The sequence below is a fragment of the Nansenia antarctica genome, assembly GCF_963989245.1.
Source record: "Nansenia antarctica genome assembly, chromosome: 2".
Lineage (NCBI taxonomy): Eukaryota > Metazoa > Chordata > Actinopteri > Argentiniformes > Microstomatidae > Nansenia > Nansenia antarctica.
This window is the reverse complement of record NC_137675.1, coordinates 89241993-89313164: the sequence shown is the minus strand read 5'-3', so window position 1 is coordinate 89313164 and position 71172 is coordinate 89241993. Positions and strand designations below refer to the sequence as shown.

The 71172-nt window shown below is 44.4% G+C and overlaps 2 protein-coding genes across 2 annotated transcripts; both read right to left on the bottom strand.

The window, feature by feature from the left end:
* Positions 1–10494: 10494 nt before the first annotated feature.
* Positions 10495–18672, bottom strand: LOC308149692 (uncharacterized protein). The gene is made up of 6 exons (XM_080522593.1): positions 18568–18672; positions 15070–15171; positions 14143–14238; positions 13890–14000; positions 13646–13769; positions 10495–13544 (listed from the first exon to the last, which is right to left on the bottom strand). Exons 1-6 carry the CDS (start codon positions 18661–18663, stop codon positions 10534–10536), a joined length of 3540 nt encoding a protein of 1179 aa, XP_080378719.1. The 5' UTR covers positions 18664–18672; the 3' UTR covers positions 10495–10533.
* Positions 18673–30162: 11490 nt separating this feature from the next.
* LOC308149572 (uncharacterized protein) lies at positions 30163–59378 on the bottom strand. The gene is made up of 7 exons (XM_080522432.1): positions 59333–59378; positions 54567–54802; positions 51231–51332; positions 37449–37544; positions 37199–37309; positions 36955–37078; positions 30163–34551 (listed from the first exon to the last, which is right to left on the bottom strand). The coding sequence occupies exons 1-7, from the start codon at positions 59361–59363 to the stop codon at positions 31676–31678; spliced, it is 3576 nt and encodes a 1191-aa protein (XP_080378558.1). The 5' UTR covers positions 59364–59378; the 3' UTR covers positions 30163–31675.
* Between the last annotated feature and the right edge of the window lie 11794 nt (positions 59379–71172).

Sequence of the window (71172 nt, the reverse complement as noted above, 5' to 3'; positions counted from 1 at the left end):
ACTGCAGTAGAAATTCCGATTGAATTTAAAAGTCTAAACTCACGTTTTGTTTTAATGCAGAGAGGCTCGTCTTATCTGCGGAGGCGGGTCGTGGCCCAGACGACATCGGACAGATCCATCAGCACCGGCAGCCCAGGGGGGGAAACCCTCTTTAGATCTCCTTCCTTCTGCCTCGAAGAAGCGCCGAGCGACTGCTGAATAATCAGATTATTACAGTCTGCAGAGAGACAGAGAGAGAGAGAGAGAGAGAGAGAGAGAGAGAGAGAGAGAGAGAGAGAGAGAGAGAGAGAGACAGACAGAGAGAGACAGAGAGAGATAGACAGAGAGAGAGAGAGAGAGAGAGAGAGACAGAGAGAGAGAGAGAGAGAGAGAGAGAGAGAGAGAGAGAGAGAGCCTAATCCAGATTATACCGGAGCACTGGCGGACTCAAGGGGGGCAGGGGGGGGCGACCGCCCCTCCTGGTGCGCCCACGGATGAAAACGTCGCGCTAAAGTGCCCTTTTGAGTGGAGAAATTGAGAGGACGTGCCCTATTGGCTGCCCTTCCAATGGGAAAACATAGCAAGAAAATTAAATAACGTGTCTTAATGAGTGCTCTGTTAGTGGATACAATGTGATGCATCTTACTAGGGCAGGCTTTCCCAAAGTGAAGACAGTCTAGGGGCGTTGCCAAAAAGTTAAACCCTGCTTACATTCAAAACACATTATATGGCCATCAGCAAATATTTTCTGCGTTTTTGCATGGGGCCGATGGGCTAATATCTAGCTAACATTTAGATGTTTCTCGATCTGCACTGTTCTGCACTGACTAAATTAATTGTTGCCAATGATTAAACAATAACCTTTAAAATACTCATTCCCAATCCCATTGTTGAAAACATACTATTCCATCCATTTCAGTTTTAGACACACCCCCTCTCAAATGTTCAGATGATGTCAGAGAGGGCTTTTAATGCAGTCTGCTCTAACCTGGAAAAAGGACACCCTTCGTAATCCCCACTGCTACCTAGTTAACTAACACTACTTTACATTGTTAGCAGGCTCACAAAACAAGCTGTGGGTTGACTAGCGATGTGTCATTGATTTTCAACGTTTAGCTCGCGCTTTTATTTTGAAGTTGCGAAAATGAAAACAGAAGACTATAATGTCATAATGTGCCTCTTGTTGTCTTTCAGAGAACATAAATGCTAAACTGCCGACATGTTTGCTGTAATTATATGACTTGGCAGTAGGCAGTCATCACAGAGTTTTGTTGCTCTATTGGACCTTGTCAACCAGTTGCAAGTTATCCAAAAACAGAGGGGCGTTCATTCCACAGGGAGTGGTATCAAGATAATCCCCGGCTAGAATATTCTATGGAAAGTGATTCTATGTTTTGTTTTGGTTGACGACTTTTCTTGAAAGAGGAAAAGTATGAGAATAAAGTAGCTTGGAGTACAGGGGGAGTTAACAATTGGAAAAAAGGCAAAGACAAAATTAAGGAGCATAAACAAACAGAAGCACATATGGTAAGCATGGTAAGATGGAGCAACTTCAGGGACAGCCCCTGCCTACCTGAAGGAAATGGTAACCCCCCAAACCCCTGCCCGCTCACTCCGCTCCTCCACCTCGGCTGGCCGACTGGCCCCACCTCCTCTACACAGCAGTCGGGCTGCCCGATCACGTCTCTTCACAACACTGGCTCCCCGCTGGTGGAATGAGCTCCCCACGGCTGTCAGAACGGCAGAGTCACTACCCATCTTCCGTCGTAGACTGAAGACCCATCTCTTCAGGTTACATCTTAACTGCTCCTCCTGAGACATCTTCTGACCCTCACCACTACGTCTCCTAAAGACACCCGCTTTCCCCTCTACTGTGTCCCTAAGAACTTCTATTGCCCCCCTTGTACTGTTTCTCAGTTTCTCCAGTAAATAAATAAAAAATAAAATAAAAAATAAAAAAGTTTAGAAGAAGGTGATAGGGAGAAGGTTTTTCCTTCTATCAGTGGCCCCGGGCCCGAGCTAGAGTACTCTTCCTGCAACGAATGGTGGATTGCTGATTCACATGCTTAGTATTCAAATGTATTGATTGTAAGTCGCTTTGGAATAAGGCGTCTGCTAAATGCCAAAAATGTAAATGTAAAATGTAACTTCAAACAGAGACCACTGGAAGAGGCTTTCAGGAGGGCAGACATAGAAGGCCAAGCCAAAAGAGAACAGGAACAACAACGAAACAGGGAGATAATGGCAAGACTGGTAGACATCACATTGTATCTTGCACGGCAAGATGGTCGTTCAGGGGTCATGATGAAAGTAGTACATCTTTGAACAAAGGACATTTCCTTGAACTTGTACAGCTACTTGCAAAATATGACTCCACCATCAAAATGCACCTTGATAACATCAACCACATCCAGTCTCAACAGAAAAAAACACAGACATCACTGTTGTCCTATAAGACACAGAATGACATAATCAATGCCCTTGCCACCTATGTCAGAAGAGTAATTCTCAAAGAAATGGATGAGTCCAAAATATTCTCCATTCTCTTGGATGAGACAACGGATGCTTCTCATGTCGAACAAGTGTCCTTTGTTGTTCGCTTTGTCCATCAGATGGAAATCAAGGAGAGATTTTTACAAGTTTGTGACGTGAGCGGAACAACAGCAAAATAATTGGAAAATGTTGTGATGACAGTCCTTGAGGAGAATAGATTAAAAGTGGAAGACATCAGAGGCCAAGGCTACGATGGAGCCGCAAATATGAGCGGAAGCTACTACGGTCTGCAGTCACGAATTCAGAGCCACAATAAGAAAGCTTTATACGTGCACTGCCATGCCCACTGTCTCAACCTGGTCTTGGTGGAGAGTGCCAAATCAAGCCAGCATTTTGTTCGGTTTTTCAACTTAGTTGAAAGTCTGTACACCTTCATAGCCAGATCTCCAAAACGCCACGCTGCGTTCGTGAAAATGCAACAGACCATGTACCCTGACCAAAGAGTCTGTGAGTTGAAAAGGCTGTCTGACACACGGTGGGCATGTAGAGAAGATGCTCTGAGATCCCTGAAGAAGGTCCTTACTGCTGTGGTGAAGCTGCTTCAGAACATGGCTGATAGCGATGCACCAGACTCTGCAGCAGGTGATGCCCGGATGCTCTTGCGTAGCATAGATTTTGAATGTATTCTATGCATGGAGATTGCCACACCCGTCTTCAATGAGACTGCCATCGCATCTGCTTCGCTTCAGAGAAAAGACCTCGACTTGTCATTATCATACACCATTGTGGAGGGGGTCATACAAAGAGTGACAGCAATGAGGAAGGATGAAGAGTTCAAGGTGCTTTTTTCAAATGCAAAGGGGCAAGCAGAGGCAGCAAGCAGAGGCAGCAGGCATTGAGGTGCCAGAAGAAATACCTGGACAAACCAGACGGAGGAAGGTACCTCAAAGGTACAGCTATAGCTCTGAATCTGTTACGGAGGGGTACCAAGCCCAAGACTTGGAGGAACACTACCGGGGCAAGGTGTTCTTTACCTTTCTTGACATACTCTCGCATGAGCTACACCGTAGATTCAAGGGGAAGGATGACACGCCTACTGGGTCAATCCTAACAGGTCTTCTCTGCCTTACCATCTCAAGTCACTGGAAGGGCATGACAAATGACAGAGCTGCTCTATCTGTCAGAGATGTGTGCCAGTTTTATGATGCAGAAGAAGAGAATGTTGTCACCGAACTGAAGGTATTCCACTGTTCATATGCTCTCCCCTCCAACAATGTCACAGCTGCGCTTAAGTGCCTTAAAGACAATAATGTGGAATCAGTTTTCCCAAATCTAACTATGCTCCTCAAAACTTATGCTACTATCCCAGTGACAACTGCTTCAGTAGAGCGATCATTCTCAAAACTGAAGCTGATCAAAACCCAGCTCAGAAACCGATGTGGGGAAAAAAGGCTCTCTGATCTCATGCTGCTTTCAATTGAGAGGGATATCCCAATTGATCGTAATGAAGTCATAGACATATATAAACACATGGCCCAAAGAAGAATTCTGCTATGACTCCACTACCCACCATCTCCCTTCCGTTGCAGCAATGGCATCTGTCCATGCTTCTCCTGCAGCAAGCGCCCAACCAATATGCACCTTTGTTTGGACATGCAGAGTGATTTTAAAAATGAGACACTCATGACAATATTTTTAATTTCCAGTTACAGTAACAGTCATGTAATCTAATGTTGGGTCTTAAAATCATGTTTTTTCATATAATTGTCTTGTTTCTTTTGTGTAGTTTGTAGCTTAATCATATATTTCTTTATTTCTTGATCTGTTGAAGATAGTCCTGTCCATAGGTAGGTAACTTGAGCCTAGGCTGGGGGGATGGGCTGTTTATTATGGTGGGAGGCTAGGGGGATGGGAGAGCCTCGGTTCATTGTTTTGTTTGTGAAGCATTAGTTGAAATGCAGGTGCAAATGACTGAGTGGCAGACATTGTATATGGTTTTCTAGTTCTGATTTGTTTTGACAATTTTCAAGGTTTGGTTTTATTGTGTGCTTGATTGCATTTTAAATGTTCTAATATTTCAAAGTTTGCTATTATTGTAATTCTGTATGCTCTCAGTTTGACAATAAATCTGAGTCAAACTTCATTTTCTATATATTTTTCTTTGAGTGGGTAAATGTACAGAGGTGAATGGGTTAATTTTCAAAACAAGTGAGAAAACTGTTGAATTTGGATGGAATTTATACCTATAGTGATGTGTCAGTGAAATATAATTAGTTTTACAAAAGAAAATAAGATGAGAAAGGTCAAATGGCACTGATGGTGCCAAAATGTCTCCAAATGGCACAATTTGGTTGTCCGCCTAAACATACCTGTACTAAAACAGGTACAAAGTTGCATTTGCTCACATTACTAGCATCTAATTTGGCGTAAGTACTCATCAGACCATGGAGTACTGATTCCTAGATGATTTGGGCTACCAGCTCAGGTTTCCAAGCTGATATTCACTCTAAAAGCTGTCGTTTTTTTAGGCAGAGTGAATTTGAGATGTTTCACAATGTTCTAGCTCTATTTACTCTGACACAGTATATATATTTTGATTTTGACACTTTGGTTCTGCCACCCCACAGGTGTTAGCTTTCATTTGATAGCAAGATCATTATGAAAGCCCTTGGATGGATATAAACAGGTTAACATAATAGCATGAAAATAAAAAAATAAAAATCTTTGGAGGTGTTTGTGAAATAAAAATGTTAAAGGTGTATTGTTCCCTATGTGTTTTTATCATAGAGGTGTATACTTTTAATCTGGATTGCCTAGACTACATAATGTTAATCTTAATCCATACATGACGCATCATAGCTTTTTCCTCGCTGATGGGGTCCCATGTCGTGCAGTAGCTGCCCTTTTTTTCTTTTCGCCCCCCCTGCCCTTCAAACAGCCTGAGTCCGCCACTGTACCGGAGGGTGTTGACAGCACGAGCTCCGTTCGCTTTTCCCGGCTCAGTATCACAACACACACACACACACACACACACACACACACACACACACACACGCACAAACACACACGCACACGCACACGCACACGCACACGCACGCACACACACACACACGCACGCACGCGCGCGCACACACACACACACACACACACACACACACACACACACACACACACACACACACACACACAGAAAATGCATTTTTATTGTTTCATAATGAAACCTACTAGGCTAAACTTTCTCTCTCTCCACCACTGCAATGAAGTCCTTTGCAGGGTTATATAATGTGCAGATTATTTACAACCGCCGAATGGGCTACTTTTAATCACCCTGGGCCGGAAAGAAAAGCATTTGGGCAGTTGGTCTGGATGAATAGCATTTATTATTGTTATTATTATTATTATTATAGGTTTGGGCTGGATAAATAGCATTTAGGCGGTATCAACATGTCAGTGCCGGAAAGTTACAAAATGCGTGAAGTTAAAACACACACCCTAGAAACTACATACAATGTGCAGTTTTTATTTTATTTTACAAATATCATTGGCAACAGACTTAGGGGCAGGAGATGGGCACCTGCACCAGTAATTAGCGGTTTTCTGACAATATCGGTTTTGGGCTGGTGGTTTTTGGTGTTTATTAGACTGTGGTTAGGCTGGAAATGTGTCAATCCCATCTGGCAACCCTGATTCCAGGGCAGCAGGTGGCGCTGTGACTCAGACGAGTCGATGTGCTGCACCGACACAAAACAAGGAGTTAGTAGCAGTAAAACAACATCCTCCAGGTAACTTCCATGTGTCTAATATCTATGACGTCACTCCCATAACCCTTCCAACATGTCGAAGACGCATCATTCTCTGAGGGCGTTCCTGTCCGCGCGGCTGACGGCCCTGGCAGAGGAGATCTTTGGGGCAGTTGAACAAACGATGGTGGAATACCAGGAGGAAGTGTCCCGTTCAGAGAGAGAGAGGGGGAGGCTGCAGAGCCTGCTGGACATGCTGCTGCTGAAATATCCTGACATGATCAAACCTGACATGATCAAACCTGACAGAGTGGCCGGAGGTACGTGTCTAATGTCGGTGTCACTGACTACATACCTCTAACTGTGACTGGAGCATTCCCACATTAATGATGCTGGTTTATGTCGTTTTTTATTTATTCATTCATGGAATTTCCTTCATAAACACACCTTTAAGAAATGAATAAAATAAAAAATAAAACATGTTTTCACAGTTTGTACAACATAGATCATAAACAATATATTTAATAACATAACATTACAACAATATCCGTAGATATCAATCAAATCAAACAAACAATATCCGGGTATATCCGACAGCTGACCAATAGCGTGACACCAGTAGTTAATAACGCCGTTGCTAGGTTACAGCTGAGCTAACAGGACACTGCTGACGTCAGCATGTTTCAGTGTAATAGTAGGCTAACTTACGTTCAGCAGTTACAAATAATTCTCCAAAACATACCGTAAGACAGCAAAATACCATGTCAGACGTCCAGCCAGGTGCTAGGTTACGAGGTAGTGGATTAGAACATTCAATTCCTTACAGAAATTACTACTTTCTCGACAGATTCATTTGTTTGTTGTATTGTTTCCCGCCTCGTCTCGTTAGGCTTCCATACACGCCTCGCGCAAGGCAAGAAGTCGCGGTTTAAACACCATATTGTAAATCAAAATGTACAATTTCAAATTAAATACAAAGACCCCAAATATATATATATATATACACAATATAACTTCATTTACACCATGAGCAACAATCGCAAATAATCAAATGTCAATGTCATCTATCTGTTCAACTTTTTTCTGTAGGCCTACTTTTGATATTTTATATATATTTTGAGTTTGATATTGTTTGATTGTTGAGGAGCTGCTTACCCTATAATTACATTATATCCTGTGTAAGTGACCATTAACATTTGATTTGATGTCAAATCCCCCCCCAGAACTGGTCCAGCAGGCCACCGTCCCTGGCCCTGAAGCGGACCTTGCCCCAGAGCAGCGGTGCTGTGGGCCGGAGTGGAGCTCGGGTCAGTGGTGGAGGCCCGGGCTGGACCAGGGAGACCCAGGACCAGAGACCACACAGATCAAAGAGGAACTGGGTCCGCTCAGTATCAGTGAGGGGGCGGAGGAGCTGCAGGCCGGCGCCATCGCCAGGTTTATCCTGACGCCTCGCCTCCTGGCCTGTCTGGCCCCGGCCCCGTCCTCACACCTCTACCCACCCCGGCTAGGAGGGGACGACACCAGGACGGACGTCGTTTCCCTGACGACGGGGCCCTCTGTGGCTGAACGGAGCAAAGCAGAGCCGTGTGACGAGGACTACACGGTGTCCGTGGCAACAACCGTCGCTTCTCCGGTCGCTTCTTCCCCGTCCAAACCGCCGTGCGGCGTAAACGCGCAGCAGCAGTCCCCCGTCGCCACACAAGGCCACGCCTCCACAGAGGCCACGCCCCTCATCCCACCGGCGCCCCCCCGTGGTATCGACGCCTCCTTCCCTCGTTGTTGTAAACTGTGCGGGATGTCGTTCCGCTCCGTCGCTCCTTTAGCGGCGCACGTCCTGACGCACACGGGGGGGGACGGGGAGCGTCTGTGCGGCGTGTGCGGACGGCGCCTGGCGTCCACGGAAAACATGGCCGCCCACCTTCAGGCTCACCTGGGGGCGGAGGCCGGTCTCCACGGTGACGGTGTTTGGGCGCCTCCTCCCGTGGCGGCGGCGTGTCACCCCGGCCTGAAGGCGTTCCGCTGCCCGGGCTGCGGCAAGGCGTTCGCCACCAGCGACGAGATGACGGCGCACGAGAGGGTTCACACGGGGGAGAGGCCGTACCGCTGCCAGGTGTGCGGTAAAGGTGCGCTACTACCTCTGCACATATACTGTATATCTGCACACTTACCTATCACATATCATTGTCACGTGTTTTATTCATATCGTGTATCTTATACCACTATTTGCACTTTTGGAGATTAGAGGTTAGATGCTAAACTGCATTTCGTTGTATAGTACTTGTACTCGGCGACCACAATTAAATCTAATCTAATCTGATCTGATTTTATCTAATCTTAATATAATCTGATCTGATTTTATCTAATCTTAATATAATCTGATCTGATTTTATCTAATCTTAATATAATCTGATCTGATTTAATCTAATCTACCGGTAATCTAATCTTAATCTAATCTACCGATAATCTAATCTTAATCTAATCTAATCTGATCTGATCTAATCTAAAGGGTTCGCTCAGGGCACGAGCCTGAAGGTCCACATGCAGCACCACAGCGGGGAGCGACGGCACCGCTGCCACGTTTGCTCCAAGTCCTTCTGCGCCAGCAACCACCTGACCGCCCACATGATGACCCACACGGGGGAGAAGCCCTACCTCTGCAGCCGCTGCGGGAAGGGGTTCATCTGGAGCGAGGACCTGAAGAAGCACATGCGCATCCACACGGGGGAGCGGCCGTACCGCTGTCTGTTCTGCGACAAGGCGTTCTCCCAGAACGGGAACCTCCGGGCACACATGAAGAGGACGCACGCGGCGGAGACGCTGCTGCAGGCTTTGTGACGGACGTCGGACGTCGTGTCTGACCGACACTGCCGGTCTTGGGTTCCTAAGGGTCTCTCTTTGCAGCGCTTCTAAACCTGTGTCAGAGGTTGTGTGTTCAGAGGTGACCTTCAGAGCCCCCCCCCCCCCACACACACACACACTTATAGATCTCCCTGATTCACCCCCACTGATCAAGGCTGGTGAAGGGTCAGGACAATTATGCGTTCCGTTTTAATTGAGTGTATATCGCCATTTTTCTTTTATTCCACCGGGAACCGTGTTGAAAATGTGTTTTATTCATGCTTTCCTGTGCTGTCACTAACACTTTCTCAGGGACTAAATGTGTCTGTTGATGTGGAATTAAACCAAATACAAATCAAATCCAATTGTTGATTTTCCTTTTTCTTCCTCAAAGAGAACAGAACATACAGATTCCACTGTGTGATGACAAGCATGTGAAATTCAGTGAGAAGACAATAGTGAACTAATAAAGAAACTTGGTTGTAACCTGGGGGGTATTCCATCAAGGTCACCGAAGGACAATCCAGCCTCTCGACTCTCTAAATAAGCCTGGATTTTCCTTTAGTGACGTTGATGGAATACCCCCCTGCTTTTCTAGAGGGCAACAACATTCTATAGAGTAACAGCAAGCTGAAGTAAAACCAACATAAACTAGACATGTTTGATATTAGCAACCTGATAGACAATCAACACAGAGCCTAAAATGATTCATTAAGAGACATTTACTGTTGTAGACATGCAGTAGATGGACAGAACACACACACACGTTCTGGGAGCTGAAAGACTTAACCTAAGTTTGTCTAACTTTGGCCATGTCAGTTGCTATAAAAACATGCAATCCTCGTAGTTTCAGATTAACTTTATTTATAATTATACATCATGACATTGAGGTGCGGACAATGCTTTTGTTACTTGCCATGAGTTCAATTTCAACTAATACAACATGAAAGATCCTTTTATTGCCACACCAAGGTAGCTGGAATTTGTTTTCAGTAGAACATGGTGGCGACTTCTACATTCACCACATATACAGCAATGAACACTATAATACAGTGCAATATAACATTATGTACAATTATACAACAGTTAGTTCCGACCAAGTAATTTGATTGGACAAGAGGCATTCATTCCATGAGTGCTGATATACAGTATAACAGCACTGGGACTTTTAACTATATGTATCACTCCGCCACACAGATGTTCTACTAAATGACCGTTAATTAGACTACATGTTTGTGTTCAGGTTACTAGGCAACAGTCCATTTGAAGTTCAGTTGCGGAACTATTTTTTGTTTCTTTTTATGATTAAATAAACAAACAAATCATAATCTGTTGTCGCTTATTACCGTTAACTAATAAATCGCGCTGTAGAACTGTTGTATAAAAGCAATATCACACTCGAGGTCGTGCTGTTATACTGTATAACACACTCCCTCTCGTGTGATATTGCTTAATTATAATTGTACCAAGTCTAAAATAATGTTCAATTAGTATGTTGGTATTTTTCCAGATGATCCTGTAAACTGTGTCTACGGCTGAATGCTTTGTCACATTCCAGACATTTGTAGGGCTTCTCCCCTGTGTGCACCATGTGGTGTCTCTTCAACTGGTTACCTGTGGTAAACGCTTTATCACAGAGGGTACATGCGTAGGGCCTTTCCTTCGTATGACTTCGCTGGTGGGTTGTGAGATAGTGGGCTTGAACGAAGCCCTTTCCACAGACCTTGCACTTGTACGGCCGTTCACCAGTATGATATCTCGTGTGTACCTTCAGTTCGGAATTTGACTTGAAAGTCTTGCCACAATCCTTGTGAGTGCATGAAAAGGGTCTCTCCCCTGTGTGAATCAGATCATGCCTCACCAACGCAGATGGGCTCAAGAACAGCTTCCCACAGTAGGAGCACGGGTAGCGCACACCCTTGTGGTGCGTGTCTACGTGTTGTTTTAAGGCTGTTTTTATCCAGAAGGTTTTGTCGCACTGGGTGCAAGACAAAGGTTTCTCCTGAGAAACGTGACGATAAGCCGTGTGTTTTTCCAACACCCCCTTGGACCTGAAGGCCTTCCCGCACTCCCAACACAGGTACGGCTTCTCACCGGTGTGTTTCCTCTCGTGTATAACAAGTGTTTGATACCCGTTGAATCCCTTCGGACAATGGGAGCACTGGAACGGGAGATCGCCGGTGTGAGTCCTCTCGTGTCTGATGAAAGCTCCTAAGTCAGAGTAACTCTTGTGACAGTAGGTGCAGACAAACGGTCCGCTGAACTCATGGACGTCCTGATAGTGTTTGTTGAGGAATCTTGTCACTGTGAAGCTCTTCTCGCACATGGTGCATTGGACTGGTTTGTGCTTAAGGTTGTGTACTGCTAGCGTTTCTGAATCTGGGCAAACCTTCCTGCACTCGGCACAGTAGAGTGGGTTGTGGGTAAGTTTGTGTGCTTTCAGCGTTGATTTGAGCCCAAATTCCTTTCCGCATTCGTCACACTTTGAGGTTTTCCTTTCCTTCGTTGCATTCGACCGCTCGACGGGATCTTCTCGTCGCACCTTACAAAACTGTTTCATGTGCCTCCTCAATCCAAAGTGAAACTTAAACTTCAACCCACAGTGAGGACAACAGTGTGGGCGCTTCTCTGAGTGCGATCTCATGTGATATTTCATGTATCCCACTATATTTTTACCACAAACCCGACAGGACCTAACGTGTTTTGGTCTTTTGGTCACACTGAGGAATGACGGGCCCTGGGGTGCGCTGGTGGACACATCACTGTCCTTGTCTCCTGTCTGAAGAGGGACATCACTTGCTTCCTCAAGTGACTGTTTCCGGATTGTACTGCAAAATGGCCCTTGGTCAATCTCACCACTAGCTGGAGGCTCTCGTTGGCTCGAAGGGCTATCCTTCCTGCACGTCTCATTGTGTTTGTTTAAGTTTACGGCAGATTTGTAAGTCTTCTCACAGTACAGACATTGATAGGGACCCACACTGTCGGTGTGGCCCTCACTGTTTGTGTGGGTTCTCATGTGCTTTTCCATTAACGCAGGACGCTGCAAAACCTTACTGCATACCGGGCATGTTCGACGCGCCAGGGATTCCTCTGCTTTCTGCGACTGCCCCGCCTTGCCGATTGTGTTAGACGACAACCTCTGTGATTGCTCAGGTTCTGAGGCCTCACACATGATTTGCTGGTGTATCAACAGATAGTTGGGAGTCTGGAAGGACTTCTTACACCGAGGACATTGGTGTGATGGTCCTACTTCGGCGCCACTGTCCACAGGTGTTGAGTTGAGTTGTACTTTACCCGTCGACTCGTTTTCCTCAGGTGATGGTTTCTGGAGCGAGCTGCTGGACGGCTGTGGTTCGTTCTGCCCCGTAGCTGGAGGACTACCGCTCCCTCCAGAGGGAGCCTCGCCTCGCTGCCGACTCGCAAACAGACACGCCTCTTCGTGAGCCTTCACACTGCTCAGGTGCTTGAAAGTGCTCTCGCAATTGCTACACTGATACGGCCGCTCATTCGAATGGGATTTCATGTGCCTCTTCATTTGGGAAGAGCTAGCAAAGGTCCACTCACACAATGTGCACTTAAACTGTTTGGGTGCTTTTTCTTGTTGTCCCCCGACACACAAGGTTTGCTGATGTTCCCTCAAACCGGAACTGTCCGGGAAGCGTTTGTAACACTTGAAGCACTGGTACGGCACTGTGTGGGTCCTCTGATGGCGAATAACATCGGTGTAACGGGTGAACATCTTCCCACACAGACCACAGATGTTGTCTTGGTTAGAGCGCCTGTAGGCGAGTGAAGGACGTTTAGCCCCAGTATTAGAAAGCTTAGTTTCAGTTGCCAACAGGGCTCTCTTCATTTTCAGGCCTCTGTTTATTTTCACTGGTCCAGAGGCCAAAGGCAGTAGCGTGTTGGTGCCGCTTGTTCCTTGCAGCTGCGCTGAGTTTTTTTTCTTTTTCTTTTTCTTCTTCATTTTGTTATCCGCCATACCATCTTCTCCGATAACCATCTTTGCGCCGCCATCTTCGGGCTCGTCACCCTGCTTCGGCCTAATGCGTACACAAGCTGCTCCTTCATTTCCGGCCCGAACATCAAACCCACTCTGACCTAAAGCTACCGCCTGTCCGGCCACAGGCTCCATGTTCACCACGTGTTCTGATGTGTCACCAACTTTAGCACGATGTTTTGGCTCCTCACAGTTCTTCTCTAATGATCGATTGTTGTTGTCACATTCCTCCTCTTTCTCACATTCCTCCTCTACACTGCTCTCCTCTCCTTCTTCTTTTATATCCATACTTGACCCACTTTTCACCGCTTTGTGCTCCGTCACTGTCGCAACTTCCACAACTTCCACCTCCAATTCATTGCTGAATGAATCCATGTAGTCATTCATGGATAATATATTAGTTTCTGACTGTGTCTGTTGGTTGGTAATCAAGACCTGTTTGACAGGAGGAGGACAGAGGGCTGAGAAAATGCCACCGCCATCGCTGGGAGTGTCTGAAAGAGAGGAAAAAGGCAAGTTATCTCATGACATATATAAATAAATTGTATAAATCTGTGATTAAACATGAACCTGTATCTACTGAAAGGACACCTACCATCATGGTCAAGCTGGCCGAGGTCTCTGTGGTACTGAAGCAGGGTTTTCAGCTGCTGAGAGTGACACACAGGGTCCACACATTCCTCCAGAACAGAAGGCACATCGCTGAGCAGGGAGGCAACCTGAGATGGAACACATTGATTAGATTAGAAGCAAATCCTTCCCAAAGAAGCCAATGGTAAAAGCAATACATTCATCAATAAATAGTTCTGAACTTCGAAGTTGTATTGTAATTTCAGTACTTGTTGGAGGTTTTGTTGTGGAAGTAGCTTCTCAAGTCGTGAGAGGAACTTCCACATGAGGGTCTGTACTGCTGCGTCGTAGCCTGGGCCAAACTTTATAGGGAAAACATCCTGAAAGTGAGAGAGAGAAAAAAAGGGGGAAAAAAAGGCAATGAGGTTGTTTTCTAACAGTGTTCACCCAAAACAGAATAGGAACAGACCTCTGTCATGTCCCTGTCAGAGCTGTGCATCCTGGGTATTGTTGTCCACTCACCTGAAAGAAATGTTGCTTCTCTTCCGGGTCCTTCAGCAGGGTTTGAACCAGACCCAAGAACTTTGATTCAAATAACCCCACATCTGCATCACTACCCTGAAACACACACACACACACACACACACACACACACGTCAGTGAAGTGGGGGGCGCTTGGTGGCGTAGCACACTAAACCGTCTGGCATGTGAGAGAGAGACTTGTATTCAAACCAGCGTTTGGCCTGAGAAGACTTTGGCTATTTTTCACAAACATTTTGTTTCTTCCGAATAAAGTTTGTGTGTGATTGTTGTTAGGGGCGGCTGTGTCTCAGGAGGTAGAGCCGCCGTCTAATGATCGCAAGGTCGGCAGATCGGCGGTTCGAGCCCCGGCTATCCACATGTTGAAGTGTCCTTGGGCAAGACACTGAACCCCAAAATTGCTCCGGCGCCTTGCATGGCAGCTTGCCGCCATTGGTGTGTGAATGTGTGTGTGAATGGGTGAATGAGAGGCCGTTGTAAAGCGCTTTGGACAAAGGCGCTATATAAGTCAGTCCATTTACCATTTATTATTGTTTGTGTGTGTAGTTTGTGTGTGATTATTTGTGTGTGTTGTTTGTGTGTGATTGTTTATTAAGTTTGTGTGTGTAGTTTGTGTGTGTAGTTTGTGTGATTGTTTGTTTGAGTTACTGGACGGACTACATGGCAACGTCTTTGTGGGGAACATGGCGCGTTCTGGCCTGCAGGTGGCGCCATGTGGATGGAGGATCAGATCAGAGCTGGATTTTGATTTTTTCAGGTTTGATGTATGTGCTTTTTGTTCTGCAATTGTGTGATTTGTGGTAATTTAAGAGGAGTAAAGTATTGCGTTTTTGTTTTTTTGTTTATGATTTATATTAGGTGTCTATTTATTTATGGTCAGGAAAAACAAGTGTCAGTCAGTGAACTCACCTCTGCCCTACAGAGAGCTGCGAGGGTCTGCATCCTGTCCAGGTGTGACTGAATGTTCTGGAGGTCTGCAGGTGAACTGGAGCGACACAATTCCAGAATCAGCTGAAATCAGACAGATGTTGATGATGAGACAAGTGATAACACAGCCTTGTTCTCTGTCTATCTGTGTGACCATGTTACTAAACATGTGGGCTACTAGGTAAATACAGCATAAAGACATGTGGGCTACTAGGTAAATACAGCATAAAGACATGTGGGCTACTAGGTAAATGGGTCAATGACGGATAAGGTTTTCAGAAGTGCAAAAAGTTACAAAGTTAAATGATGTATAACACATTTTCCATTAATAATATATTTTATATTTTGCACCCAAAGATGCGCAAATAGGACTAACATAGATTGTCATTATTCGGTACAACCATTATATTTATATTTAACCAGATTTCTGGTTGTACCGAATGATTATTTTTTGGGTGGTACCGGATAATTTTTTGGGTTGTACCGAATGATTTTCTTCAAGTAAACAGTTAAAACAGGCACATGTTTAGCTACTTATGTGAGAATTTGACCTTGAGCTTGAACTTAGCAATATAAGACTTAATATTAAATATATCTTTCTAAAATATTTCAACATTTTCAGTGTGTTTTAGCGGTTGTACCGAATGATGTGATATTTGGGGACATTCATAACAGGGAGCGGAAAAGTGCATTTATCAAACATTTAAGAGAGAGCTGGCTACTTTTCTTCTCACTCACGCTGCGTGCACACAGGGCCATTGCGTTGCCGGAAGTCATACATTGACATGGCAGCTACATTGACAAGGCAGCTACATAGACAAGGCAGCTACATTGACAAGGCAGCTACATTGACAAGGCAGCTACATTGACAAGGCAGCAGACATTGACAAGGCAGCAGACATTGACAAGGCAGCAGACATTGACAAGGCAGCAGACATTGACAAGGCAGCAGACATTGACAAGGCAGCTACATTGACATGGCAGCTACATTGACAATGTAGCTGCCTTGTCAATGTCTGCTGCCTTGTCAATGTAGCTGCCTTGTCAATGTAGCTGCCTTGTCAATGTAGCTGCCTTGTCAATGTAGCTGCCATGTCAATGTAGCTGCCTTGTCAATGTAGCTGCCTTGTCAATGTAGCTGCCTTGTCAATGTAGCTGCCTTGTCAATGTAGCTGCCTTGTCAATGTAGCTGCCTTGTCAATGTAGCTGCCTTGTCAATGTATGCTGCCTTGTCAATGTAGCTGTCTTGTCTATGTAGCTGCCTTGTCAATGTCTGCTGCCTTGTCAATGTAGCTGCCTTGTCAATGTCTGCTGCCTTGTCAATGTCTGCTGCCTTGTCAATGTAGCTGCCTTGTCAATGTAGCTGCCTTGTCAATGTAGCTGCCTTGTCAATGTAGCTGCCATGTCAATGTAGCTGCCTTGTCAATGTAGCTGCCTTGTCAATGTAGCTGCCTTGTCAATGTAGCTGCCTTGTCAATGTAGCTGCCTTGTCAATGTAGCTGCCTTGTCAATGTAGCTGCCTTGTCAATGTAGCTGCCTTGTCAATGTATGCTGCCTTGTCAATGTAGCTGTCTTGTCTATGTAGCTGCCTTGTCAATGTCTGCTGCCTTGTCAATGTAGCTGCCTTGTCAATGTCTGCTGCCTTGTCAATGTCTGCTGCCTTGTCTATGTAGCTGCCTTGTCAATGTCTGCTGCCTTGTCAATGTCTGCTGCCTTGTCAATGTAGCTGTCTTGTCAATGTAGCTGCCTTGTCAATGTATGCTGCCTTGTCAATGTAGCTGCCTTGTCAATGTAGCTGCCTTGTCAATGTAGCTGCCTTGTCAATGTATGCTGCCATGTCAATGTATGCTGCCATGTCAATGTAGCTGCCTTGTCTATGTAGCTGCCTTGTCAATGTCTGCTGCCTTGTCAATGTAGCTGCCTTGTCAATGTCTGCAAATAGTGTTAGTTAACATCATGTATATGTTACGGTATATGTGGGAATACGGTACATGTGGGAAAACTAGGATTAGGGTTAGGTGCTACGTCCACTTGGTACATGCTGGCATGTCTATCCCTGCACCTAACCCTAACCGTAGCACCCTAGCACCTAACCCTAACCCTAGTTTTCCCACATGTACCGTTTTCCCACATGTACCCGTAACATATATATATTAATTGTTAATTTTAGAAAATATTACATTCGGACACAAAATGTACACGTCACGTCATTGACCCAAATACAGCAGAAAGACATGTGGGCTACTAGGTAAATACAGCAGAAAGAGTCAATAAGTCCAACCAAATATGTTGCTATTACAAATCACTGTTTCTCTCTTCTCTCCATCCCTCTCTCCTCTCCTCTCCATCCCTCTTTCTCTCTCCTCTCCTCCTCTCCATCCCTCTCCTCTCCTCTCCATCCCTCTTTCTCTCTCCTCTCCATCCCTCTTTCTCTCTCCTCTCCATCCCTCTTTCTTTCTCCTCCCCATCCCTCTTTCTCTCCTCTCCTCTCATCCCTCTTTCTCTCTCCTCTCCTCTCATCCCTCTTTCTCTCTCCTCTCCATCCCTCTTTCTCTCTTCTCTCCATCCCTCTTTCTATCTCCTCTCCTCCTCTCCATCCCTCTCTCCTCTCCATCCCTCTTTCTCTCTCCTCTCCATCCCTCTTTCTCTCTTCTCTCCATCCCTCTTTCTCTCTCCTCTCCATCCCTCTTTCTCTCTCCTCTCATCCCTCTTTCTCTCTCCTCTCCTCTCCATCCCTCTTTCTCTCTCCTCTCCTCTCCATCCCTCCTTCTCTCTCCTCTCCATCCCTTTCTCTCTCCTCTCCATCCCTCTTTCTCTCTCCATCCCTTTCTCTCTCCTCTCCATCCCTCTTTCTCTCTCCTCTCCTCTCCATCCCTCTCTCTCTCCTCTCCATCCCTCTTTCTCTCTCCTCTCCTCTCCATCCCTCTCTCTCTCCTCTCATCCCTCTTTCTCCTCCTCTCCATCCCTCTCTCTCCTCTCCATCCCTCTTTCTCTCTCCTCTCCATCCCTCTCTCTCTCCTCTCCATCCCTCTTTCTCTCTCCTCTCCTCTCATCCCTCTTTCTCTCTCCTCTCCTCCTCTCCATCCCTCTCTCTCTCCATCCCTCTCTCTCTCCTCTCCATCCCTCTTTCTCTCTCCTCTCCATCCCTCTCTCTCTCTCTCCTCTCCATCCCTCTTTCTCTCTCCTCTCCATCCCTCTTCTCTCCTCTCCTCCCATCCCTCTTTCTCTCTCCTCTCCTCTCATCCCTCTTTCTCTCTCCTCTCCTCTCCTCTCCATCCCTCTTTCTCTCTCCTCTCCTCTCCATCCCTCCTTCTCTCTCCTCTCCCCTCCATCCCTCTTTCTCTCTCCTCTCCATCCCTCTTTCTCTCTCCTCTCCATCCCTCTTTCTCTCTCCTCTCCTCTCCATCCCTCCCTCTCTCTCCTCTCCTCTCCATCCCTCTTTCTCTTTCTCTCTCCTCTCCATCCCTCTCTCTCTCTCACCTGTGATCGAAGGCCCAGACTGAGCTGGGCCCTCTGTCTGTGGCTCAGAAGCTCTGGGACAATCTCGGTGACCATGGTAACAAACTCCTCCAGCATCCCATAGTGCATCACTCCTCTCTTCTGGACCGTCTGCCAGACGGCTGCTGCTGCCAGCCGCAGAGGAGGGACCAGGAGGCGCAGGCAGGGGAGAGGAGGGACCAGGAGGCGCAGGCAGGGGAGAGGAGGAGGCGCACCTGAAACATACAATTTGAGCTCATGACAAAACGGTTTACACACTGATTAAATATGGCAATATGGTATATCATATGTACAACACACACAGACACGTAGGTGACATGTTTACACTCTGAAGCTGCTTTCCTAGAGCCCCCCCCCCTGCCTATTCCCACCACATCCGCTTCGCCAGAACACCCAGGACCTTATAGTATAGTATTATAGTAGTCTTATATTAAGTGCAATATGACTTTGCCTACGGATGTGCAAGATTTCCCACTGATGATGATGTGCAATATTCTGCTGTGATGCTCTGATGTTCTTCAATGCTGCTTTTTATACTTCCTTTGACTTTCTTTAAACGTATTGTTATTGTGACATGCGGGTGTATGTGGTGGTAGATGAGTGTTGCGGTGTGGTAGTGTGTGTGTGTACATGCAGGTATGGTGTGGTAGTGTGTGTGTACATGCAGGTATGGTGTGGTAGTGTGTGTGTACATGCAGGTATGGTGTGGTAGTGTGTGTACATGCAGGTATGGTGTGGTAGTGTGTGTGTACATGCAGGTATGGTGTGGTAGTGTGTGTGTACATGCAGGTATGGTGTGGTAGTGTGTGTGTGTACATGCAGGTATGGTGTGGTAGTGCGTGTGTACATGCAGGTATGGTGTGGTAGTGTGTGTGTACATGCAGGTATGGTGTGGTAGTGTGTGTGTACATGCAGGTATGGTGTGGTAGTGTGTGTACATGCAGGTATGGTGTGGTAGTGTGTGTACATGCAGGTATGGTGTGGTAGTGTGTGTACATGCAGGTATGGTGTGGTAGTGTGTGTACATGCAGGTATGGTGTGGTAGTGTGTGTGTACATGCAGGTATGGTGTGGTAGTGTGTGTGTACATGCAGGTAGATGAGTGTTGCGGTGTGGTAGTGTGTGTGTGTGTGTGTGTGTGTGTGTGTGTAGTGTGTAGTGTGTAGGTAGTGTGTGTAGGTAGTGTGTGTGTGTAGTGTGTGCGTGTAGTGTGTGTGTGTGTGTGTGTGTGTGTGTGTGTGTAGTGTGTGTGTGTGTGTGTGTGTGTAGTGTGTGTGTGTGTGTGTGTGTGTGTAGTGTGTGTGTAGTGTGTGGTGTGTGTGTGTGTGTGTGTGTGTGTGTGTGTGTGTGTGTGTGTGTGTGTGTGTGTGTGTGTAGTGTGTGTACATGCAAGTGTGGTTGTTTGTGCCCATGACAACAAAGCTTTCTGATTGTGAGGTTAGGCGAAGTACAACGAAGTAAGTAAATGTTTTCACCTTTTCTCTCTTGAAGTATTCCTCCTTGCATCTTGAGTGAGGATAGTCACAGAGGTTTCAGCCGTTTAACAGTCAAAACATCTCCGCTGTTGTATCTATATCAAACAATATCTGACACAAGATGGAGGCCTGACCGGAAGTCTCCAGTTGGTCCGACTGTGTACAATCCTCCTCCGTTCCCATGATGCAACGTTCCGCACGACGTAGAGTGTATTATTATACTATGGAAGGCCATGCCCGCAAAAAACGGCTCGTCTCCACACGTGATATTTTGACGCCTCAAGGCGTCAATTCCACACGTCGATTTTTAACGTGTCTACGTAGACACGTCGATTTTTTTTGCGTGTTGCCTGTCATAGCCAACGGGCTGTTCCATTCTACTGATGTCTGGGTGTTAGAAAGGAAGCCTTTTGTGGTGCAAAGGCAGTTGGCAAACAGCTTTTAGGTGCATTACCAGTTAACTTTATAATAGTTACCTTTAGAACGATGATGCTGTTTAAACAACAAAAGAAGAAGAAGCAACGAGGACTGGTAACATTACAAGCAGACATAGATTTCGAAATCTATGTATGTTTGTAATGTTACCAGTCCTACCACTAGGCGTCACTATGCCATATATAATGTATATTCTCATGTATATACACATATAATTTTGCTTTCACTTTAGATTAAAGGAGAGATAGATAATACATAGAGAATTGTATGAGAAAAACAATGGTCCAAACCCCATGGTTCTATCATGTATGGTTCAAAAGTTATCATGGTTAACCTCTTTCCATGTCAATTACTGGAATTGATCTCAATAGAATCTCGACCTAACAAGTGGTCACTGCAATAAAGATTTGAAAAATTATGATAACCATCTTATTGTCTTAGTTTAATGTCATTTCAATACTGCTTCAATACTAATGTTGAAATTACAGTCTTAAAACAGTGGATTGTGTACATAGCCTTTATTGATGTAAACCAGCTCCTTACCTTCTTGTGATTTTATGCTTTTATGCTTTTTCTAAAATGTTTTTTTTTTTTCCCCTTTCCTAACACCAGGGGAGCCACCCCTCCTAAATTTCGTTGTTTGGTACCTGTACTGTAGCAATGACAAATAAAGTCCATTCCATTCCATTCCATTCCATTCCATTCCATTCCCATTCCATTCCATTCCATTCCATTCCAAAACAATAAGTACATCGAAAACATATACACAGAGCATGTATGTTTACACATGTAAGACAAAGAAAAGAAAATTTGATTTTTCTATTGTCCCCTATTTCCTGGGGCTCATATAGATTTGACTAATTAGTAGATTAGATTAGATCAGCAAATGTCTGTCCAGCGATTGATATGAAGGGGTGAAAAGTAGGGGAGGATGACATTGAAAGACAACATTATGGCCCATTGGCATATGAACATCTAAGCAATATCACACGAGAGGGAGTGCTGTTATACTTAATATCAGCACGGCTGTGATAGGTACGAGGCCGCAGTTCTACAGCGCCATTTATTACTTAACAGTATTATGATTTGTTTGTTTATTTAATAATTTATTTTGGCAAGGGGACATCACTTTGCTTGACATTTTGGTATCAACTAAGGTAAACAAACTCATAGTCATGTTACATGGTGGCGGATGTTCAGTGCAAAACAAATTTGGTCTTGCCTGAGTAATACACATTCTGATATCTTATCCCCTTTCTCTTATCTTATCCCCTGACTCTTAGTAACAACAACAAGGTACAAGGTTCATTTATTGGCATTCTATAACACAGGGATGCACAATGAGATGCAAGATATAGTCCTTACAGTCCCAGTAGGTCTCAGGTCCTTACAGTCCCAGTAGGTCTCAGGCCTTACAGCCCCAGTAGGTCTCAGGTGTGTGTGTGTGTGTGTGTGTGTGTGTGTGTGTGTGTGTGTGTGTGTGTGTGTGTGGGTGTGTGTGTGTGTGTGGGTGGGTGTGTGTGTGGGTGGGTGTGTGTGTGTGTGTGTGGGTGTGTGTGTGTGTGTGTGTGTGTGTGTGTGTCCGTGCTCCGTTCTACATCAGCACCAGACAACAACATAGTGCAAAGAAATAATATTTTAAATAAAAAAAGAAAATACTAAATGAGATAGTGTGCAATATTGGCAGTGGCTAGTGGCCAGAGTTCAGTAGTCTGATAGCTTGATGGAAGAAGCTGTCTCTGAGTCTACAGCCCCAGCAGGTCTCTCAGGTCCTCTGACCAGGGTTTGCTGGTTGTCTCCCGTGCCAGACTGAAGACCCAGGGTGATAGAGCATTCAGACAGACAGACAGACAGACAGACAGACCCAGGGTGATAGAGCATTACAAACCGTGGCTCCCAAACTCTTTGGAATGGAATGGAATGGACTTTATTTGTCATTGCTACAGTACAGGTACCAAACAACGAAATTTAGGAGGGGTGGCTCCCCTGGTGTTAGGAAAGGGAAAAAAAACACATTTTAGAAAAAGCATAAAAGCATAAAATCACAAGAAGGTAAGGAGCTGGTTTACATCAATAAAGGCTATGTACACAATCCACTGTACTATACTGCACAGATAGTCAACTAGGGTTGTCATATTGCACAAAAGTATTTTTTCACGTTATTTTAAAGTGTCACAGTTTGCAGGCTTGAAAATGTACATGTTTGTGCCTCAGCACTAGCTGCCATACAATCCGTCCGGACTGTCCTGGCCCCAGAACTTAGGCCTTTTCTGTGTTCAGGGCCTTGACGGCCCTGTGGTAGAAGCAGTCCTTCAGTCTGTTTGTCTTAGCGGCCGGGGTCCTGTACCTCCTGTTCGAGGGCAGCCTGACAAAGTGTACGTGCCCAGGGTGGGTCGGGTCCCTGGAGATCTTGGAGGCCCTCCTGAGACAGCGTGTGTTGTACAGCTCCTCCAGAGAGGGGAGGGGGGTGCCGGTGATCTTCTGTGCTGTTCTCACGACTCTCTGTAGCGCGTTTCTCTCCGCTGTTGTGCAGCTGTGGAACCAGTTGCAGATGCCGTAGGTGAGGATGCTCTCCACTGCGCCGTGGTAGAAGGCCACCAGTATCTCCTGCTTGTTGTGTTCTTTCCTGAGGCATCTCAGGGTGTATAGCCGCTGTTGTGCCCTCTTGATGGTGCCTTTTGTGTTGTCCTTCCAGGCCAGGTCATCCCGCATGTGATGTCCCAGGAATCGGAGGGTTGAGACTCTCTCCACGCTCTCTCCGTCGATGAGCAGGGGCTGGATTTCTGACTTTTTCCTCCTGAAGTCTACGATGAATTCCTGGGTCTTTGACTTGTTTAGCAGCAGGTTGTTAACCTTGCACAGCTTGCTCAGTTGCTCTACCTCATCCCTGTACGCCGCCTCGTCCCCCCCCGAGATACATCCCACCACGGTGGTGTCGTCTGCAAACTTTACGATGTAGTTGCTGGGGTGGACGGGGGTGAAGTCGTGAGTGTAGAGGTTGTAGAGGATGGGGCTTAGCACGCAGCCCTGGGGGGACCCAGTGCTGAGGCTGAGGGCTGTGGAGGTGTGGGGGCCCACCCGCACCCTGTGGGGGCCCACCCGCACCCTCTGGGGGCGGTCGGTCAGGAAGTCCTTGATCCACGCACATATAGAGTGTGATAGACCCAGGTCTAGTAGTTTGGTCACTAGCCTGTCTGGAAGGATGGTGTTGAAGGCGGAGCTGAAGTCCACGAAGAGCAGTCTCGCGTAGCTGTTTCCCCTCTCCAGGTAGGATAGAGTGGCGTGGAGAGTCGTCGCTATGGCGTCCTCTGTGGACCTGTGGGCTCTGTAGGCGAACTGGTATGGATCCAGGTTGGGCGGGAGGCGTGTGAGTATGTGGGCCCGGACCAGTTTCTCGAAGCACTTCATGATGATTGGTGTGAGTGCCACCGGGCGGTAGTCGTTTAGGCAGCTCACCGTGCTTTTCTTCGGGACTGGGATGATAGTTGAGGTTTTCAGGCAGGGTGGGACGGTGGCCTGGGACAGGGACTGGTTAAAGATGTTGGTGAAAACCCCGGCCAGCTGGTCGGCGCAGTCTCTCAGCACCCGTCCCAGGACGCCATCCGGCCCCGAGGCTTTCCTGGGGTCCACCGCCTTCAGTACGCGTCTCACCTCATGCTCTGTGAGGGTGAGGCTGCTGAGAGCTGGAGAGAGTGGTGTTTGTATTGTGGTTACCTCCGTTCGCCCCTCGTCGAACCGGGCGTAGAAGGTGTTCAGCTTTCCCGCCAGCAGGGGGTCGTCCTCTGCGGCTGTGAGCCTGTTGGCTCTGAAGTTTGTCATCTGCTGAACCCCCTGCCACATCCGCCTGGAGTCGTTGCTCAGGAGGCATTCCTCAATCTTCTCTCTGTGCTCTGCCTTGGCCGCTTTGATGCCGCGCTTTAGGTTGGCCCTGGTGGAGCTGTACAGCGGTGTGCGCTTCCCTGCGAAGAAGGCGTTGTCCCTCTCATTTATCAGTTTTTGGACCTTCCCAGTCATCCATGGCTTCGTGTTGGGGTAGACCCGGACCCGTTTGTCCACGGTGACTGAGTTGGTGCAGTTCACTATGTGGTTCAGAACCGACGACGTGTACTGTTCCAGGTCCTCATGCTCATATTCCTGCCATAGGGTGTAATTTAGGCAGATCTGCAGTGGAGCGGACCCTTCTGGCCAGGTTCTGACAGTCTTAGTGGTGATGGGAGCACTTTTCCCCATTGTAGTGTATGCAGGGATCAGGAGGATTGACACATGGTCAGACATGCCTAGATGAGCTAGCGGACTAGCCTTGTAAGCACGTTTGATGTTGGTGTATACCTTATCCAGTGTTTTTTCTCCTCTCGTTGCACATTTTACATGCTGATAGAACTTGGGTAGTACTGCCTTCAGGTCGACATGATTAAAGTCCCCCGCTATGATGTGAATAGCCTGTGGATCAGTGCTTTGTTGGCAACTAATGACTTCATATAGACGCGCCAATGCTACTTTGCTGTCCGCGCTAGGCGCTATATACACACATGTAATTAGCACCGCGTTAAACTCCCTAGGGAGGTATGTGGGTCGGCATTTAACAGTCAAGTATTCCAGGTCTGGGGAGCAGTGGCTACTTACAGTTTTCGTGTTTAAGCACCAGCTATCCTTCGTCGATATTATGATCCCACCTCCTCTTGACTTCCCGCTAAGCTCCGTTCGGTCAGCGCGATGTAGCGTGCGCCCCTCTAAGCAAACAGTAGCGTCCACAATGTTGTCATTTAGCCAGGTTTCGGTCAGAATAATCACACAGCTATCCCCAACGATGTTGTTTTTGGCCACCTGTAGTCTCAGTTCATCCATCTTGTTCGTCAGGGATCTGACGTTAGAGAGGAAAATGCTTGGCAATGCTGGTTTGTTTGGGCTTCTCCTCAGCCTTGCTAGCAGGCCTTGTGACTTTGTGACCCTTGGTCTGGGAAAGGTGCTGTCCAAATACATTTTACTTACTTACTTACTTCTGTATCTCTTGCCAGATTGCAGCAGGGTGAATACCCTGTTGCTGGGGTTGGTATTGTCGATAGCAGAGGTCATTTAATTTTTCAATAAATATAGGCTATATGGGATGAAAACCTAGAAAATGGAATGTACATTTATTTTGAACATTGTTGTGTGACAGTGCTGTGGTTTTTGTAGGCTTGGGACACTGGGTCTCTACAGATTGTTTCTCTATGATAAAGACTTTACTCCCCCGCGAGAAGTTTTTAAATCGGCTCGCCGCCTGGCCTGCCTGCAGGGTGTGGCCTTCCATACGTAGCGACTGCGTAGGTAATTTATGCGCAACGTACCCCCTACGCTGTTGTCGACAGCAATGACGCGACACTCCTCATTAATATGTATGAGTGCCTTGATTCAAGGTCCCTCATTGGCTATGATACGCGAGTCCATTTTAGCGGAGAGGGCTTTCCATATTATTCAACCTGGTCTCACACGGCAGACGTCAGAATTGGACGTTTATGGACAAACGTCGATCTCTGACGTGAGATTTGCATCCAAACGTCGAATTCTGACGTGACATTGGGGTAGCTCGTTCTGAAAGCGCAGGGGTGCGCCTGTTATGTGCGCCTGTCGGGGCTTCTCTCGGGATTATTCCATTTTGAATTGCACTTGCATTAATTAGTTAGGCCACATTTAGGGTTAAGGTTATGGGTTAGGGTTAGGGTTAGGGTTAAGGTTAGGGTTAGGGTTAAGGTTAGGGTTAAGGTTAGGGTTAGGGTTAAGGTTAAGGTTAGGGTTAAGGTTAGGGTAACCCTAACCCTCTCCGTTGGTTGTATCTCAAAATGTGGCCTAACTAATTAATGCAAGTGCAATTGGAATAACTAATTAATGCAAGTGCAATTGGAATAACTAATTAATGCAAGTGCAATTGGAATAACTAATTAATGCAAGTGCAATTCAAAATGGAATAATCCCGAGAGAAGCCCCGACAGGCGCACATAACAGGCGCACCCCTGCGCTTTCAGAACGAGCTTCCCCAATGTCACGTCGGAATTCGACGTTTGGATGCGATGGACAAACGTCCAATTCTGACGTCTGCCGTGTGAGACCAGGCTGTATTATTATATAATGATATATATATGACCATAGTCTTCTTATAATAAATAATAACAATAATATTATATATTATACTCTTCTCTGGAGGGGATAGAGACCAAAAATCTCCGTAGCCTTTAATTCTATTAACCATATTATAAGACTCATTTCACACTGTGCAGCTGAGTATCTCATCCACTTGTATCGACCTGTATCTGTATATAGAATCACCTTTAATAACCTTTATTTGTATAGCACCTTTTCTGCAAACGTTGCAGCTCAAAGTGCTTTAACATCCATACAGCATAAAAACAAGAATATAACAATAGTGATCAATAAAACACACAACAGCAATAATATAAACGACATAATAAAACAAGAATAAAACATACAATCCAAGGGGCATAGAACAAAGATAAACAAAATAACTAAATAATATAATAATTACTATAAGATTTAAACAAGTAAATACATATGTTACGGTACATGTGGGAAAACTAGGGTTAGGGTTAGGTGCTAGGGTGCTACGGTTTGATTGATTGATTGATTGATTGAAAACTTTATTAGAAGATTTGCAGAAGTAGGTACATGAAAGTACATATTACATACAAGGTCAACTAAAAGGATAAAAACCCAAGAAAGCCACTGGCTTATTTCAATTGGGGTCCCTGATTTTCAATTCATCGTTACATGTAAGACAGACAGGAAAAGAAAAGAAAAAAAAACTAGTACTATCTACAAGATAATACAGACAAATAACTATTACTATCTACAAGATAAAAATACATCCATCATGGGAAGAACAATACTAGATATACAATACAACAAAACATCAGGTATGTACAGCGGGTAGGACAGGTGGGGACATACACCACAGGTGGGGGCGGGGGACAAAACACAAAGTATGTACAGTGGGTAGTTCGGGTCTTTTAATCAGATTTTTGATTTAGAGGGTCCAGTTACGGATTGGGTTTGACATGAGCATGTACCACCAAGTCACCCTAACCCTAGTTTTCCCACATGTACCGTAACACATATACGAATATATACAATATAATATATGAATAAGACATTATTACAATTAAAAGAAATGTGATTCAAGGAGAATGGTTCAAGGAGAGAACGAATGCTGCTGCCCAGATGATCAAATCCAATAGTTCACTCTTCTTCCTCATGGAAGAGAACACAACATTCAGATTTCAACATCTGTGTGTTGACAAGCGTGTTAAATTCAGTTAGAAAACGATGGTGAACTAATAAAGAAACTTGGTTGTAAAGTTCTCAGAGATGTCAATATTCTAGAACTGACAATAAAAACACAAAGTTGGAATTGACCTGTAACTATACAGTTGAGATATATATTCGTTTTTTCACAAATGCCGCAAAAACATGTTTTTCACTGAAACACAGTATTGAAAAACAGTCTTACCTTCACGGGTGTAAATGGCTTTCTTCATTTTATATTACACATATACTGAAACCCCAAAACATTTATTTGGACATAGCATTATTATTTATTTTCATTATTATTATCTTTGCCTGAGGTTTATGACGGTGTATTGCCTGTAATATACTTAACTACCTGGGTCTTTTATTGCTTAGAAAAATTAGCGTTAGAAATAATGTAATATACCGGTACTGCAGGCTATTAGTGCAGAGGTGATCTCTGGATATCAGTCATGTTCCTCCTCAGATCCAGATGGAGTGTTTCTCTTTCAATACACAACTACAGTAGAACTACAGTCAGTAGAATTGTGTACATGATGTGCATATTATTGAGCTCACTTAAAGGTAGGTCTTATTGATGATCTTGGAGATGGGCATGGTCCTATAGACATTGTTGATTTGGAGTCAGAATTGTACTTTTCCAGACACACTTGCCTTTACCTTTTATTTCTGTCTTCATATGACGGACAACATATTTCTGTCTTCTGACTTCCCGACGGACAAGATTTTGTTCTGTTTTGAGCGATGTCGTCACAGGCAACTCGTCTACGATGTTGGTAGTGAACTGAATTATTATTATATCTGATATGACTTTCCACTTGCAGTAGTAGTACCTGGTAGTAGTGGACCCACCCTGGCAGACGGATCGGGCCGTAGTACGCAAGTACTTTTTACTTGCTTAGGCGTTTAGTAGCCATGTTCTGTTTTGACAATGTCACCATACAGCCCATTCACAGTCACCATACAGCCCATTCTGAACACATGCAGAAAATACCTCTAGACACTCCAATCCTAACTAACCCTAACCCTTCCAGCAGAAACAGACTGGTTCAGAATAGTTACACTATTGTTCTCTTATAATGGAAGTTTGTCTAACTTTGGCCATGTCAGTTGCTATAAAAACATGCAGTCCTTGTAGGTTCAAAATAACTTTATTTATAATTATACATCATGACATTGCCATAAGTACAATTTCAACTAATACAACATGAAAGATCCTTTTATTGCCACACCAAGGTAGCTGGAATTCGTTTTCAGTAGAACATGGTGGCGACTTCTACATTCACCACATGAATGAACAATGAACAATGAACACTATAATACAGTGCAATACAACATTATGCACAATTACAATTGTACCAAATCTAAAATTATGTTCAATTAGTATGTTGGTATTTTTCCAGATGATCCTGTAAACTGTGTCTACGGCTGAAAGCTTTGTCCAATGAACAATGAACAATGAACACTATAATACAGTGCAATACAACATTATGCACAATTACAATTGTACCAAATCTAAAATTATGTTCAATTAGTATGTTGGTATTTTTCCAGATGATCCTGTAAACTGTGTCTACGGCTGAAAGCTTTGTCCAATGAACAATGAACAATGAACACTATAATACAGTGCAATACAACATTATGCACAATTACAATTGTACCAAATCTAAAATTATGTTCAATTTGTGTGTTGGTATTTTTCCAGATGATCCTGTAAACTGTGTCTACGGCTGAATGCTTTGTCACATTCCAGACATTTGTAGGGCTTCTCCCCTGTGTGCACCATGTGGTGTCTCTTCAACTGGTTACCTGTGGTAAACGCTTTATCACAGAGGGTGCATGCGTAGGGCCTTTCCTTCGTATGACTTCGCTGGTGGGTTGTGAGATAGTGGGCTTGAACGAAGCCCTTTCCACAGACCTTGCACTTGTACGGCCGTTCACCAGTATGATATCTCGTGTGTACCTTCAGTTCGGAATTTGACTTGAAAGTCTTGCCACAATCCTTGTGAGTGCATGAAAAGGGTCTCTCCCCTGTGTGAATCAGATCATGCCTCACCAACGCAGATGGGCTCAAGAACAGCTTCCCACAGTAGGAGCACGGGTAGCGCACACCCTTGTGGTGCGTGTCTACGTGTTGTTTTAAGGCTGTTTTTATCCAGAAGGTTTTCTCGCACTGGGTGCAAGACAAAGGTTTCTCCTGAGAAACGTGACGATAAGCCGTGTGTTTTTCCAACACCCCCTTGGACCTGAAGGCCTTCCCGCACTCCCAACACAGGTACGGCTTCTCACCGGTGTGTTTCCTCTCGTGTATAACAAGTGTTTGATACTCGTTGAATCCCTTCGGACAATGGGAGCACTGGAACGGGAGATCGCCGGTGTGAGTCCTCTCGTGTCTGATGAAAGCTCCTAAGTCAGAGTAACTCTTGTGACAGTGGGTGCAGACAAACGGTCCACTGAACTCATGGACGTCCTGATAGTGTTTGTTGAGGAATCTTGTCACAGTGAAGCTCTTCTCGCACATGGTGCATTGGACTGGTTTGTGCTTAAGGTTGTGTGTACTGCTAGCGTTTCTGAATCTGGGCAAACCTTCCTGCACTCGGCACAGTAGAGTGGGTTGTGGGTAAGTTTGTGTGCTTTCAGCGTTGATTTGAGCCCAAATTCCTTTCCGCATTCGTCACACTTTGAGGTTTTCCTTTCCTTCGTTGCATTCGACCGCTCGACGGGATCTTCTCGTCGCACCTTACAAAACTTTTTCATGTGCCTCCTCAATCCAAAGTGAAACTTAAACTTCAACCCACAGTGAGGACAACAGTGTGGGCGCTTCTCTGAGTGCGATCTCATGTGATATTTCATGTATCCCACTATATTTTTACCACAAACCCGACAGGACCTAACGTGTTTTGGTCTTTTGGTCACACTGAGGAATGACGGGCCCTGGGGTGCGCTGGTGGACACATCACTGTCCTTGTCTCCTGTCTGAAGAGGGACATCACTTGCTTCCTCAAGTGACTGTTTCCGGATTGTACTGCAAAATGGCCCTTGGTCAATCTCACCACTAGCTGGAGGCTCTCGTTGGCTCGAAGGGCTATCCTTCATGCACGTCTCATTGTGTTTGTTTAAGTTTACGGCAGATTTGTAAGTCTTCTCACAGTACAGACATTGATAGGGACCCACACTGTCGGTGTGGCCCTCACTGTTTGTGTGGGTTCTCATGTGCTTTTCCATTAACGCAGGACGCTGCAAAACCTTACTGCATACCGGGCATGTTCGACGCGCCAGGGATTCCTCTGTTTTTTTTTTTTTTTGTCTTGGTTAGGGAGCCTGTGGGCGAGTGAAGGACGTTTAGCCCCAGTATTAGAAAGCTTAGTTTCAGTTGCCAACAGGGCTCTCTTCATTTTCAGGCCTCTGTTTATTTTCACTGGTCCAGAGGCCAAAGGCAGTAGCGTGTTGGTGCCGCTTGTTCCTTGCAGCTGCGTTGAGTTTTTTTTTGTTTTTTTTCTCTTCTTCATTTTGTTATCCGCCATACCATCTTCTCCGATAACCATCTTTGTGCCGCCATCTTCGGGCTCGTCACCCTGCTTCGGCCTAATCCGTACACAAGCTGCTAAAGCTACTGCCTGTCCAGCCACAGGCTCCATGTTCACCACGTCTTTCTCACATTCCTCCTCTACACTGCTCTCCTCTCCTTCTTTTATATCCATACAACATGAAAGATCCTTTTATTGCCACACCAAAGTAGCTGGAATTCGTTTTCAGTAGAACATGGTGGCGACTTCTACATTCACCACATGAATGAACAATGAACAATGAACAATGAACACTATAATACAGTGCAATACAACATTATGCACAATTACAATTGTACCAAATCTAAAATTATGTTCAATTAGTATGTTGGTATTTTTCCAGATGATCCTGTAAACTGTGTCTACGGCTGAAAGCTTTGTCACATTCCAGACATTTGTAGGGCTCCTCCCCTGTGTGCACCATGTTGTGTCTCTTCAACTGGTTACCTGTGGTAAACGCTTTATCACAGAGGGTGCATGCATAGGGCCTTTCCTTCGTATGACTTCGCTGGTGGGTTGTGAGATAGTGGGCTTGAACGAAGCCCTTTCCACAGACGTTGCACTTGTACGGCCGTTCACCAGTGTGATATCTCGTGTGTACCTTCAGTTCGGAATTCGATTTGAAAGTCTTGCCACAATCCTTGTGAGTGCATGAAAAGGGTCTCTCCCCTGTGTGAATCAGATCATGCCTCACCAACGCAGACCGGCTTAAGAACAGCTTCCCACAGTAGGAGCACGGGTAGCGCACACCCTTGTGGTGCGTGTCTACGTGTTGGTTTAAGGCTGTTTTTATCCAGAAGGTTTTCTCACACTGGGGGCAAGACAAAGGTTTCTCCTGAGAAACGTGACGATGAGCCGTGTGTTTTTCCAACACCCCCTTGGACCTGAAGGCCTTCCCGCACTCCCAACACAGGTACGGCTTCTCACCGGTGTGTTTCCTCTCGTGTATAACAAGTGTTTGATACTCGTTGAATCCCTTCGGACAATGGGAGCACTGGAACGGGAGATCGCCGGTGTGAGTCCTCTCGTGTCTGATGAAAGCTCCTAAGTCAGAGTAACTCTTGTGACAGTGGGTGCAGACAAACGGTCCGCTGAACTCATGGACGTCCTGATAGTGTTTGTTGAGGAATCTTGTCACAGTGAAGCTCTTCTCGCACATGGTGCATTGGACTGGTTTGTGCTTAAGGTTGTGTACTGCTAGCGTTTCTGAATCTGGGCAAACCTTCCTGCACTCTGCACAGTAGAGTGGGTTGTGGGTAAGTTTGTGTGCTTTCAGCGTTGATTTGAGCCCAAATTCCTTTCCGCATTCGTCACACTTTGAGGTTTTCCTTTCCTTCGTTGCATTCGACCGCTCGACGGGATCTTCTCGTCGCACCTTACAAAACTTTTTCATGTGCCTCCTCAATCCAAAGTGAAACTTAAACTTCAACCCACAGTGAGGACAACAGTGTGGGCGCTTCTCTGAGTGCGATCTCATGTGATATTTCATGTATCCCACTATATTTTTACCACAAACCCGACAGGACCTAACGTGTTTTGGTCTTTTGGTCACACTGAGGAATGACGGGCCCTGGGGTGCGCTGGTGGACACATCACTGTCCTTGTCTCCTGTCTGAAGAGGGACATCACTTGCTTCCTCAAGTGACTGTTTCCGGATTGTACTGCAAAATGGCCCTTGGTCAATCTCACCACTAGCTGGAGGCTCTCGTTGGCTCGAAGGGCTATCCTTCCTGCACGTCTCATTGTGTTTGTTTAAGTTTACGGCAGATTTGTAAGTCTTCTCACAGTACAGACATTGATAGGGACCCACACTGTCGGTGTGGCCCTCACTGTTTGTGTGGGTTCTCATGTGCTTTTCCATTAACGCAGGACGCTGCAAAACCTTACTGCATACCGGGCATGTTCGACGCGCCAGGGATTCCTCTGCTTTCTGCGACTGCCCCGCCTTGCCGATTGTGTTAGACGACAACCTCTGTGATTGCTCAGGTTCTGAGGCCTCACACATGATTTGCTGGTGTATCAACAGATAGTTGGGAGTCTGGAAGGACTTCTTACACCGAGGACATTGGTGTGATGGTCCTACTTCGGCGCCACTGTCCACAGGTGTTGAGTTGAGTTGTACTTTACCCGTCGACTCGTTTTCCTCAGGTGATGGTTTCTGGAGCGAGCTGCTGGACGGCTGTGGTTCGTTCTGCCCCGTAGCTGGAGGACTACCGCTCCCTCCAGAGGGAGCCTCGCCTCGCTGCCGACTCGCAAACAGACACGCCTCTTCGTGAGCCTTCACACTGCTCAGGTGCTTGAAAGTGCTCTCGCAATTGCTACACTGATACGGCCGCTCATTCGAATGGGATTTCATGTGCCTCTTCATTTGGGAAGAGCTAGCAAAGGTCCACTCACACAATGTGCACTTGAACTGTTTGGGTGCTTTTTCTTGTTGTCCCCCGACACACAAGGTTTGCTGATGTTCCCTCAAACCAGAACTGTCCGGGAAGCGTTTATAACACTTGAAGCACTGGTACGGCACTGTGTGGGACCTCTGATGTCGAATAATGTCGGAGTAACGGGTGAACATCTTCCCACACAGACCGCAGATGTTGTCTAGGTTAGGGAGCCTGTGGGCGAGTGAAGGACGTTTAGCCCCAGTATTAGAAAGCTTAGTTTCAGTTGCCAACAGGGCTCTCTTCATTTTCAGGCCTCTGTTTATTTTCACTGGTCCAGAGGCCAAAGGCAGTAGCGTGTTGGAGCCGCTTGTTCCTTGCAGCTGCGTTGAGTTTGTTTTTGGTTTTTTTCTCTTCTTCATTTTGTTATCCGCCATACCATCTTCTCCGATAACCATCTTTGTGCCGCCATCTTCGGGCTCGTCACCCTGCTTCGGCCTAATCCGTACACAAGCTGCTAAAGCTACTGCCTGTCCAGCCACAGGCTCCGTGTTCACCACGTCTTTCTCACATTCCTCCTCTACACTGCTCTCCTCTCCTTCTTTTATATCCATACTTGACCCACTTTTCACCGCTTTGTGCTCTGTCTCAACTTCCACAACTTCCACCTCCAATTCATTGCTGAATGAATCCATGTAGACATTCATGGATAATATATTAGTTTCTGACTGTGTCTGTTGGTTGGTAAGCATGACCTGTTTGACAGGAGGAGGACAGAGGGCTGAGAAAATGCCACCGCCATCGCTGGGAGTGTCTGAAAGAGAGGAAAAAGGCAAGTTATCTCATGACATATATAAATAAATTGTATAAATCTGTGATTAAACATGAACCTGTATCTGGGTCAATGACGGATAAGGTTTTCATAAGTTCAAAAAGTAAAAAAGTTAAATTACGCATAACACATTTCCATTCATAATATATTTTATATTTTGCAAATGTGTAAATAGGACTAACATAGATTGTCATTATTCGTTTTTTTACAACAGATTTCTGGTTGTACCGAATGATTATTTTAGGTTGTACTGAATTATTTTCTTCAAGTAAACAGTTAAAACAGGCGCATGTTTAGCTACTTATGTGAGAACTTGACCTTGAGCTTGAACTTAGCAATATAAGAATTCATATTAAATATATCTTTCTAAAATATTTCAACATTTTCAGTGTGTTTTAACGGTTGTACCGAATGATGTGATATTTCAGGACATTCATAACAGGGAGCGGAAAAGTGCATTCATCAAACATTTAAGAGAGAGCTGGCTACTTTTCTTCTCACTCAGAGGGTCTGCTGCAGGGGTATTAATGATGTCATATCCTGTCACATGGGCCCAGTAGTTCAAAACGTTTAATCTTAATCAGATCCGATGAGATTTTAAATTCAATTTTTTTGTGATCCAGGATCAGACAACTCGGACAGATTTTGTCCCAGTATTTCAAAGCAATTCAGGATAGGATCAACCTGATCCAGATTCAGACTTTTTTTAAAGTATTTTTTTCTGAGTGGGGCAGTCCCACTCATATTTTTCTTTTTAATGACAGATATCGTAGAGATTATGACAGGAAGGATGGGTGAGAGAGATGCAGGATATGTCCGCGGCTGGAATCGAACCGGGAGCCGTGCGGTAAATGGTCAGCGCTTAATCCACTACGCCACCTAAGCACCCCTCCAGATTCAGACTTTTCAAGATTACTAGATCCTGAATATCAAGTAATCAAGTAAAGGACATTTCCCTCTAAATGAGAGACTGAGTGGTGGTACAATGCCAGATGCTATTGTCTGCAATTACTTTTGAAAGGTGATGACAGATGATGGACTTTTTTATTGTTTAAGATATTTTTTCTTTAATCTAAATTACATTTGTGATTGACAATCTTTGTTATGATACTTTTATGAGCATAAAAATGTATGTCATCAACATTTGGTTGAAAACAAAATAGGCCACCACAAACGTGACCAAAAAATGAAAAATAAAATAGATTTGCCATGAAGGCTAGAAATTGTGTATTATTTCAGTCAACAATCCACTGGTAATCCACTGGAAATCCACCCTTCTGGTGGGATCAAGATAATCAATTGTTTTGGGATCAAACTGAGTCCTGTGTTGTCGGTTTGAACTACCCGTTTTGAAGATTTGATCCAGATTAAAGCTTGGATTTGATTTCCTGATTCTACCACAGGGCCGTCCAGGCCCTGAACACAGCAAAGACCTAAGTTCTGGGCCCTGGACAGTCTGGACGGATTGTATGGCAGCTGCTGGACTGAAAAAATCAGGTGTAGTGCTGAGGCACAAACATGTACATTTCAAGCCTGCAAACTGTGACACTTTAAATAACGTGAAACAATACTATTGTGCAATATGACAACCCTAGTCGTCTATCTGTACAGTATAGTACAGTGGATTGTGTACATAGCCTTTATTTATGTAAACCAGCTCCTTCCCTTCTTGTGAAGTTTTTTTTTTTTTTTTCCCTTTCCTAACACCAGGGGAGCCACCCCTCCTAAATTTCGTTGTTTGGTACCTGTACTGTAGCAATGACAATAAAGTCCATTCATTCATTCATTCATTCATCAGATATCAAACTGATCCTAATCCTGTTTTTTGGTTTTGAACCCTAACCCTGACCCTAACTCTAACCCAAAATCCAAATCTGATCCGATTAGATAGGGATTAAAAGTTTTGAACTACTGGGCCATGATGATTATCAGTTCATTTGATCCAAAATGGTGCCTTGAAATTGGTTGCTCCGAATGATATCGGTGAAATGAATTTTCGTGACAAAATGATTTGAGGAAAGCAAACATTTCTACATAAAAATCCTTAACCATTTTGCAGTATATTGTTATAAACACTTATAAAATCATGCCAGAATGTTTATATAATAGTTGTAATATAATTTTAGATATTTTAATGGCACATTAGGTGGTTGCATTTGTGTTCGGGTGGTTGTACCGAATGACTTTTCAACTCTTTAAAGAGATGAAAATGCCTGAATTTGTAACAAATCACCATAAACTCTTTGTGTATTCAATAAAGGAGAGCAAATAGTGTTAGTTAACATAATGTATATATACATTAATTGTACATTTTTAGAAAATATTACATTTGGACACAAAATGTACACGTCACGTCATTGACCCATCTACTGAAAGGACACCTACCATCTTGGTCAAGCTGGCCGAGGTCTCTGTGGTACTGAAGCAGGGTTTTCAGCTGCTGAGAGTGACACACAGGGTCCACACATTCCTCCAGAACAGAAGGCACATCGCTGAGCAGGGAGGCAACCTGAGATGGAACACATTGATTAGGTTAGAAGCAAATCCTTCCAAAATAATCCAATGGTAAAAGCAATACATTCATCAATAAATAGTTCTGAACTTCGAAGTTGTATTGTAATTTCAGTACTTGTTGGAGGTTTTGTTGTGGAAGTAGCTTCTCAAGTCGTGAGAGGAACTTCCACATGAGGGTCTGTACTGCTGCGTCGTAGCCTGGGCCAAACTTTATAGGGAAAACATCCTGAAAGTGAGAGAGAAAAAAAAGGGGGGAAAAGGCAATGAGGTTGTTTTCTAACAGTGTTCACCCAAAACAGAATAGGAACAGACCTCTGTCATGTCCCTGTCAGAGCTGTGCATCCTGGGTATTGTTGTCCACTCACCTGAAAGAAATGTTGCTTCTCTTCCGGGTCCTTCAGCAGGGTTTGAACCAGACCCAAGAACTTTGATTCAAATAACCCCACATCTGCATCACTACCCTGAAACACACAAGACTTTGGTTATTTTTCATACAAACATTTTGTTTTTCTTTTCTATGAGAGTTAGAAACATAACAATAAAAGCAATAAGCGGTTCCTGTATGGGGAACAAGGATATGGATGGAAAGACTTGTTTAGGGAATGGGTGCATAGTGTATAACGTCTAATATCTATCATAGTGCATAGTAGGGGTGTAACGGTTAGGGAATGGGTGCATAGTAGGGGTGGAACGGTTCACGGATTCATACCGAAAATCCATTTGGCCGTTCGGTTCGGTTTGCATGTGTACCGTACAACGATGTTGTACTGCACGTGCAAATCTCTTATTTTTATTTGAAGTAATCTCAGGTTCGGAATCTCAGGTGCTGCGTTCGTAAACTTGCTCACACTGGGTTCAACGTCTTAGAGCGACTAGGTAATGTGATTGGACTAGAGGCTGCCATGACTGCTCCAGTACACATGCGCGCACACCAGTGTTAATTTTGTCAGCTATTTTAGATTTAGTCTTAGTCTTTGGCTGTGTTCGGAATAGCGTACTAGCATACTACTCATACTAGATATGACGTAGATTTTGAGTATGTAGTACGTTCGAACTGTACAGTATGCGAGATTTGAGTATGTGAGAAATTTAGTAGGCGAGCAGTTATTTCCGGTAAAATTTAAGTCGGTTTTGATGGACACTAGCTCGGTTCCTATTTCCCAAAATGCATTTCGCGTCCAGAGTTGCGTCCAGGGTTGCCAGATGGGGCGGGTTACCGCCGAATGGGCTACTTGATTTTGAGGTTATAGAAAGTTTAGGCTGTAAATTGTCAATCCCATCTGGCAACCCTGTGCGCTTTTTTTCTCTATTTGATACTCTTCAGCTGCAGCACCCCAGCTAAGTCTGATCACGGATGAGCGGTGGTATTTTCACTATACTGGGAATTAACATGTATTAACAATAATTAACATTAACATGGTGAAATGCATTCTTAGACATGACTACATCGTCATGATTACAAATATGCCACTTGAAATGCATGAAATCCAAGTTTATTTGTGTCTTACACACATGTTCACCTAGTATTTGACTGTTTGTAGCCCAATCACGAATGATCCCAGTATTGTAGCTTCAGACGGACAAGTTGGTTGTAGTGCTTGCCCACGATATGTTATTGCTCATATATATTTATTTTAATCATGTTATTTTACCAACTGTTAAGACAACAATATAGCAAGCTAGTAAGCTAGTAGCAGTATGCCGAGCAGTGTCGACATCAATGGGGGGTCTCCAATCGACTCCATTCAAAGTGATTTACGATCCCGCCCCTCTCCGGACACATTTGAATTTTCACCGTAAGCCCCGGTAAAGCGACGTTATTAACCCGCAAAGAGTGTGCCCCGGGCACCGTATTTGTCCGTGAATAACACCGGCTAGGAAGGTGGTAAAAACACAATACTACTTTGCTAACTCCACCATCGCTATACGCAGGGGTGCACATAACTGGTGCGCCAGTGCGCATGCGTCGCCAAAATGCATGCTGCGCGGCAGATCTGCCACATGAACGCGCTCTTGCGCACCAACAGCTGGAAGCGCTGGGAGAGGAATTTACTTCCTCAAAATCCAACTGCTGACTGCTGCATCACTGCAAGCCCCACTAAGTAACTATTTGCCGTCCCCTCAGCCGAAGGCCCGACGAGTAATCCATCACAACAGTCGACCGACGACGACCACGGCGACTCCCCTCACGAAAACATTCGGAAAGTATCGTAACTTGTACTTTCATTCCGCGTATCGCACGGTTATCTCGCCGCCACGTGAAAATTCAGTCCCGAACGACTCGTCGCTAAAAGGAAAAACAACACCAAGGGACACGTTTCTTTTCTCTGAAGCTTTCAAACGTTCAGACGTTTGTTTTACAGCTTCATTATTGCACCTCGACCCCTGACCCAGGGAATATGGTTGGGAATTCTATTAGAAGAAAAAAAAAGACTTTGTTGCACAATCAAAATAATGAGCTATTTAAAGTGATAGCCTACAACATCCTCTACCATGGTTGAGGACAGTATTAACAGCAGTCAAGAGAGCAGTGATGATGATGATTAAGCTTGTAGCATAAATAAATGCTTAGGCTGTAACTTTTTGTTGAAAAGTTGATTTCAGTGTATACAGAACAGAGCAGTGCTTAAAGAGATGTTCGTTTATTTCAGTGTGTTTAAAGAACAGACATTCAGTTAGTGCTTAAAGAGATGTCAGTTGATTTCATTGTGTTTAAAGAACAGACATTCAGTTAGTGCTTAAAGAGATGTCAGTTGATTTCATTGTGTTTAAAGGAGTCTGACAGACTTTCATGCTTAAAGAGCAGTCATTTGATTTTGCATTTGTTTCTTTTGTTTTGCACACAATAATTTGTTCGTTCATCTTTATTTATGAATAAATGTTGTTTTGCTAATACAAGTTATCCATGTATCCCTTTTTTATCCATCCTGTGGGACGGGTCGTGACTCGCGAGCTCGGGGAGCACCAAGCAGCATCCCTAGGTGCTCCTCTGAGCACTGGCCCCAAAAAGTAATGTGCACCCCTGGCTATACGGTCATTTTGAGCCATCAACCAACCCACTGGCACCCCTGGAAGTTATGTTTCGAACCCCGAGAGCATGCATAAATGTCTATCCGGAAAGAGTGCACTCTCCTCGGTAACGCGGAGGAACGAAAAGCTTACAGCACCAACCCTGCTTAGCTTCCGAGGTCGGACGAGATCGGGCGTATTCAGGCTAGTATGGCCGTGAGCAAGAGGACCATGACCCTAAGCATCCATATGCCTGTGCTTGGAGCACTCTTGTTCATGGAACTTTATTATAAGCACTCTATTTGTGGGTAGACTATGCACAAGGTGTCCTGGATGAAGGGAGAAGTTAAAATCGCTCTGAGAGCGCCGGAGCGCACACTGGGTGCAACGTCATAAAGGGACCAGGTAATTTGATTGGACAAGAGGCATTCCATGAGTGCTGATCATATTTCCAGGGCGAATTTACGAACGCAGCTAGCGAACAGAAGACGCAAAAAATCGTCAGATCAGATATATAAACGGGTTATTTTGGTAAACTGGACACATTTTGGGAATATATGTGGTTACTTTCTCGCCCGAAAACATATTAAAACTTCATAAAATGACATGTTAACACTTGTAAAGCCAAAATTACATATTTTAGCTAATGGAGGTTTAAAATGGAGGTTTAAATTCGCCGCTCCCGACGAAATGCATTCTGGGAGGCAGTATGGAGTATGCATAATGGTCGGCTGGTTTTCGGATACTACTATACTATTATTGTGAATTTAGTAGGTAGTATGCAGTATATACTCATTGAGTATGCTAGTATGCAGTATGCTAGTACGCTATTCCGAACACAGCCTTAGTCTTTAAATGAAAATACATGTTAGTTTTAGTCACACTTAGTCAATGTTATCCTTCTTAGTTTTAGTCAAGTTTTCGTCAACGAAAACTCATAACATTTTAGTCTAGTTTTAGTCACATTTAATAGTCCATCTTATAGCGACTTTCAACTAGTGTTGTTCCGATACCGATACTAGTATCGGCATGGCCACCGATACGCACAAAAATGCTGGTATCGGTATCGGCGAGTACTAACAATTGTTTTTTTTTTTTTACTAAAGTTATTTTGTTTGTAAATGTTCACTTGCTGTTGCACTACTACTACGACTGTTTTATATCTTAAATGGATATTGCACTGATTGGCATCTGTGAGAGCCACATTTCAGGTTTTATAAGGGGTTGATTTTCTTGTCACCATACCAGGTAGACAATAAAAAAAAGTTCTATAGCATTCACTCTCTGTTGGTATTTTTTCCTGTTTTACAAAGGTTTTAAGCAGTGCCAGACTAAGTGTTAGCAATAATTTTACATCGAGGTGAGTATGCGGCTCAAAAAACATGTTTTTTGGTTTTGTTTTTTCAAACGCCGTGGTATCGGATCGGTACTCGGTATCGGCAAGTACTGCACGGTCAGGTATCGGTATCGGGATCAAAAAATGGTATCGGAACAACACTACTTTCAACCCTTTTCCTTCCCTTCTTCCTGCGTTGTCTACAACAGCATAACAGTCCAGTACCCGAGTTGTTTATTCAGTTCTACTTACTGCTTGAGTGTGTTGTTTACAATCGTTCATGTCCTTCATTAAACGTTTAGCTTTGTCATTTGATACGCCCGTCTCTCGGCACTACAATATATATATATAATAAGTCTAACAGCAACATTTGATTTAACTGTTTATGTAATATTCTTACCGTAGCTGGATATCTAGCTAGCCTCTCTCTCCCATCGATGCAAAGCTGCTGTGTTGTCCTGGGTTAGGGTTAGGTTTGTCATGTTCTTCCCAGCTATTTTGAAGCCACATCTCTTCAGCTATTACGGTGCATTGTGTTTTATTTTCTGTTGCGTTATAATTAAAGTGTCCATATATCTATTATTTTCTTTCTTCCAGTACCAAATACCAATACCAACTGCTTGTGCTTAAGCCATCGTGTAGCCGTTTGCTTTAGCGCACGCACTTCTTGCATTAATGAGTGCGCGCGCGTCTGGGCATGAATGAATGAGTGCGCGGAGGATGGATAGACGAGCTACAACCCAGAATGCACTGCACTCGAAAAGATAGTTTATTAAAAATGTGAATGTCCGTTAGTCCACCACAAGCATTTTAGTCTCGTCTTAGTGTCGTCAACGAAAGTCTAAATAGTTTAGTCACAGTTTTTATTTTCAAAGATCAATTTCGTCACGTCAACGTCACGGGAAAAAAGTCAGTTAACGCATATGTTTCGGCAACATTTTCGTTAACGAAATTAACACTGGCGCACACAGAGAGATGGTAATTTTTTTACCAGTCGTTATGACGAACACAGTCAAACTAGAGCTGGAGGTTCCTTCAGCATCACTTGAATCCCCGGGTTAGAGAACATCACGGTTTCGCAGACATCCAAGTATGATGGACAAAGACAGGTGGATCAGACCAAAGCTATATGCCAACATTGTTCAACTACGATCGGTTATGCGGCTAGCAATACGTCAAACTTGCTAACTCACTTAAGGCAGCATCATCCGAATGTAAATATCACCGGTACAAAAATAAAGTGTGTAGTGCAAACTCAGCCCATGGCATTTAAGCAGCCACCATCGCTAACAACCACCACTCGCTAACAATTCAGACCGGGCCAACGCCATAACAAACGCCATAGGAGTTTTTATAGCAGCGGACATGCGACCATACTCTGTTGTAGAGAACACAGGTTTTAGACACATGTTGGAAGTAATGGAGCCTTGTCCCTCTTGTCCACCTTTCAGCCATGAAGTCATACCAGCCCTTTATAAACAAGTACAAACTACAGCTGTCTACAACCTATCCAAGGCATCTGCTATCGCTCTAACGACCGATGGGTGGACATCTCGGGCCACCGAGAGTTATTTAACAGTAACTGAGCACTACATCACACCCGCCTGCCACTGGAACATGCAAAGCCAAGTCCTGCAAACTTGCCCCATTTATGAACAGCACAGAAGCACACACCTGGCAGAGGTACTGAAGGAGGTGGTGTCTGAATGGAAGTTGAAGAGGAGAGTCGAGGAATCACTTGAGGCTTGAATCCCAATCGACAGTTGCCCGAACGAGGCTATCCTTTTAATCGCGACTAGTATACTAATCAACGTACGTGGAATACCTTTCTTCCACCATAGCACAACAGCTGCACATATATTGCAGAGAGAATACATATATAATGGATGTCAGTACAAGCTGGCAAGTCCTAATGTGAAGTTGAAAGCTGTTTATGTGAATACAAGTACAGTACAGTTCAAGTACAACCATATTTAACAATAGAGGCAGCCAAGCTCTTCATGCATGCCATGATCTTCTCCCATATATCATACTGTCATATATCATACTGTTTTACAAGCTGGTCACAAGCGAATGCAATAACTCTGAGGCCACTTGAGTCCCTTTACAAAAAAAGTTAAAGACACTTGACCGAAAGGCCAATAGCTACCACCATTGCCATATAGTACAAAAGGGTTAATTGTGTTAGTTTTAAACGTTTTGCAGATGCTTGCCTAATTTTTAAGGTTCTACACAGGCTTGCACCTCCTCCGCTGAGTCAGTTTATAACTCAGAAGGATAGTAACAGCAGGGCAACAAGGGCAACTACTAGAGGAGACTGTGATGTACCATTTAGATAGTGTTGTTCCGACACCATTTTTTGATACCGATACCGATACCTGACCGTGCAGTACTTGCCGATACCGAGTACCGATCCGATACCACGGCGTTTGAAAAAACAAAACAAAAAAACATGTTTTTTGAGCCGCATACTCACCTCGATGTAAAATTATTGCTAACACTTAGTCTGGCACTGCTCAAAACCTTTGTAAAACAGGAAAAAATACCAACAGAGAGTGAATGCTATAGAACTTTTTTTTATTGTCTACCTGGTATGGTGACAAGAAAATCAACCCCTTATAAAACCTGAAATGTGGCTCTCACAGATGCCAATCAGTGCAATAGCCATTTAAGATATAAAACAGTCGTAGTAGTAGTGCAACAGCAAGTGAACATTTACAAACAAAATAACTTTAAGATATAAAACAGTCGTAGTAGTAGTGCAACAGCAAGTAAACAATTACAAACAAAATAACTTTAAGATATAAAACAGTCGTAGTAGTAGTGCAACAGCAAGTGAACATTTACAAACAAAATAACTTTAAGATATAAAACAGTCGTAGTAGTAGTGGGGCTCCTCCTCGACGGTCTGGAACCTTTTGTCGACAGCCGCTAGTAGGGTTGCTTTTATTGTTTTTATCCCGCTGTCCTCCTCGGTCTCTCGGGTCAACAGTCGCTTCAGTACCACCACCGTGGGGACGACTTCAGACGCGATGGAGGTGCTAAAGCTGATTTGTTTCATAATCTCCTCGAATGGAGCCAGGACGATGTTTACTTTTTCAAGTAAAGCCCACTGGTTGGTACTCAGGGCGTGTTTGTTTTTCAGCATGCGTGTTTGTTTTTCCGCGATAGTGAAAAGCTACCACGCCATTGGTTGAGAGCAGCTGCTCTGGGCCAATAGCGTTCCAGCAGAGGAGCATGCCTGGGCATGTCTGGGCATGTCTGTGTTAGGAAGGCTGTGTCAGGCAGACAAGCTGAGAAAAACGCAACGTGCTGCGTTTGAACAAGAGTTTGGTATCGGGTGTTATTATTTGTTAGTACTCGCCGATACCGATACCAGCATTTTTGTGCGTATCGGTGGCCATGCCGATACTAGTATCGGTATCGGAACAACACTACATTTAGACGTAGCAAGTTTGGGCAAACAGTCTTCTCAGTCAGAGCCATCCATTACTGGAATACCCTTCCTACTGACCTAAGACAGTGCAATAGCTTTCTAACTTTTAAACTTAAACTTAAACCAAATGTGTGATCATGAGTAATCATACTCATTTCAAGCACTGCTCGTAAACACTTTTTAATTATATTCGTCACTTTGTCATGTGTGTCTGTGTATTAGCTCTTTTTGTACTGTATTGCAATGTAATGCATTTTGCTGTGCCTGCTTATCTTGTATTGTCATGTAGTGTATTGCCTGTTATGTCGCTTTGTTGTGCTTGCTGATGTTTTTAATGACACTACACCATTCATTTTGTAATAACCTGCTCAGGGACTACAGATGGAAATTAGCTCATGAGCTAACTCTGGCGCATTTACATTGATGTGGAAACTGATTTGTTGATTAATGTGCACGGCCCCTGGTAAATAAATAAAAAATAAATAAATAAGTACAGTTAATTTTCTAAACGCTGCACCTTAATGGATGTTTATTTTATTATACAAGTATATATATATATATACATTATTATTAGTAGGTTGCAGCTGGTTGAAGCAGCATTGACAGACTTAGTTTTATTTAAGAAAGACAGACCCACTGTTTGTTTAGTAAACCTGTTTAATAATAAAACAAATAAAAATTACCCTGCTACCGAAGCGTGACTTAAACCGAGGTACGTACCGAACCGACATTTTGGTGAACCGTTACACCCCTAGTGCGTAGGTGTGGGGATTATGGTTTGTTGATGTGCTGTAAGACAGGAATTTATGAAAGGGTGCCAGAACTCTATTAAGAGGTGTTAGATGAGGAGGTAAGAAGGGGAGTAATAGTGAGCATGTTTCATAACATAAAGCAGAGTATACCTGGTGCGTGGGTGAGTGAGTGAGGAGGTCAGACTGAGAGATAAGAGGGAAGGAACAAGTAGGATTACCTAAGTTAAGAATAGGGAAAGGGGAAACAGTGCAGGACTTCTCGGCTGTTAAGGTGAGGGAGTGCTACTGGGCTGTTAGAGAGTGATACTGGGCTGTTAGAGAGTGATACTGGGCTGTTAGACAGCAGAGAGAGAGAGTGCTACTGGCCTGTTACAGAGCAGAGAGAGAGAGTGATACTGGGCTGTTAGACAGCAGAGTGAGAGAGTGATACTGGGCTGTTAGACAGCAGAGAGAGAGAGTGATACGGGCCTGTTAGATAGCAGAGTGAGAGAGTGATACTGGGCTGTTAGACAGCAGAGTGAGAGAGTGATACTGGGCTGTTAGATAGCAGAGTGAGAGAGTGATACTGGGCTGTTAGACAGCAGAGTGAGAGAGTGCTACTGGGCTGTTAGACAGCAGAGTGAGAGAGTGCTACTGGGCTGTTAGACAGCAGAGTGAGAGAGTGATACTGGGCTGTTAGACAGCAGAGAGAGAGAGTGATACTGGGCTGTTAGACAGCAGAGTGAGAGAGTGATACTGGCCTGTTAGACAGCAGAGTGAGAGAGTGATACTGGGCTGTTAGACAGCAGAGTGAGAGAGTGATACTGGGCTGTTAGACAGCAGAGAGAGAGAGTGATACGGGCCTGTTAGACAGCAGAGTGAGAGAGTGATACTGGGCTGTTAGACAGCAGAGTGAGAGAGTGATACTGGGCTGTTAGACAGCAGAGAGAGAGAGTGATACGGGCCTGTTAGACAGCAGAGTGAGAGAGTGATACTGGGCTGTTAGACAGCAGAGTGAGAGAGTGATACTGGGCTGTTAGACAGCAGAGAGAGAGAGTGATACGGGCCTGTTAGACAGCAGAGTGAGAGAGTGATACGGGCCTGTTAGACAGCAGAGAGAGAGAGTGATACGGGCCTGTTAGACAGCAGAGTGAGAGAGTGATACTGGGCTGTTAGACAGCAGAGAGAGAGAGTGATACTGGGCTGTTAGACAGCAGAGAGAGAGAGTGATACTGAGCTGTTAGACAGCAGAGTGAGAGAGTGATACTGGGCTGTTAGACAGCAGAGTGAGAGAGTGATACTGGGCTGTTAGACAGCAGAGAGAGAGAGTGATACGGGCCTGTTAGACAGCAGAGTGAGAGAGTGATACTGGGCTGTTAGACAGCAGAGTGAGAGAGTGATACTGGGCTGTTAGACAGCAGAGAGAGAGAGTGATACTGGGCTGTTAGACAGCAGAGTGAGAGAGTGATACTGGGCTGTTAGACAGCAGAGTGAGAGAGTGATACTGGGCTGTTAGACAGCAGAGAGAGAGAGTGATACTGGGCTGTTAGATAGCAGAGAGAGAGAGTGATACTGGGCTGTTAGACAGCAGAGAGAGAGAGTGCTACTGGCCTGTTACAGAGCAGAGAGAGAGAGTGATACTGGGCTGTTAGACAGCAGAGTGAGAGAGTGATACTGGGCTGTTAGACAGCAGAGAGAGAGAGTGATACGGGCCTGTTAGACAGCAGAGTGAGAGAGTGATACTGGGCTGTTAGACAGCAGAGTGAGAGAGTGATACTGGGCTGTTAGACAGCAGAGAGAGAGAGTGATACGGGCCTGTTAGACAGCAGAGTGAGAGAGTGATACTGGGCTGTTAGACAGCAGAGTGAGAGAGTGATACTGGGCTGTTAGACAGCAGAGTGAGAGAGTGATACTGGGCTGTTAGACAGCAGAGAGAGAGAGTGATACGGGCCTGTTAGACAGCAGAGTGAGAGAGTGATACTGGGCTGTTAGACAGCAGAGTGAGAGAGTGATACTGGGCTGTTAGACAGCAGAGAGAGAGAGTGATACTGGGCTGTTAGACAGCAGAGTGAGAGAGTGATACTGGGCTGTTAGACAGCAGAGAGAGAGAGTGATACTGGGCTGTTAGATAGCAGAGAGAGAGAGTGATACTGGGCTGTTAGACAGCAGAGAGAGAGAGTGCTACTGGCCTGTTACAGAGCAGAGAGAGAGAGTGATACTGGGCTGTTAGACAGCAGAGTGAGAGAGAGAGAGTGATACTGGGCTGTTAGATAGCAGAGTGAGAGAGTGATACTGGGCTGTTAGACAGCAGAGTGAGAGAGAGAGAGAGATACTGGGCTGTTAGATAGCAGAGTGAGAGAGTGATACTGGGCTGTTAGATAGCAGAGTGAGAGAGTGATACTGGCCTGTTAGACAGCAGAGAGAGAGAGAGAGAGAGTGATACTGGGCTGTTAGACAGCAGAGAGAGAGAGTGATACTGGGCTGTTAGACAGCAGAGTGAGAGAGTGATACTGGGCTGTTAGATAGCAGAGTGAGAGAGTGCTACTGGGCTGTTAGACAGCAGAGTGAGAGAGTGATACTGGGCTGTTAGACAGCAGAGTGAGAGAGAGAGAGAGTGATACTGGGCTGTTAGACAGCAGAGAGAGAGAGTGCTACTGGGCTGTTAGACAGCAGAGAGAGAGAGTGATACTGGGCTGTTAGACAGCAGAGAGAGAGAGTGATACTGGGCTGTTAGACAGCAGAGTGAGAGAGTGATACTGAGCTGTTAGACAGCAGAGTGAGAGAGTGATACTGGGCTGTTAGACAGCAGAGAGAGAGAGTGATACTGGGCTGTTAGACAGCAGAGAGAGAGAGTGATACTGGGCTGTTAGACAGCAGAGAGAGAGAGTGATACTGGGCTGTTAGACAGCAGAGAGAGAGAGTGATACTGGGCTGTTAGACAGCAGAGTGAGAGAGTGATACTGGGCTGTTAGACAGCAGAGAGAGAGAGTGATACTGGGCTGTTAGACAGCAGAGTGAGAGAGTGATACTGGGCTGTTAGACAGCAGAGAGAGAGAGTGCTACTGGCCTGTTAGAGAGAGAGAGTGATACTGGCCTGTTAGACAGCAGAGAGAGAGTGCTACTGGCCTGTTAGAGAGAGAGAGAGTGATACTGGGCTGTTAGACAGCAGAGAGAGAGAGTGATACTGGGCTGTTAGATAGCAGAGTGAGAGAGTGCTACTGGCCTGTTAGACAGCAGAGTGAGAGAGTGATACTGGGCTGTTAGACAGCAGAGTGAGAGAGAGATACTGGGCTGTTAGATAGCAGAGTGAGAGAGAGTGATACTGGCCTGTTAGACAGCAGAGAGAGAGAGAGTGCTACTGGCCTGTTAGATAGCAGAGAGAGAGAGAGATACTGGGCTGTGAGAGAGTGCTACTGGGCTGTTAGACAGCAGAGAGAGAGAGAGAGTGCTACTGGGCTGTTAGATAGCAGAGTGAGAGAGTGCTACTGGGCTGTTAGATAGCAGAGTGAGAGAGAGATACTGGGCTGTTAGACAGCAGAGTGAGAGAGTGCTACTGGGCTGTTAGATAGCAGAGTGAGAGAGTGCTACCGGGCTGTTAGATAGCAGAGTGAGAAAGTGCTACTGGGCTGTAAGATAGCAGAGTGAGAAAGTGCTACTGGGCTGTAAGATAGCAGAGTGAGAGAGTGCTACTGGGCTGTTAGACAGCAGAGTGAGAGAGTGCTACTGGGCTGTTAGATAGCAGAGTGAGAGAGTGCTACCGGGCTGTTAGATAGCAGAGTGAGAAAGTGCTACAGGCCTGTTAGATAGCAGAGAGAGAGAGTGCTACTGGGCTGTTAGATAGCAGAGTGAGAGAGTGCTACTGGGCTGTTAGACAGCAGAGAGAGAGTGCTACTGGGCTGTTAGATAGCAGAGTGAGAAAGTGCTACTGGGCTGTTAGACAGCAGAGTGAGAGAGTGCTACTGGGCTGTTAGATAGCAGAGTGAGAAAGTGCTACTGGGCTGTTAGACAGCAGAGTGAGAGAGAGCCTGTGGCAGAGAGAGAGAGGGGGGAAGCAGGTTTTCCCAGGGTTGGAGGTAAAGAACATATGGAGGAATTTAGTTTTCAAATATGATAGTTTAGAGCGTACACATTCAGATGTTCTATGATAGTTTAGAGCGTACACATTCAGATGTTCTATGATAGTTTAGAGCGTACACATTCAGATGTTCTATGATAGTTTAGAGCGTACACATTCAGATGTTCTATGATAGTTTAGAGCGTACACATTCAGATGTTATGCTCAGACATAATAGGCTCTTTACTAAGGTGGTGTTGCATCAGGTGGGCAGAACAGTGTGGAGGGAGTGTGATGTGTGTGGGATACAGGATGAGAATGTAATGCATTTGCTGTCTGGATGTATAGAGATGGAGGGATTTAAATAAAGGTTGAAAGGGTTAGAGGAGAAGTACTGGGGGGTGGAGGTGGTTGGTGTTATTTGGGGTGGAAGGAAAGAGGAGGGGAGTGAATATATGGTGTTTACCTGTTGTATTATCACAGGCTAGGTATGCAACATATTTGAGGAGGAATTCAGTGGGTAAAGTAGGTAACTGGAACATTTGAGGGATTGGTAGAGAAGAATGTGAGACTGATGCATAAGACAGGTCAAAAAGATGTTGAGAAGCTGTTTGTAAGGGAGTGTGGGTTTACAAGAGTGGGGTGGAAGGGGGGTTAAAGATGTTGAGAAGCTGTTTGTAAGGGAGTGTGGGTTTATAAGAGTGGGGTGGAAGGGGGGTTAAAGATGTTGAGAAGCTGTTTGTAAGGGAGTGTGGGTTTATAAGAGTGGGGTGGAAGGGGGGTTAAAGATGTTGAGAAGCTGTTTGTAAGGGAGTGTGGGTTTACAAGAGTGGGGTGGAAGGGGGGTTAAAGATGTTGAGAAGCTGTTTGTAAGGGAGTGTGGGTTTACAAGAGAGGGGTGGAAGGGGGGTTAAAGATGTTGAGAAGCTGTTTGTAAGGGAGTGTGGGTTTACAAGAGTGGGGTGGAAGGGGGGTTAAAGATGTTGAGAAGCTGTTTGTAAGGGAGTGTGGGTTTATAAGAGTGGGTGGAAGGGGGGTTAAAGATGTTGAGAAGCTGTTTGTAAGGGAGTGTGGGTTTATAAGAGTGGGGTGGAAGGGGGGTTAAAGATGTTGAGAAGCTGTTTGTAAGGGAGTGTGGGTTTATAAGAGTGGGTGGAAGGGGGGTTAAAGATGTTGAGAAGCTGTTTGTAAGGGAGTGTGGGTTTATAAGAGTGGGGTGGAAGGGGGGTTGGAGTTTGATTTTGATCTATGTGCTTTTTGTTTTGCAATCTATGTGTTTTTTTGGTTGTGATTTAGGTGTCTATTTATTTATTTACGGTCTATATGGTCTTGGACTATAATACAACTACTATATAATATATATAGCTATGATTGTAATTGCATTGATATGTTTCATAATAATACAAAAAAACATATATTCGCAGGGTTCCCGGTTCGATTCCGGCCACGGACATATCCTGCATGTCATCCCTTCTCTCTCTCTCCCATCCTTCCTGTCAATCTCTACTGTCACGATCGCAATAACAAATATGAGTGGGACTGCCTCACTCAGGAAAAACAAGTGTCAGTCAGTGAACTCACCTCTGCCCTACAGAGAGCTGCGAGGGTCTGCATCCTGTCCAGGTGTGACTGAATGTTCTGGAGGTCTGCAGGTGAACTGGAGCGACACAATTCCAGAATCAGCTGAAATCAGACAGATGTTGATGATGAGACAAGTGATAACACAGCCTTGTTCTCTGTCTATCTGTGTGACCACTAGGGCTGGGACGACGCGTCGACGTAGTCGACTACGTCAATACGTCGACTTGCGTAATGTGCGTCGCAAATAAACAACATGGCTGCGACCAGTGGAGACCAGCAAGGAGGAAGTAGCCAAAATGTAATCTAATCTTAATATAATCATTAGTGATCAAAAACAATATCAAAAGTTTCATTATTCTCTCTATCTTCCTTCCTCTTATCTTGCTCAGCAAACACACACACGCGAGCGCGACATGCACGAACGCACATTTCGTAAGCCATTTCTATTCCAGTAACGGATCAGCTGATTAGTAAGAGAACGCGTGTAGAAAGTGTCTTTTGTTTTGTTTCATAGAAAATTGTGTTTATTTCAGATACTGTAGTGGAAGATATTATCCACATTTCCAGTGAAGTAGCTGCCATCTAGTTGTGATTTGTTTTGTTTATCACGCCCCTTCATCACCCAGCGTTGACGACGCGGATGGTTCAGGTTACACTGGTATGAACGCGGTTCTTCGCCGGTGTGAAAGCCCTATGAGTGTGTGTGTGTGTGTGTGCATCTGTGTGTGTATGCGTTCATCTGTGTGTGTGCATCTGTGTGTACAGGTGCAACTCAAAAAATTAGAATATCGTGCAAAAGTTAATTTATTTCAGTAATTCAACTTAAAGGGTTAAACTTAGATATTATATAGACTCATTACATTCAAAGCGAGATATTTCAAGCCTTTATTTGTTATACATTTGATGATTATGGCTTACAGCTTATGAAAACCCCAAATTCAATATCTCAGAAAATTAGAATATTGTGAAAATGTTCAATATTGTAGGCTCAAGTGTTATACTCTAATCAGACAATTAATCCAAAACACCTGCAAAGGGTTCCTGAGCCTTTAAATGGTCTCTCAGTCTGGTTCAGTAGAATTCACAATCATGGGGAAGGCTGCTGACCTGACAGTTGTGCAGAAAACCATCATCGACACCCTCCACAAGACCATCATCGACACCCTCCACAAGACCATCATCGACACCCTCCACAAGGAGGGAAAGCCTCAAAAGGTAATTGCGAAAGAAGTTGGATGTTCACAAAGTGCTGTATCAAAGCACATTAATAGAAAGTTAAGTGGAAGGAAAAAGTGTGGAAGAAAAAGGTGTACAAACAACAGGGATGACCGCAGCCTGGAGAGGATTGTCAGGAAAAGGCCATTCAAATGTGTGGGGGAGCTTCACAAGGAGTGGACTGAGGCTGGAGTTAGTGCATCAAGAGCCACCACACACAGACGGATCCTGGACATGGGCTTCAAATGTAGCATTCCTCTTGTAAACCGTCAGAAGCGTCTGACCTGGGCTAAAGAAAAAAAGAACTGGTCTGTTGCTCAGTGGTCCAAAGTGCTCTTCTCTGATGAGCACATTTTGCCTCTCATTTGGAAACCAAGGTCCCAGAGTCTGGAGGAAGAATGGAGAGGCACACAACCCAAGACACTTGAAATCCAGTGTGAAGTTTCCACAGTCTGTGTTGATTTGGGGAGCCATGTCATCTGCTGGTGTTGGTCCACTGTGCTTTATTAAGTCCACAGTCAACGCAGCCGTCTACCAGGACATTTTAGAGCACTTCATGCTTCCTTCAGCAGACAAGCTTTATGGAGATGCTGACTTCATTTTCCAGCAGGACTTGGCACCTGCCCACACTGCCAAAAGTACCAAAACCTGGTTAAATGACATGGGATTCCTGTGCTTGATTGGCCAGCAAACTCGCCTGACCTGAACCCCATAGAGAACCTTTGGGGCATTGCCAAGAGAAAGATGAGAGACATGAGGCCGAACAATGCAGAAGAGCTGAAGGCCGCTATTGAAGCATCCTGGTCTTCCATAACACCTCAGCAGTGCCACAGGCTGATAACATCCATGCCACGCCGCATTGAGGCAGTAATTCATGCAAAAGGGGCCCAAACCAAGTACTGAGTACATATGCATGATTATACTTTTCAGAGGGCTGACATTTCTGTATTTAAAATCATTTTCTTATTTATTTCATGTAATATTCTAATTTTCTGAGATATTGAATTTGGGGTTTTCATAAGCTGTAAGCCATAATCAAATTTATAACAAATAAAGGCTTGAAATATCTCGCTTTGCATGTAATGAGTCTATATAATATCCAAGTTTAACCCTTTAAGTTGAATTACTTAAATAAATGAACTTTTGCACGATATTCTAATTTTTTGAGTTGCACCTGTATGTGTGTGTGTGTGTGTGTGTGTGTGTCTGTATCTGTGTGTGTGTGTGTGTGTGTATGTGTATGCATCTGTGTGTGTGTGTGTTGGTAGAGCACGGCGCTATGACGCTTAGGTTGTGGGTTTGATTCCCGCTGGGACCATATATACTGAGAATGTATGCACTGCAATGTAAGATGCTTTGGATAACAGCGGATAAGTTATGAACGAGCACTTGAAGCGGAGTTATTACTTGCACTTTTCTTTTTATTTGAAGTTAACTTTTATATGTTATAATATTATATTTTATGTTGGACTGTAAGAAAGAGAGGATATTTTTTGTTGTGGAATATTGCCCTGCAGTGCAGAAGCCTAATTTATATATTTGTACAAGAATAATTGAATAAAATACTGAAATGTTAATAAGAGAAGTTTTTGACATTTATTTGGGGAAAATTAAGTGATACATTAATCGAACAGTAAAAAAGAAAATCGTTAGACTAATCGTTAAATTAGTCGTTAGAGTAATCGACCAACCGAAAAAATAATCGCTAGATTAATCGTTAGAAAAATTGTCGTTTGGGACAGCCCTAGTGACCACATTACTAGACATGTGGGCTACTAGTTAATACAGCAGAAAGACATGTGGGCTACTAGTAGTCTAGCAGCAAGTCTTCAAAAAAGGCTTTAATTTTCAAGATACTCCTACCCGAGGTAGAACAAATGACAACAAGGATTTTTCTTATCTTTAGGGTCTCCTATAGGTAAATACAGCAGAAAGAGTCAATAAGTCCAACCAAATATGTTGCTTATTACAAATCACTGTTTCTCTGAATCTCTCTCCTCCTCTCCATCCCTCTTTCTCTCTCCTCTCCATCCCTCTTTCTCTCTCCTCTCCATCCCTCTCTCCTCTCCTCTCCATCCCTCTTTCTCTCTCCTCTCCTCTCCATCCCTCTCTCTCTCTCACCTGTGATCGAAGGCCCAGACTGAGCTGGGCCCTCTGTCTGTGGCTCAGAAGCTCTGGGACAATCTCAGTGACCATGGTAACAAACTCCTCCAGCATCCCATAGTGCATCACTCCTCTCTTCTGGACCGTCTGCCAGACGGCTGCTGCTGCCAGCCGCAGAGGAGGGACCAGGAGGCGCATGCAGGGGAGAGGAGGAGGGACCAGGAGGCGCAGGCAGGGGAGAGGAGGAGGCGCACCTGAAACATACAATTTGAGTATAATTAATTGGCAATTTTTTTAAAACTCTGTAGCACTCATTCTTTTGAAAGAAAAGTGCAATACAAATAAAATGCATTATTATTATTAATGACAAAACAGTTCACACACTGATTAAATATGGTAATGGTAAGCATGATTGTTTTAATTTTGAGTTATTTAATGAAGTTGAATTTGGTTTTGAAATTATAATCGATATTCACAATTAATTAGGCTAGTTGTGCTCTTATTTGTTGATAATCCAATGTGAGAACTTGCCCGACATAGTGTAACAATCTACCCGCTGATGGGGCAATTTGTCAAATGCAGTCTATTTAACGGTCTACAACTCTGTACTGAAATAAGATATGAATATATAATCAATACAAAATGTGCCCAAGACCTTCTTCTTTCATTTGGTATAACGTTCATACCATTGTGATGTATTGTGCCCAGTAAATGTTAAACAGTGTGTGACAACATACCCTGCGCTCCCCTACTCAGCGGACATAGATTGTTTAACAAGGCAGTTAAATTGACAAGGCAGCTACATTGACATGGCAGCAGACATTGACAAGGCAGCTACATTGACAAGGCAGCTACATTGACATGGCAGCTACATTGACATGGCAGCAGACATTGACAAGGCAGCTACATTGACATGGCAGCAGACATTGACAAGGCAGCTACATTGACATGGCAGCTACATTGACAAGGCAGCTACATTGACAAGGCAGCTACATTGACATGGCAGCAGACATTGACAAGGCAGCAGACATTGACAAGGCAGCTACATTGACATGGCAGCAGACATTGACAAGGCAGCTACATTGACATGGCAGCTACATTGACAAGGCAGCTACATTGACAAGGCAGCTACATTGACAAGACAGCAGACATTGACAAGGCAGCAGACATTGACAAGGCAGCAGACATTGACAAGGCAGCTACATTGACAAGGCAGCTACATTGACAAGGCAGCAGACATTGACAAGGCAGCTACATTGACAAGGCAGCTACATTGACAAGGCAGCTACATTGACAAGGCAGCTACATTGACAAGGCAGCAGACATTGACAAGGCAGCAGACATTGACATGGCAGCTACATTGACAAGACAGCTACATTGACAAGGCAGCTACATTGACATGGCAGCTACATTGACAAGGCAACTACATTGACAAGACAGCTACATTGACAAGGCAGCTACATTGACAAGACAGCTACATTGACAAGGCAGCTACATTGACATGGCAGCTACATTGACAAGACAGCTACATTGACAAGGCAGCTACATTGACATGGCAGCTACATAGACAAGGCAGCTACATTGACAAGGCAACTACATTGACAAGACAGCTACATTGACAAGGCAACTACATTGACAAGGCAGCTACATTGACAAGGCAGCTACATTGACAAGGCAGCTACATTGACAAGGCAACTACATTGACAAGGCAGCAGACATTGACAAGGCAGCTACATTGACAAGGCAGCTACATTGACATGGCAGCTACATTGACAAGGCAGCTACATTGACAAGACAGCTACATTGACAAGGCAGCAGACATTGACAAGGCAGCTACATAGACAAGGCAGCTACATTGACAAGGCAGCTACATTGACAAGGCAGCTACATTGACAAGGCAGCGACACTGACAAGGCAGCTACATTGACAAGGCAGCTACATTGACAAGGTAGCTACATTGACAAGGCAGCTACATTGACAAGGCAGCAGACATTGACAAGGCAGCTACATTGACATGGCAGCTACATTGACAAGGCAGCTACATTGACAAGGCAGCAGACATTGACAAGGCAGCTACATTGACATGGCAGCTACATTGACAAGGCAGCTACATTGACAAGGCAGCAGACATTGACAAGGCAGCAGACATTGACAAGGCAGCAGACATTGACAAGGCAGCAGACATTGACAAGGCAGCTACATTGACAAGGCAGCAGACATTGACAAGGCAGCAGACATTGACAAGGCAGCAGACATTGACAAGGCAGCAGACATTGACAAGGCAGCTACATTGACAAGGCAGCTACATTGACAAGGCAGCTACATTGACAAGGCAGCTACATTGACAAGGCAGCAGACATTGACAAGGCAGCTACATAGACAAGGCAGCTACATAGACAAGGCAGCTACATTGACATGGCAGCATACATTGACAAGGCAGCTACATTGACATGGCAGCATACATTGACAAGGCAGCTACATTGACAAGGCAGCTACATTGACAAGGCAGCTACATTGACAAGGCAGCATACATTGACAAGGCAGCTACATTGACAAGGCAGCAGACATTGACAAGGCAGCAGACATTGACAAGGCAGCTACATTGACAAGGCAGCAGACATTGACAAGGCAGCTACATAGACAAGACAGCTACATTGACAAGGCAGCATACATTGACAAGGCAGCTACATTGACAAGGCAGCTACATTGACAAGGCAGCTACATTGACACGGCAGCTACATTGACAAGGCAGCTACATTGACAAGGCAGCTACATTGACAAGGCAGCTACATTGACATGGCAGCTACATTGACAAGGCAGCTACATTGACAAGGCAGCTACATTGACAAGGCAGCAGACATTGACAAGGCAGCAGACATTGACAAGGCAGCTACATTGACATGGCAGCTACATTGACAAGGCAGCTACATTGACAAGGCAGCTACATTGACAAGGCAGCAGACATTGACATGGCAGCTACATTGACAAGGCAGCTACATTGACAAGGCAGCTACATTGACATGGCAGCTACATTGACAAGGCAGCTACATTGACAAGGCAGCTACATTGACAAGGCAGCTACATTGACAAGGCAGATACATTGACATGGCAGCTACATTGACATGGCAGCTACATTGACAAGGCAGCTACATTGACAAGGCAGCTACATTGACAAGGCAGCAGACATTGACAAGGCAGCTACATTGACAAGGCAGCTACATAGACAAGGCAGCTACATTGACAAGGCAGCTACATTGACAAGGCAGCTACATTGACAAGGCAGCAGACATTGACAAGGCAGCTACATTGACATGGCAGCTACATTGACATGGCAGCTACATTGACATGGCAGCTACATTGACAAGGCAGCTACATTGACAAGGCAGCTACATTGACAAGGCAGCTACATTGACAAGGCAGCTACATTGACAAGGCAGCAGACATTGACAAGGCAGCTACATTGACAAGGCAGCTACATTGACAAGGCAGCTACATTGACATGGCAGCTACATTGACATGGTAGCTACATTGACATGGCAGCTACATTGACATGGCAGCTACATTGACAAGGCAGCTACATTGACAAGGCAGCTACATTGACATGGCAGCTACATTGACAAGGCAGCAGACATTGACAAGGCAGCTACATTGACAAGGCAGCTACATTGACAAGGCAGCTACATTGACAAGGCAGCTACATTGACAAGGCAGCTACATTGACATGGCAGCTACATTGACAAGGCAGCTACATTGACAAGGCAGCTACATTGACAAGGCAGCTACATTGACAAGGCAGCTACATTGACAAGGCAGCAGACATTGACAAGGCAGCTACATTGACAAGGCAGCTACATTGACATGGTAGCTACATTGACATGGCAGCTACATTGACATGGCAGCTACATTGACAAGGCAGCTACATTGACAAGGCAGCTACATTGACATGGCAGCTACATTGACAAGGCAGCTACATTGACAAGGCAGCTACATTGACATGGCAGCTACATTGACAAGGCAGCAGACATTGACAAGGCAGCTACATTGACAAGGCAGCTACATTGACAAGGCAGCTACATTGACAAGGCAGCTACATTGACAAGGCAGCTACATTGACAAGGCAGCTACATTGACATGGCAGCTACATTGACAAGGCAGCTACATTGACAAGGCAGCTACATTGACAAGGCAGCTACATTGACATGGCAGCTACATTGACAAGGCAGTTACATTGACAAGGCAGCTACATTGACAAGACATGGCAGCTACATTGACATGGCAGCTACATTGACAAGGCAGCTACATTGACAAGGCAGCTACACTACTAGTGTGCAGCCCTTGAGTAAGGCACTTAGCCCTCAGTTACTCCAGGGGGAATGTCCCTGTCGCTGTAATTCGTAATTGTAAATCGTTTTGGATTAAAAGCGTCTGGCTAAATGGCAAAAATTAACAATTAAATTAAAAATCACGGTCGAGACGGTTGGCACTTTCGCGGGCTTTGAGGTTTAAGAACGGGCGCGCGCCTCAGGCAGCGGGAATGACGCGCAGCAGCGTAGTAGTATGATATTATTACCTTCATTACTTCACCGATCGGACAACTGAAGGAGGAATTCATTTTTCGCGGATATTAATACATATTGATTGATTGATTTTTCTCTTTGTTTTGACTTGTCAAGTGCAGGAGGAAGTCCACCTGTCCCAACATGAACTTGTCAAGTCAACTTGATAAGCCGTGACGTCGAGCCCTGTAACTGTAAGTACAACGAAGTAAGTCAAAATGTTTTCACCTTTTCTCTCATGAATGACTCCTTCTTGCATCTTGAGAGTCTCTGTAGCCACATCTGAGAAGTGGAGCTGTGAGGGAGAGTTTAGTCTTAGAGGTTTAAACTGTCAAAACATCTCCGCTGTAGCTGTCAGCACAATATCTGATACAAGATGGAGGCCTGACCGGAAAAGGAAGTCTACAGTTGGTCCGACCCCGGGGAACTGTTACCATGATGCAACGTTCCGCACGACGCACACTGTTGTAACTTTATCGGTTATGATTAACTTAATCTGTTACTTGATTGATTAATATGTTACATAATTGATTGACAGTTAAAAGAGTTATTATTTATCGTTAAAAAATTCCCAGTGCTGTTATACTGTATATCAGCACTCATGGAATGCGTCTTGTCCAATCAAATTTGCTTGGTCGGAACTAACTGTTGTATAAATATATATATATATATAAAAATAAAATAAAAATAATAATAAAAAATAATTATATATATATATATACACAAGCGTCTTTGAGTGTCTAGAAAAGCGCTATATAAGTCTTATGTATTATATGTACATATATGTACATATATATATAATATCTGAATATACATGTATATATGAATATGAATATATATATGAATGAATGAATGAATGAATGGTCTTTATTGTCATTGATATAGTACAGGTACCAAACAACGAAATTTGGGAGGTGGGGCTCCCCTGGTGCTAGGAAAGAGAAAAAAAAACTAAAAAAACAAGAAGGGAAAAGAGCTGGTTTACATAAATAAAGGCTATGTACACTATCCACTATACTATACTGTACAGATAAAACACTGTGCTGTACTCTATGCTATGCTATACCTATTCTAACATTTCCTATCTCTGAACCTTATGTACCCGAGGGTTGTCATATTGCACATAGTGTTATTGCACATTCATTTAAAGTGTCGCAGTTTGCAGGTTTGAAATGTTCACAGTTGTGTTTGGTATATATGAATATGGTATATATGAATATGAATATATATATGAATATGAATAAGACATTATTACAATTAAAAGAAATGTGATTCAAGGAGAATGGTTCAAGGAGAGAACGAATGCTGCTGCCCAGATGATCAAATCCAATAGTTCACTCTTCTTCCTCATGGAAGAGAACACAACATTCAGATTTCAACATCTGTGTGTTGACAAGCGTGTTAAATTCAGTTAGAAAACGATGGTGAACTAATAAAGAAACTTGGTTGTAAAGTTCTCAGAGATTAAAGACATTTGATAATTGATTAAATATGATAATATTCCTCTCTCATGCCCTTCAGTGTGGCCACAAGCCTTGGATGTTGTTGTGCAACTGGTCTCCCGGTGTCACGTGTTCGCTCATTTAAATGCAACGCGATACTGTAGCTAGCTTAGCATAGGCTGCTAACAACCCAATTTTCAGTTATTGTGCTTTGTTGGTATAGCCTAATGTCTGCTGGAATGTTCAATAAAAGTGATCAATAAACGTTTTCACCATTTATTTCTTTGAAAAGCATGAATAAAAAGGAAAATGTATTTAATTTATGCAATTGTACAAAAATAAATGAAAAACTGCCGGTACGTATTCGGTATTCGGCCAAATGTTTCCTTAAATTCGTCTTTAAGTGGTCTTAAAAAGGTCATAAACAGTTGTCGTATATTTCTGTAGTATGTATGATCTATGTATGAATATGTGGTATGTTTTAGACACACACACATGCCAGGGCATGCAGGGACACAGATGACCAGCAGGGACCTTTGGGGGTTGGGCAGGGACACACATGCACGCTGGCCCCTCCCCTCTGGAGCGGAACGGGGAGAGAGGGACAGAGAGCGCTCTCTTCCCACCCGAGGTCCATGGGGAACGCATGTAATGTATGAATCTGCCTGTAACTGATTAAATTGTCTTAAACTAACTGTTCTTTGATTCATAATCAATAAGAATACACGACAGTAATGGCGAGCAAGCAACGGAGATAATATAACTTAATTTACAGTATTTTGCAAGCTTCAATCTAACGAAGAAGGTAGATTTTCTGCAGAGATCGCTCTCTAGTCGATTGGTGTGTTTAAAATAGGCTGTAAATCTCAGATAAGTTATAGTCAAAAGAATCTGTGTAACGGTAATCTTGTTGGAATAGAAGCAAACTTTTCATAATCTTTGATGGGTGGGTGGTGAGAGCCGGACTTGGAAGCCCGTTTTTTGTAAAATATAGTGTTTGATGGTAAGGTTTGTTTGTACGGTATTGGAATATCGTGTGTGTCTGTGTAAAATTCGGTGAGGTTGTGTTTATGTGTTGGAGTGTGGGTGGATTATGAAGTCTATTTTGTAAGATATGTGAAAGAGCATTATTGTAGCAGTGAAAAACATATGAGCAGAACTGTAGACGCCATTACTCTTTGTCTGTGTGAGAGGACGCCATTGTGTGGGCGGCCATTTGCAGTGTACTGTCGGCGGAGTTTAGACGCCATTTGCATTTAGACGCCATTTGCAGTGTGTCAGAGAGTCCATTCTTAGACGCCATTTTTCTTTGTCCTTGGGGAAGGACACACACAGAGGCCATCTCTGTGTGGGAAACGTGAATACATTGTAGTGATTCAAAGATAGAAAGATAGTGGATTGATCATCGGGGGATTTAAAGTAGTTTAAAGATATTTGTCATAGTTTGTTAAAAGTAAAGATAGATTGTGACTTTAGGTTAGATTCAAAGCATATGAGGCAATTTGTGCGTGAGCCTAGACAAGGCTGCTTTCCCTGAGCAGAATCACAGCAGGGTCACAGACCCCAATAAAACGGCCCTGCCTGCTTGCATAGAATGTTGACGAGAGATCTGTAGAGATCACTCATAGATTGATGTTTTTAAATGATTGTTCTATATTAAATTACTTTAATTAATTTAATTAATTACTAATTGGTTGAATTAATTATTCAGATCATTCATTATCTATTTCACAAAACTTTGATCAATTGTTTTGTGATAATCTAATGATAATCATTCCTTTTTTGATATTTTGATAAATAGCTGAATGACTTCACAGGTTTGCATCAATGAAGTGTCAATGAATAATTCTAATTAATCATTCATTCTTTTCCAAATAACAAGTCGATTTATTTACAGGTTGTAATTAATATTTGTAATTTACATATTTTATTTTAGTTAGGTCATTTCCACAGTGTTTGATTAAGGAATAGCAGAATAGTACATATTTGATAGTTGAGCAGTAAAAGGGTTTTTGTGGATCGGTGAATACTTAGGTGTTGATCAGCCTTTGTGATTTAATAATTGTGTTGACCAGAACTGTAATTAGTATTGAATGAGTAATCAAGTGACACATATTCATAAACAATTAGGAAACACATTTAAGTATAAAGTACTTACACAGCTATTAGATTTAAGTTAATACTGCACTGACATACACAAGAGGCAAGTCTGTTATTCTGAAGTTGCAGGGTTTTTGTGGGGATGGTTAATACAGTTATATTGGACTAGCATTTGTTTAGCAAACAAGACAAAATAAGGTGGGTTGTAAGAAGCGTACACCTTATCTAATATAGAATATTGTCAGCATATTGAGCAAAGTAGAATGGGGTCGAATTCCACGAAGCTGTTAAAAGATATTAGTGAACATCGTGGAATGTTGGCTACGTTATCCCCTATGGCTGTAGTGGAAAAAATGAATCCTCTTGTTAGGGAAATTAGCAAAATGTCTACGAAATGGAATAGCCGTTGGGCATACATTGAACAGCCGTGGCCGAAAGAGGGCAGCATTAATTTACAATTAATTGCAACATTGGAGATACTTATCAATGGGCACAAAGCACATCAAAGAGGAAAGATTAGATCAGAGAAACGCAAGTTAGAGTTAGCTATTTTAGATCTATTTAAGGTAGAGGGACAGAAAATAGCTCAGATGGAACCGGAAAAGAAAAAAGAATTGGCCAGGACACTGGAACAGAAACTGAACATTTCATCCCTAGACCTGTGTTCTGCCTCCAGTCCCCCTCCATATGCTAAGGCACTGGAGGATCATTCCCAGAAGAAGAAGAAGGAGCCAAGGGGAAAAGGGGACGACAGGAGTGACGAGGAAGATGACAGCGAAGATGGCAGTGAAGACTCAAGTGATGACGACAATGCAGATGGAGGCTACAACGCGCAGGTCAGGAAGATGATAGCCACAGCCGAAAGGAAAGGTGGGAGAAGACGCCCGGAGAAAGAGGGAGATTGTCACCGAATGTCATCAAATACATTAAAGAACTGTCCAGTGCTGATTCGGGGTAACAAGATGGAATATCATCCCTGGCATCATACAGATTTGTCTGAAGTGATCGAGAAACTCCCAGTTCTTCAAGAGGGAGGACATTCGTGGACGCGAGAGGTCGACGTGATACTGACAGGAACGCAGGCCGCGATGGGAGACCTGAAAAGACTCTTAGCTTTTATTGCAGGATTGGATACAATGCAGGAAATATTGATGAAGGCAGGACTTCATAGATATATCAATACATCAGTTTATGATCCAGAGCTCTTCGCAGCAAACAGAGGCAGGCTGTGGAAAGCAATCAGAGAGACCTACCCTACTCACATTCACCCAGACAATATCATTGTGAAGCCACTGGGGGGGGGATGAGAATCCTAGGGGTTATGTTGCCCGTATGCACTCTCAATGGAGAAGTGTGACAGGGAAAGACGCTGAAGATAACCCCTTAGAAAAATCCATAATCAGGGAAAAAATACAAGAAGGGCTTCCTACCCCAGTTAAGGATAAGCTAGCAGAAGTGGTGGGGCTACGACACATGAACAAAGCTGTTTATATAGACCACGTAGCTCATCAAGTTGAGTTATATCGAAAGAACATTCAGATACAGAAGGCACGAGACGAAGAATCCCTCAGAATATTGACTCATTTGCAATTGACTGAAAGCGAGAGGAACATAGAGGGAGTGCAGGCTTTAGCCCCACAGCAACAGCCACCTGGAGTGCAGACTGCTACTTACCAGTCCTACCCACAGGGGCCACAAGGGGGGTATCCATACCCACAAGGGCCACCAGGGGTGCAAGCGGTTCCATACCAGATGTACACACAGCCTGGCCAAGGACCACCACCAGGGGGATGGACAGCAGCAGGGAAGGAGATGCTAGAACCATGCCAATGCGACCAGAATGGACATCTAGCCTGTGCCTGCTGCAACAGGCCCCAGGGGGGCGCAGGGGGGAGCCAAGGAGGAGGATATTGGCCCCCTACTACACCTGCTCCAGGAGTGATGAACCCTTACGGAGGCCCAGCAGCTGGCCTATAGGGGTGCCCGGAAGATCCGAGTGGGAGGTGCCAGCTGGTGGTGACACAGAAGCCTGAAGGCGCCACGCACCTCCCTATGTCTAGAGAATATGTGAAGACAATCGGATTTGAGGGAATTAAACAGCTGATTCCTACAACTGAGCTTGTAGACTTAGAGTACAAGGGACAGAGAGCAACTCTGTCAACACTTGTGTCAGAACACACGCCAACAGGGCTGCTAGGGAGAGATGCTCTATGCCAATTGAACTGTACAGTAAAATGCACACCTAACGGCTGTCAGGTGACGGTGCCATCCGGTGTTCAGATTCCATCGACAGCCAGAGTGATTAAGCATAGAACAGACCTACAAGCTTTGCCTTTAAAGGGAGCTGATATAGAATATTGGGTTGATGGGTCTTGTTACGGGGTAGGAGAAACGTTGTGCGCTGGGTATTCCTTAGTTAAAGCACAGAATTCAAAGTTTATTGTAGAACAGGCTGAGGCAGTTCCTCAGCCTTGCTCGGCTCAGTTGGCTGAATTGATTGCCCTCACAGAAGCATGCAACTTGGGAACCGGACGGAGAGTGACAGTGTACACCGACTCTGCCTATGCACATAATGTTTGTCATTTTAATGGAGCTGTATGGAGGGGGCGGGGTTTTAAGAGAACTGATGGTACGCCTATACAGCATCACGCACAGATCATGAAGCTGTTACAAGCCATGATGAAGCCAAAGGAATTAGCTATAGTGAAGTGTGCCACACACAGGTCTGACTCATCACATGTCACACAAGGTAACAGGGCTGCAGAGGATGCAGCCAAAGCCATTACAGGAGCAGACAAGGCAGGTAAAGGTCTTCTGGTCACACATGAAAAGCAATTACAGGGCATGGTCACACTTGAGGATTTATTGATGTTACAGAGTAGAGTAACTACGTTAGACAAGAGCGTTTGGCTAGCAAGGGGGGCAAGTCAGGATGACACAGGTCTATGGAGGAATCATGAGGGGTTGGTTGTAGCACCCTCAGATTTATTAGGCATGTTAATACAGGAAGCTCATGGATTAGCACATGTGGCTAGGGGGGAGGTAAGACGCAAGATCACCAAGAAATATGGGTTTTGGAGTCCATATTTGATGGAACAGATTGACCATGCTTTAGGTCAATGTGGGGTCTGTTGGAGAAACAACATCAGAGTGGGTACACCAGTGGTGTCTGGGCATATCCCTACCCCAATAGGGCCACGGGTGGTGGACAGGGGGGTGGATGTACAGAGTAGGCAGGATGTTGTGCCAACAGGTGCCGAGGTCCCCAGAGAACCTGAGAAGGAGGAGCTACGAGGAGATGCTGTGGTGTTGCCAGAGCCAGTGGCAATGCCAGTGTTACAGCCAGTGACATTACCGGCAGTGCCTGAAACCGAGGGGACAGTGGAAAGCTGTCCAGATGCCAATGAACCAGAAACCAACGTAGCAGAGAGTGCTGACAGTCTGGAGGTCCAGCCTGGGAGTGTCCAAAGCCTGGACACCTGTGCTACTGGGGATGCTGGCGAGTGCCTGCACCATGCTTCAGATGATGCTGAGGGCGACTCCCCAGACCTTGATCAGCGTGGGAGGGGACCAGGCGGCTGCCTTAACCTCAATGACACTGACGGACGACGACCAGTTAGGAAAAGATTAAAGACTATGAATAGGGTAGTGAAGCAGCAGATCAAAGGGAACGACGGGAATGGACAGCAGATGATAGCATGGCTGGAAACGGTCTTAGGGGCATGGGAAACTTACTTTGCTAGGTTAGGAGCACCTATTATAGCAGACATGATTTTTGACTTTCTTAGAAGGCAGGGCCTCATTGACTGTTTTTGGAAAATCAGTCACTCAGTCCACGTTAATGAACTTTTCAGAAGACTAGTCCTCACCTGAGGTGAAGATCTATGCATTAATGCATTCCCTTTGTCCTGTGCTTACTGTTGGGGAATTATGTGTTATGATAACTGAATGTCATTATTTGTGTATTGTTTGTTTATTTCTATATCGTATGGGATTGATGTCAGTTGAGAAGTGATGTGGTGGTTATACAAAGCTAGGAGAGAGGTTCTGTTCCTAGCGCAACGAAAATGGAAAGCTCCTGACTATGAAAGTGTTATCAATCTGAGACAGCGGTAAAGGCTGTTCTCCAACTGGGTACAAGTGCTAGTAACCTCTGACCCTGACGCTTCAAGGACAAAGAAAACATCGGTCGTTGGAAGTTTCTGTATTGATTTGTGCATGATGAACTGTGTTTAGTTTAATTGTGATTGTTATTTTCAAAATTCTTTTTATTATTGGTTGTTTTCTATTTTTTGTTTATGATATCTTTGGTTCCTAATACTGGTCCTGGGTTGGTCTGTGTTATTGTGCTTCTTGTGTTGTGTGTTGGTGTAGTTTTTCTGTCTGTTGTTGTTTATTTTTTAATTTTTAATTTTATTTTAAAAAAAAAAAAAAAAAATTTTTGGGATGTTTTGTGGGGTTTTGTGTTTTTGTTTTTGTTTTATGGTAGTTTAGTTTCGGAACACCCTCTGGGTGGTCCGAGGGGGGATGTGTCGTATATTTCTGTAGTATGTATGATCTATGTATGAATATGTGGTATGTTTTAGACACACACACATGCCAGGGCATGCAGGGACACAGATGACCAGCAGGGACCTTTGGGGGTTGGGCAGGGACACACATGCACGCTGGCCCCTCCCCTCTGGAGCGGAACGGGGAGAGAGGGACAGAGAGCGCTCTCTTCCCACCCGAGGTCCATGGGGAACGCATGTAATGTATGAATCTGCCTGTAACTGATTAAATTGTCTTAAACTAACTGTTCTTTGATTCATAATCAATAAGAATACACGACACAGTCTTACATTTGACTTGTAAAAACCTGCAGGATGAGTTCATATTCAGCCAGTCTGACCTGAGCACACATTAACCACTGAGTTACCAGGCACGGTTCACGCTTCAGGCTGACGACCTCAAGTTTATTTGGTTTCTATTGGTTCATAAAATCCAGTGTTTCTCATCAGGTGTTACGCCTCCCGTCCCGTTTGGACATTTCCCCAACGCCTCTCAACCAAGCAGGCTGGGACAGACGCACTTCTCTGTCTTTACTGGAGGATATTAAGTCACTTCTCTGTCACTACTGGAGGTTATTAAGTCACTTCTCTGTCTGGAGGTTATTAAGTCACTTCTCTGTCACTACTGGAGGTTATTAAGTCACTTCTCTGTCACTACTGGAGGATATCTTCACTTCTCTGTCACTACTAGAGGTTATTACAGTTTTTCCTGGTTGTTTAAACAGATTCCCTGATTCACTTCCTCACTCCCTCAAAATCCTAAACACAAATCTCAAGACTCACACACAAAATGCTAAATCCTACACTTCCTTTGCACAAGCACACTTTGCCCTCAAAACTCAAGCACAAAATGCTAAATCCTATACTTCCTTTGCACAAGCACACTTTGCTCTCAAAACTCAAACACATACATCATACGAGTTGACATTCCAAGCACTCATTGAACACTGATGTGCAAAATGGAAAACACTATATATGAATGGAAAACACTGTAGGAATGCCTTAGCAGTGGAATCAGGACTTTGCATGTTCAGTGTTTCACCTGTTGGATGTGAAATATCGACATATATTGTTGTATGTACTGTATACCCAAAGAGAAAACACACAATATTTTGCCATCGAATTATATTTTATTTGTGCCCCAAATCTATGCATAGACTACTGTATGTCAGGGCAAACATGAATGATGAACATGAAGGATGAAAACAGGAAATGGAATTACAGCAAATGAGAATATATAAACAAACGTAAACAAAACAAAACTAGGCTGCATCCTCCCTCTGGTCCCTGCCTGGCCACAAGATCTCATCCACATCACAGGCGATGTTCTCCCTGGCCAGACAACGAGGGAAATATCGTCTGCAATGGCGCATGAAGCCTTCACAGGCCTCAGCGCTCACGTCTCCACATGCCTCCTCCATGGCCTGCAGTAGAGCGACCCGTGCGTGTGGATTTCTCTCGTAAACCTTCCACCTCCAAGCGGAGAAGAACTCCTCAATTGGATTGAGGAAGGGCGAGTAGGGAGGGAGATGGAGGACAGACACTTCAGGGTGGACCCTGAACCATTCCCTAACTAGATTCGCCCGGTGAAAACTAACGTTGTCCCAGACGACAACAAATCGGACGACCTCTGTGTCGTCCATCTGTTCTGGTTGGACAATGATGTTATAAAGTGTGTCAAGGAATGCAAGGAGGTGGGCAGTATTGTAGGGGCCGACCGTAGCATGGTGATGGATGCAACCATGTTGGTTGATGGCCGCACACATCGTGATATTGCCTCCGTGCTGGCCAGGGACGTCCGTGATCGCACGCTGGCCAATGATGTTCCTGCCCCGACGTCGTCTTTTGACAAGGTTGAACCCTGCTTCATCCACGAAAATGAACTCGTGCTGGTCTGCAGCTGCATCTAGGTCAAGGAAACTCTGAAACAGACAACATGACACTATTACAGTATACACCAAGGCAAGAGTGGTCAATAGAGTCTAGCCCTACAATATATTACAGAAGATCATTACAATACAGTCATGTGTCAGTACTACAGTACAGTACAGTCACATAGTAAGGGTATGCATAGGACTTACTTGCACATAGTCATGGCGCGCCTCCTTGACTCTGTCAGTGTTTCTCTCAAAAGGCACCCTGTAGACCTGCTTCATCCTGAAGTCATTCTTTTTGAGAACACGGTCCAGTGTGGACACACTAATGGAAGCAATGTTTCTGAATATGTCCTGGTCTGCAATGATTGCATCCTTGATCTGACGGAGGGTCAGAATGTTGTTAGCCAACACCATGTTGACTAATGCAGTCTCCTGCTCATTGGATAGGATCTGTCCTCTCCCACCACGTTGTGGTAATCTGGCAATTCTGCAGAGGATACAGACAAGACACAAATACAGTAAGGTTCTTGCAACACTCATTGAATACTGTATTGATATGCAGTACTACAGTAAGGCAGGTAGGTCTCTTACCTATTCTCATTTCTGAGGGTCCGAATGATCGAAGCGACGGAGAAGCGACTCAGATTAGGCTGGACCCTCTGGCCAGCCTCCCTCATGGGCAAACCATGGTTGATGACATGGTCAATGATGGTGGCCCTAATCTCATCAGAGATTCTGTTTCTTCTTCGTACTCCTCCTCCTCCACCTTGCTCTTGTTCAGCTCCTCTTTGTCTTCCTCTTACTTCTCCACCGCCTCCTCCTTCTCCTCTTCCTCCACCACCTCTTCCTCCACCGCCTCCTCCTTCTCCTCTTCCTCCACCACCTCTTCCTCCACCGCCTCCTCCTTCTCCTCTTCCTCCACCACCTCTTCCTCCTCTTCCTCCACCACCTCTTCCTCCTCTTCCTCTACCCCCTCTTCCTTCACCGCCTCTTCCTCCACCCCCTCCTCCTCTCACTCCTCGTCCTCGTCCTCCTTGTCCTCCTCCTCTTACTCCTCTGTCTTGCTGCTCACCTCTCTCTTCGTTGGCACCATCCATTGTTCTTCAAACAAATCAAATTCTCACCTGTGACCATTATATAGTAAATTGATGATTGCAAAGTGCACAACAGCCTTTGGAGTTTAGGAATGTGATTGGCAGTGTGTTCTGAGTGAACATCAGGAGTGGAAAATCAGGAAGAGTGTGCAAGATATGGAGAATTGCGTTTAGTGAGCTTTAGTGAGATGTGTGGTATGGAATGGGAAGATGTGTCTAAAGCAGGAAATGTGTGGTATGGAATGGGAAGATGAGTCTAAAGCAGGAAATGTGTGGTATGGAATGGGAAGATGAGTCTAAAGCAGGAAATGTGTGGTATGGAATGGGAAGATGAGTCTAAAGCAGGAAAATGTGCTTGGAGTTTAGCAGAATTGGTTTAGCAGTTGGTAAATGAGTTAGAGATTGTGCACATTGTGTCTGATGTTCCCAAAAATCTGTTTAAACAACCAGGAAAAACTGTAAGTCACTTCTCTGTCTGGAGGTTATTAAGTCACTTCTCTGTCACTACTGGAGGTTATTAAGTCACTTCTCTGTCACTACTGGAGGTTATTACAGTTTTTCCCAATTGCTAAAACACAAAAGCCAATTCTCTAAACCAAATGACCAGTTCTCTAAACACATTTAATAAAACTAGCTCCCATTTGCCAAAACCATAAACACATTTCACATGAAGACTCAATTCACAAAACACAATCCTCCTTTTCTCATAAGTCTAAACACATTTTGTCTTGCTAAAACACAAGTTGCAAAAAACTCTGCTCAAATTCTCAAATTAAAGCTCATGTGATGCAAAATGCTTGCCACAGTCAGCTAAATTTGAACACAATGAACACACCTGGCTTCATTCATTAAACATAATGACTCAAAATTTAAGACACTTGTTGCAAATTATTGTGGTGTGTGTGTGTGTGTGTGTGTGTGTGTGTGTGTGTGTGTGTGTGTGTGTGTGTGTGTGGTATAGTTCCATAAACAAGTGATATATTCTGAGAACAGATACTGTAAGGT

Coding starts and splice junctions, on each gene's coding strand:
- LOC308149692 (XM_080522593.1), bottom strand. CDS start 18,663: ATGCTGGAGGAGTTTGTTACCATGGTCACCGAGATTGTCCCAGAGCTT. Junction 14,239..15,069: donor CAGCTCTCTGTAGGGCAGAG/GTGAGTTCACTG, acceptor TGTGTGTTTCAG/GGTAGTGATGCAGATGTGGG. Junction 14,001..14,142: donor AGAAGCAACATTTCTTTCAG/GTGAGTGGACAA, acceptor TCTCACTTTCAG/GATGTTTTCCCTATAAAGTT.
- LOC308149572 (XM_080522432.1), bottom strand. CDS start 59,363: ATGCAAGAAGGAGTCATTCATGAGAGAAAAG. Junction 54,803..59,332: donor AGTCATTCATGAGAGAAAAG/GTGAAAACATTT, acceptor TGTATGTTTCAG/GTGCGCCTCCTCCTCTCCCC. Junction 37,545..51,230: donor CAGCTCTCTGTAGGGCAGAG/GTGAGTTCACTG, acceptor TGTGTGTTTCAG/GGTAGTGATGCAGATGTGGG.